This window comes from Lampris incognitus, chromosome 1 (genome assembly GCF_029633865.1).
Source record: "Lampris incognitus isolate fLamInc1 chromosome 1, fLamInc1.hap2, whole genome shotgun sequence".
NCBI classification, from domain to species: Eukaryota; Metazoa; Chordata; class Actinopteri; order Lampriformes; family Lampridae; genus Lampris; species Lampris incognitus.
Genome location: NC_079211.1, coordinates 37,414,612 through 37,486,700, shown reverse-complemented (window position 1 = coordinate 37,486,700; position 72,089 = coordinate 37,414,612). Strand labels below are relative to the sequence as shown.

The window sequence follows — 72,089 nt, the reverse complement described above, 5'->3', positions numbered from 1 at the left end:
CTGTATGTGAGGTCCCGCTCTCTATGCACTGCTTTGTTAATATGTGCTGTGATGATCGTATGTGGTCACCAAACTGTCTATGACAAAGTTTCGTGTATTGGCGGTGCATTCCAATTTCAGTGACAGCGATTCTGATTTCAGCAATGATTGGCAACCCCTCCGACATAGGCAATCTCTATCTGTATTTATTGTGTCTTGGCACAGCAAAAGGGTTTTCTTGACCTGTCCTCACAAATCACCGCTGAAGTTGATTTAATAAACTCGAGAAAAGATCATGGCTTCGCCTGGTCATGCTGTCTCATAGAAACAGCAGTTTTTCTTGATATCGGCGTATAACTCTTCTTAGCTGGCTTAAGTGTTTCTGGGCAGCACTGTCGTCTTACCTAAGGGTTCCACATTAAGGGGCAATAAATCCCTGAATAAAGAGGCACTCCGGAGGCACAGGAAGTTCACCCTGGCTGTGTGACAAACTGAAAGCCAATAAGGTGTGCAGTGTGTGTGTGTGCACGCACCTGTGCATGCATGTACTTCCATCTGCTTAAATATGTGTCTACACATGAATACTGTGAGTATATCTGCATGTAGGTTTTTTTTTCTGTTGTTTGCAGGGTTGTGTCTATGGTAGGAGTTGTGCAGCTTGTATACACTGATGAGCCAAAACATTATGACCACTCACAGGTGAACCGAATAACGTTGATCATCTCCAAACAACGGTACATGTTAAGGTCTGGGTAGATTAGATAGTAAGCAAACAATGAGTCTTGTAGTCAGTGTGTTGGATGCAGGAGAAATGGGCAGGAGTAAAGACCTGAATGACTTTGACAAGGGCCAAATTGTTATGGGTAGATGACTGGGTCTGAGCATCTCTGAAACGTCAAGGCTTGAGGGGTGCTCCCGGTCAGCAGTGGTGAGTACCTACTGACAGTGGTCCGAGGAGGGACAAACTACAAACCGGTGACAGGGTGTTGGGCACCCAAGGCTCATCAATGTGCAAGAGCAATGAAGGCTATCCCGTCTGGTTCGAACTGACAGAGGGTCCACTGTGGCACAAGTCACAGAAAATTTTAATGATGTTACAGAAGGAATGTGTCAACACAGTGCATTGCACGCACCCTGCTGCGTATGGGCTGCATAGCTGCGGTGTGCCCATGATGACTCCTGTCCAATGTCAAAAGCGCCTACAATGGGCATGTGAGCACTGGAACTGGACCTTGGAGCAGTGAAAGAATGTCACCTGCTGTGATGAGACCTGTTTTTTTTCCTGTTTTTTTTATCATGTGGATGGCCGTGTACATGTGCGCTGTTTGCCTGGCAAAGTGATGTCGCCAGGATGCACTGTGGGAAGACGACAAGCTGGTGGAAGGAGTGTGATGCTCTGGGCAATGTTCTAGTGGGAAACCCTGGATCTGGCCATTCATGTGGTCATCAATTTAACACGGGACACAAACCTAATCATTGCAGACTAGGTACATCCCCTTCATGGCAATGGTATTCCCTGATGGCAGTGGCTTCTTTCAGCAGGATAATGCGCCCTGCCACACTGCACACATTGTTTGGGAATGGTTTGAGGAACATGATGAAGTGTTCAAGGTGTTGCTCTGGCCTCCAAATTCTCCAGACCCCAATCCGATTGAGCATCTGTGGGATGTGCTACCACAGGACACCTTAAGGGGTCTTGTAGAGTCCATTCCTCGGTGGGCCGGCATTGTTGTGACGGCACACAGAGGATCAACAGCATATTAGGCAGGTGGTCATAATGTTTTGGGTCATCCGTGAATGCGCATGCTTTAATGTGTGTTTGAGAGATAATGCATCAGTTTTGTCCATCATAGCATTTACTGAGACCAATCTTTTTCAGTGATGATGAGTTAGAGTTGACAATTATGCATTACTTCTAAAATCTCGTAACAGTATTTCTAAATAAAAATTATATGTACATGGGTAAAAATTACTTTCACAGTTATTTATCTAGTGAAGTCCTCTCCTTTCCTAATCCTGCAAACACAGACATCTTTGTACAGTTGAGTAGTTGGGCGAATGTTGTGTCTGTACATCTGTGTGTGACACACAATAACACACAGCGTTTTTCTAGAATTATCCTCCCTAATTTAATGTCAAAAACAGAAACAAACTGTTTGTGCCGATGTCCTGCCGCATTTTAAATCTCAGAAAGTTGATTCAGTTCATCTGGAGACAAAGTTTAGTGGGAGAAACGTTTCATCACTCATCTAAGTGACTTCGTCAGTCTCGGCTGACTGCAGGTATCCCCGCCCTTATAAACAGCACAGTTGCATAATGACCAAGACCAGTGATCGGTTTCATAAGCAAATGCCATGACTATAAATTAAGTTACAATGGCCACATGTAGTATTCACGGAGAATTGGGGAATAGCTGCAATCACAGTGTTGTAAGATGGCGACAGATGTACTCTTAGCCCTCCTCCTCGGTTCAGGGATGGTCGTTCCCTCTTAACATAGCTGTCCTCTTTGACTCCCCGTTCAAACTAGCATTCCTCCCTATCAAGGATGTACACATCCTTGAAAGAGTGGCCACTGGCCTGTAGATGGGTGTAGACTGCGGAGTCCTGGCCTGGCACGTTAGCTCTTCTGTGTTGTGCCATCCTCTTGGCCAGAGTCTGTTTGGTTTCCCCGATGTACAAGTCACGGCAATCCTCCCGGCACTAAACAGTATACACTATATTGCTCTGTTTGTGCTGGGGGACCTGATCCTTGGGGTGGACCAATTTTCGGTGAAGCATATTTTGGGGTTTGAAAGCAGCTGAGACACAGTGTCACGGTAAGCATCTCAACTATTCCGACACTCCCGCCACATACGGAATCACCACTGGTTTACGCTTAGGCAGCTGTTGTCCTTCTCCTCTTCGATGGGCTGGTGCACTGTTTGGGCATCTTCCTGGCTTTGACAAACACCCAGTTTAGGATGACCACACTTAACCAGGGCCTGTTTAATGTGAGATTTCTCCCCTTCCCTGGCCGCTGTGTCGGTGGGGACGTTGTCAGCTCGGTGGTACAGTGTCCTGATGACTAGTTTGTGCTCCAGTGGACGATGAGAGTCAAACCTTAAGTACTGATCAGTATGCGTTGGTTTACGGTGCACCTTAACTTTCAAATGACCCCCATCGACGAAAGCAATTTCAGTCTAAGAAGGCTAACCTGTCATTTTTCACATCCTCCCTGGTGAACTTCATGTGGTTGTCCACTGAGTTAATGTGGTCAGTGAAATGTGGTACATCCTGAGAGTTAATTTTAACCCAGGTGTCCTCCATATACCTGAACCAATGGCTAGGTAGTGTCCCTGGATAGGACATCAAAGCCCTCTTTTCCACCCATGCCTCTGCCTATAGTACTGCCCCCTGTATGTGTACTGTAAACCATACCTGGATTATTGAGCATGCATCAAAATGCATTTTAAATGTTTCTGTCTTTTAGGTATTTGCCTGTGTGTGCATGTGTATCTTCAAAACTGTGATTAATGCGTTTGTGTGTGTGTGTGTGTGTGTGTGTGTGTGTGTGTGTGTGTGTGTGTGTGTGTGTGTGTGTGTGTACCATGTTTAACTATCCTAATAGGAACATTTGGTCCCCATTAGGATAGAAAAACCAGAAACCACCTACCTTGTGGGGCCATTTTATGGGGCCCCACAAGTAAAAGGGTCTATTTTAGGGTTAGGATTTGGTTTTAGGGTTACGGTTAGAATTAGGGTTAGGTTAAGGGTTAGGGTTAGGCATGTAGTTTGCGTGGTTAAGGTTAGGATTAAGGGCTAGGAAATTAATGTAGTCAATGAGGGGCCCCACAAGTATAGATTTGCGAGTGTGTGTGTGTGTGTGTGTGTGTAGTATTCATGTGCTACACAAACTGCAAATGACATTTTTTTCTTGACTATACAGTCTTAAAATGTACCAGTGGGTTGAGATATTTCTTCTTAGTTCCATTGTATTTTCAATTGTTTAAGGACTTTTCTAGAAATTAAAAAGAAAGACCATTACACTGATCAACAGTAATAGACTTTGTCAAAAAACAGTCTTGAACCAAGTCAACAGAGAAACAATGGATTTTTTCTTCCCCACAGACTCGTTTTTTTAAAGCAAGTCTTTAGGAATCATCACTACACTAAATTACTTTTTGATATTTGTAGCAGTGGGTGTAGCATACATTACTATTTGACTAGTGTCATCTGAGAGAATATTCTTGTGCCTAAGTGCACATCTGTCCCATCTCACTCAATTGAAAAATCCATTAATCATGAGGTGATTTACAGTATAACTTATGTATGCCTCATTTATATGCCGCTGAGGGATCCAATACAAAGCATTGCAGCCAACAGAAGCCATCACTGTCCAAGTATTGTTACATAACCCTTCTTTCACGTGGAAACCTGTGGCCTCCGGTTTGAGCTAACCCTGACCCTTTGCCTCGGTTGCTACTTCAAACTAAAGTTGACATACATCTAGACTGGGTGAGGTTCTCTACTTTTAGATTTATTGATTGAATTAATCAACCATTGCTAAATTGCAAAAAAACCCAACAACAACAAAAACAAAAACAAAAACATGTCATTCGGGAAGAATGACATGAAAGAAAGTCCCCCTCTTCTTCTTTGTGTTCACTGTGCCATTCAAATTCTTTCAAGGATTTTGCTGAAATGAGTGAGAAAACTTCATACATTTTTGCAGTGCGTGTAAAGTAGTATATTTTCTAAGATTCAACATTTTCTTCCACCAGAGATGGTAATTCACCACCCGCCCCTTTCTCCCTCTCCAAACTGTTAGAAACTCAACTGTGTGGCTGTCTGACAGCTGGACAGAGTTCTGTCAAACTAACTTCCCCTCCCTTCCATCATAGATAGTTGTTCCAACAATCACAAGACACAGGACAGATGCTCTCATACCCCCAAGTCCCTCAGCTATGCATTACTCCACACTGGTCGGTGACAATTTTGCACAATTTTTTTCTGAATTTAACTATGGTTTCTCGGAATAAACTCTCTCTCTCTCTCTCTCTCTCTCTCTCTCTCTCTCTCTCTCTCTCTATATATATATATATATATATATATATATATATTTATATATATAAATGTAATATATGACAGGTATGTATATGTGTACATTACAGTCATTTAGCCGACGCTTTTATCCAAAGCTACTTACAGTAAGTGCATTTAACGTAGGAAATCAGGAGAACTACTAGTCATCAGAGGTCATAAGTGCATCTAAACAAGCATAATAGTGTAAATAGTGTAAAAGTGTAATAGACATATGTATATTTACTGTATGTATATACTATATATATAGTTTATTAATATTTATTATTTGATTGGTTTGAAAAAAGTGTCCATCGCAGAATAGGGGAGATTTACCTTTTTCATTTGTTTCATGTTATCTACTTTTTAAATTGATAATATCATGGCAGGGTTATCGTTTGGGCATTGGATTAGAGGTAGGTAGAATTAGGAGTGGCTAATCATTGAAATAACAAACAACAGTTAGCAATTTCCAAACCTTCCTTAACTATATTCAAAGTGAGTGTGTGTGGGTGTGTGTCTGACTGTTTGTTGGTCTCAGTATGCAAGCGAGAGAAAACTAGATGTACCAAAACGTTATGGATGACTGATGTGTTTAACTGATGTACCGCTTTAAGTACTGGCCTATCTGTCTTGCAAAGAGCGATGTAAAGAGTAGACTGGAATCTGTGGTGACAGTCCTGGTTTTCTTCAAGTAATTTGTTTGATATTGCAAATTTGAGTACTCTTTACAGCATGTCGTGCCTGAACCTTGTCACAATTATTTTTAACTTTCATGCACTAAGACTAAGAGGACAATCACTAAGAGGACATTGCTTTAACAGCAGTGATTTGGGGCAGTGTTTGCAGGGGAGGGGAGGGATGGTTGTGTTAATATATGCATTGAGCAACCCGGTCCGATCAATGTCCTGCTGTTGGCTACTGAGCAGGTCCGCTGGGGCAGTTAGAGGTTATTAATGTCCTTGACTAAGGTTACCTTGACGTTATGTGCTGGGGGAGGTGATAGTGTGTCTCAATCACCTCCTCTGTCTTGATCTAAATAAAACCTGCTGTTGCTCTGCTTTTCTTGCTATATCAGTATGGAAATTTTCATTACATAACTGACTTATCCTCAAACTGTGACCCTGACCAGGAGTTGTTTTGGTCAAATGGATATTTGTCTGATCTGGATGGTCTTGATGTTGATCCATAGGCCTCAACTCTTTTGCTAGTACTACATCATCAGACGCAAGCTAAAACCCAGAAAAGTCCAAACCTTTGTCCCTTATGGTTGTACAATAAAAGTACATGAAAACATGACAGTGGAATTCAAAGAATTCAAAGGAAAAAGGAAAAGGAACAAGGAAAAATAAAGTGATCCATCATCAATGTGTCCTGCAGAAGGCAGTGAGTTCTGACATTGATGGCATTACGTTGGGAAATAATCTACCTCCTATATTATGCAATATACTTAGTTATTAGTATTACAAATCAACATGCACTTTTCCAATGTGTGTGTCCCTACAGCTCGCGGTCCGGATCAGTTGACTTGCGGTAATTGGTATTTTTGTGTGGTTTGTACAATGCATCTAACTGGGACACTGACCTCCTGAAGTAAATTCGAAGTGGTTGGGGTAGTTGTGCAGCTTCAGATTTTCAGAGCGAAGGTGGCGCTGTTGAATATCATGGAAGTAGGTGAACTAATAATGAAACATTGTAACATCACATTTCTTGAATGACCTTGGTTAATTTTTATTTTTTTTGTTTTTGTTTGTTTGTGAAATTTCCAATGCCTGGAAGACCCAAAATTATCACTTTAAGCGGACTGTTTGATTAAATTATTTAAAGAGTGTTAGTCTAGGAATGCGGCATGATGGCGCAGTGGCACAGTCGCCTCACAGCAAGAAGGTCCTGGGTTCGAGCCCTGGGGTAGTCCAACCTTGGGGGTTTTCCCGGGTTGTCCTCTGTGTGGAGTTTGCATGTTCTCCCCATGTTTGCATAGGTTTCCTCCGGGTGCTCCGGTTTCCTCGCACAGTCCAAAGACATGTAGGTCAGGCTGTATTAAATTGTCTTTAGGTGTGAATGTGTGTGTGTGTCAGCCCTGTGATGGCCTGGCGGCCTGTCCAGGGTGTCTCCCTGTCTGCCACTTAATGATGGCTGGGATAGGCTCCAGCATCCCCACAACCCTGAGAGCAGGATAAGCGGTTTGGATAATGGATGGATGGATGGATAGTTTAGGAATTATTCCGTCCAGTGGCTTTTGATCAGTAAAAGCCGCTGAGTGGTTTCCACCATTAAAGAATGCTGGATCTCTACATGTCCACAAATTAGTGCAAGTACTAGATATAAATAAAGTCTATGCATTCAAGAGGTAGAGGAGAAGGTTTGCAGTAGACTAATAACTATTTCCACAACACTTTTATCAACAGCACACAGGCAGGCCAAGATTCCTTGATGCATGACCCATCCAGGAGCTTGCTGGGTGCAGCTAATTTTAGTGATGTTGCAAATATGTTTATTGGGACTTAAAAACATAGTAGTTGCTATTGTTCAACTATTTGTTGAGTGAAAAGAGTCTTTTGAGAAATGCAATACAACACAAGGAGCAATACATTGGCATTACATTCATTGTTGTCAAATTTACCATGCCAAGGTATCAAAATGCATTAGATAAATTGATTTCATTCAAAGGTTTGGATTGGATTTCAAAATGGCATGAAAGCCGCATCTCATTTAGGAAAAGCATTAGGCCATGTTTATACTTGAGTGTGTAAAAATTCAAATCAAAATAAGCATGTCTGTTTTTTGCTTTTCTCATGGCATCATAGCTGCACTAGTGTGTTGGAAAACAATTATGTGTATTGCATTTCTATTTGTTCAATTGGTTCAGTTTTATTTCCTATACACACAAATTATGTTCCATTGGAGAAAGATACAATTGGAAACATTGGCTCGGTTAACACCATATGACAGACAGAAAAAATAAACAAATATTTATGGATAGTGTTAAATTCCATAGATTGGCTGGGGGGTCCGAGTACACGCCAATTGAATAAACAACCAGCGGGTTTTTCTTCCGCCATGTGGTTTTCCGCTGAAAGGAAGTATGGATGTTTGGGTTGTGATGTTAATATATAGACCTCAATCCTCTTACCAGCATTCCATCATTATATACAGGTAAACCCCAGCCAAGACTTTTGTGCACCAACACACCCTAATTGTTTTACCATAGTGTTGTATATCACAGAATATTGTGGGAAATTATATCTCCAGTGAAACACGACGAAGAGAAGAAGTTATCAAACTACAACGGCTACTTTATTATAAGGCAGGTCAAACATACATGTGCACTTGAGCAGCTCCTTTGATAAAACACTCCGCCACCCAAAGCACCTTAGCGCCCCTTCAGGAGGTAACAATTATCTTGCTTTTCTTTTATACACCACACACAGCACAATGCCTAGAAACTATAGTACCACCAGGGTCATGTGTTAGCTACTACTGTCATTTTTGGATTACATAATCCAATTATAATAGCCAAATCACAGCAACCATTTCTGGATACCTTTGTAATTGTTTACAGTTGCTTTAGGACATTCATATTATCATTATGAATAAATTTTACATTGCAATCAAAGTTGTGATAACAGTAAATTCACAAACTTAATTATTGATGGTATGTAAACATGCAACAGCATATCCACTGCATAATAGATTAATTATGGTATGATTTAATAACCAGTTTTTAAAAGTTGTATTTTTTTTCAAGCGTATCTTGTATGTATAATGAGATTAGAGTAATGCATTTCCTTTTTTTTTTTACTTACTTTCAAATGTTTCCAAGGATAATTTTTTGGGCCTAGATTCCTTCTTTCATATAGTTATGCAACAATGTCAATAACTGTGATTTAAGTTTATTTTGGCTGTAAATACAGATGTGCTGACTGCTGGGATAGGCTCCAGTGTCCCCGCGATCCTGAGAGCAGGATAAGCAGTTTGGATAATGGATGGATGGTTGAAATCCAAATATGAAATGTTGCCTGTTGCCGTCCTACATCATCTGGGGTTAGGAGTAAGGTACTGAAAATACTGTCTTGGCACAGTGTTTTGATATCTGCACTCCTTGAACTGCAAGGATTTGACCAGAGTTTATGTGTTTTATCGTAGTTATGAACAACAATCAGAAACAATAAGAATCTGTTTTATTTGTTGTTTTATTTGTTTTATCAACTAAGAATATTGCCAAGGGGTTGCTTAGATTGAAACAAATGAGTCAGTACCCCTATAAACCTCAAATTCCTGCATTCAAAACCTGAGCAGCGCATTTTGGTTTTTTATTTTTTGCACTGGACTGCTAACATTTTTGTCTGACATGGAAAAGAGCTAACTTGATCAAGATACAGCTTAATTAACCCCTGAAATAAAATCTACAAGACTGTTGGCTTTCAATGTAAGAAATAAGAAAAATATGATAGTATGATAGTAAATGTCAAGAAGCAATTAAGGCTGCAAGAGCAAAATACTTTTCTGACCTAATTTCCAACAACTCACAAAATCCCAAGGTCTTATTCAGTACCATAAACTCAGTCATCTACCCCACCCCTTGTACCAGTTTAGATGTGTCCCCTGCTAAGTGCAAAGAAGTTTAAACATTTTTCATTAGCAAAGTTAAGGATATAAGAATGAACAGACGCCCCACCCACCCATTAATTAGCTGTCTCACCGGTCAGTTCTTTTAAATTGGACTGCTTGTAACATATCATGCCACCCACCCTTACAAAGATACCCTACAACTTGCCCCCAACACACTGTTACAATATTACAATTTAATTTAGCAGGTGCTTTTAAACAAAGCGACGCACATCTGAGAGTTAATACAACACAGGTAAGGATCTAGTCAGGAGACAACAATGCAAGTAGCCTTATTTTGTTGTTGTTATTTTTATGAATACCATCAGGTGTGGAGGTGCTTGTGAAAGAGCTGAGTCTTTACTTTCTTATTAAAGATGAAGAGGGACTCAGCAGATTGAATTGAGTTTGGTAACTCGTTCCACCACCAGGGAACTACAGAAGTCGGGCTAGTGACTTAAGGCCCCATTGTGGCGGAAGTGCCAGGTGCCTTTCAGTGGCAGAGCATAGTGAGCGGGACTGAGTGTAGAACTGAATGAGGGAGTTCAGGTAGGCGGGAGCCATTTTAGTTGCTGTTTTGTAAACGAGCATCAAGGTTCTGAATTTGACGCGGGCAGCAACTGGGAGCCAGTTGAGGGATCTGTACTGCGGCGTGACATGTGCTGTTTTGAGTTGGTTGAAGACCAGACACGCCGCCACGTTCTGCATCATTTGCAGAGGTTTGCAAGTGCATGCAGGGAGACCTGTCAGTAAGGAGCTGCAGTTGGTAATGTGGGATATTACAAGAGCCTGTACCAGGAGTTGTGCTGCATGCTCAGACCGGTAGGGTCTAATTTTCCTGATGTTGTACAGGACAAATTGGCACGATCGAGCAATTGAGGCCACGTGAACATTAAAGGTTATTTGGTCGTCAATCATGACACCCATGTTTCGGGTAGACTTTATGAGTTGGGTTGATCCGAGCTGGATAAAAGTGCTATATAAAATGCAACTCGATTGATTGATTGGTTGATTGATATTGATCTGTTGTTGTATGGCTGGACTGGCTGGGATGACAAGGAGCTCAGTCTTAGATAGGTTAAGCTGAAGGTGGTGTTCTTTCATCCATACAGAGATATTAGCAAGGCATGACGATATGTGTGCTGAGACTGTGAAGTCATCTGGTGGGAATGATAGGAAGAGCTGGGTATCATCAGCATAGCAATGGTATGAGAAACCATGGGAGTGGATGATTGCACCAAGTGAGGTGGTGTATATTGAGAACAGAAGGGGACCGAGCACTGACCCTTGACACTGACCGGCACTGACATTGTCCCTACTTGACATAGCCAGGCCCAGCATCCTCTCCATTATCAACAGCTCCCTGGCCACTGGTACTGTTCAAACCTGTTTCAAGCACGCAGTGGTCCAGCCCCTCCTGAAAAAACCCAACTTAGACCCTACCTTACCTACTAACTACAGACCTATTTCTAAACTTCCATTCCTGTCAAAGTTTCTTGAAAAGTTTAATAATCTCAGTCAATTGCTGCCTTACCTACACCAAAACAAAGTCTTGGAGAGATTTCAGTCAGGTTTTAAGGCTTATCATAGCACTGAGTCTGCCTTGCTTAAAGTGGACAATGACCTGCTCCTTTCTAAAGAATCTGGTGACTGTGCTATTCTAATTTTTCTTGACCTGAGTGTGGTGTTTGATACTGTGGATCATGACATTTTAATAGACCACCTCCAGTATGAGGTTGGTGTTGATGGCTCTGACTTGAAATGGTACACATACTACCTCAAAAATAAAAGCCTCTGCATTAACATTGGCAATTTTTCCTCTCCCCTAGCTAGTCTCTCCTACGGGGTTCCTCAAGGTTCTATCCTAGGTCCCATTCTTTTCTCTATATACATGCTTCCTCTCAGTCATATCATTCAAAAATATGAAATTTCCTTCCACTGTTGTGCTGAGGACACTCAGCTTTATCGCTCCCTGACACCAACCAATTAGTCCAATCTAGTCAGCCTCTTGAACTGCCTTGAGGACATAAAGTGCTGGATGGCACAAAACTTCCTAAACCTGAATGAAGACAAATCGGGAGTTGTCCTATTTGGCCCCCCTGACTCTGTTAAAGTCTTTACCAACGGTCTTGGCAACCTATCCACCCTTCTCAAACATTATGTCAAAATCCTTGCTTCAAGTTTGACAAGCAAGTTAATGCAGTAGTGAAAGCCAGTTTTTCCTAGCGTCATACTATTGCCAAAATCAAGATGTTTCTCTCTTTTACAGATCTCGAGAAAGTCATTCACACTGTGATATCCCCCGACTTGGACTACTGCAACTCCATGTATATTGGGATTAGTCAGTCATCCCTGCCCCCCTGCAACTGGTCCAGAATGCCGCAGCCAGGCTCCTAACAGGTACCTGGAAGAGACCATACTACCCCAATACTGGCCTCTCTCCACAGGCTGCCTGTGTGGTTCAGAATTGATTTTAAGGTTCTCATGATTGTTTATAAAGCCCCAAATGGGCTGGCACCCTCCTATATCACAGACCTTTTAACTCTACCTCCGGGTGCCTCAAATCGGCTGACTTGGGACCCCTGGCTGTCCTGTGCCCTAAACTTAAGCTCAGGGATGACTGTGCCTTTGCAGTTGCAGCCCCTAGACAGTAGAACAGCATTCCCTTACCTATAAGATCTGCCCCCTCCACCGACTCTTTTAAGTCCCGACTCAAAACTTACTTTTATTCATTAGCATTTGAATCCATCTGATGTGGCTGATTCTGGCTTGTGCCTATGTCTATGTGTTGTTTATTCATGCCTACAAGCTATGTGCCTTATTGTCTATGTCAGTGTTTCTTGTATTTGTGTTTTAGCTACCTTCTCTGGTCTGGACAGCACTTTGGTCAACGTGGGTTGTTTTTAGATGTGCTCTACAAATACATTTGACTTGACTTTATAGTGTTATGCAGTGAAACACTGTTATTTGACCAAAGAATAAACATTTCACTTTTAGGTTCTCCCACTTCTTTTTTACCCAGCCAAGTTTACAACTTCCCCTCCAGCTGCCTGTCTTTGATGTAAGCTATATGTATAGTACAAAATCAATATTAGGGTAAATAGAAAGGTACAAATATGTTGATATTATCATCACATAACACCTTTTTAAAGTTATTCAGAGCAGAGAAACTTTCTCAAACCCTGTGGCTGCAGTATTTCTCCTCCCTGTAAAGAGAAATTGGCAATTTGCAACAGAATAAAGTTGCCGTAGTTGTCATTGGTCCCTGCAATACATCTAATTTATTGTGGAGACAATGAATACGAACTTGTATTATAATGTGGAGTTAAGTTGGTAACAGGTATGTGTTGATGGGTGGCTAGCAAACTAGCTTACTACTTAAAGCTGGGGTAGGTAATTGTTATAGACCGTCATTGGGCAAAAATTCCATAAACTTTTAGCATATTGTAATTCAAGGGGTCTGAGAGAAAACTAGACTTCTGCACCTCCTCTTGGCTCTGTATTCAGGCTTTAAAAAAAATCTAGCCCAAGACAGAAGATTTTAGCCAATCACGGGTCATTTCAGAGAGAGGGTCTTCGTATTGGCTGTTCTACAAATGCAGATGCACGTGTACGTGTCTGCCCTGCCCTGCTGGTTGCTTAATGCGAAAAATAAACAAGACCAGCTTGAAATGGCAGCTTGACATTAACAATATTAGTAAAAGTAAGCAATTCGCTGAAAAAAATTACTTTTTTTACATGGATAGATTATCAACTACGATACCAGTTTTATGAGTCTCGCTTTGACATTTCCCGGTTGTACACGAGTGTAAGGGGCTGAAGAGTGATGCGGAGGTCATTTGGTGGAAGGGGCTTAGCGGAGTGATATGAGTCAGCAGAGAAAGAGGTGTTAGGATTTGCATTGGAATGTTCAATGTCACCTACTGTAGCTTTAAGTTAACGTCAGTAGTGGTATAGTGACTCGCTCAATTTTAAATACCACAAACATATTCTACAACTGCAAGTACTTTGTGCTGTTTATATGTACTAGTATTCGGTATTACATATTGCATTTCCTATACAGCCAAAACTTTTTTTTGTTTATAAACTTATATTTGCAAGGCCACTGAAGCTGTCACTTAAACATCCACCATTTAGGTAGAGAAATGGCTGGCTAGAAAATGCTCTCTAACCACATAAAATCATCATTATCTTCCAGAATACTGTCCACTCAACCTATATTAGATTTATTGAAGAAAAAAATATATAGCCTGGCATTTTTAAGTATACTGTATTTTCTCATATTACCAACATTTTGATGCAGTATAATAAATAAAAAGCCCTGTGATGGCCTGGGGGCCTGTCCAGGGTGTCTCCCCGCCTGCCGCCCAATGACTGCTGGGATAGGCTCCAGCATCTCCATGACCCCGAGAGCAGGATAAGCGGTTTGGATAATAAATAGACGGATAATAAAAAGATGGTGCGTACTATGGCCGTAGTAAGGGTATTTGGACATAGCCTAAATTTCAGTTAGTGAGTGAGTGAGTTAGAAGCCAGGTTCATGAGGTGCTTCACATCTAAAAGCATCTAAAAATGTCCAGTAAGTGACAGCTCTGTGGGTGAAAACACCTTGCTGAGAGAGGAGAATGGCCAGACTTGGAGTGGTTATTTGATGACATAAGATAATCTCTGAACACAGAGCATATCAAACCTTGAAGCAGATGGGCAACAGCAGCAGACAACCAATCCAGGTTCCACTACTTTCAGCTAAGAACAGGATAATGATACTACAGTGGACATGGGATTACCAAAGCTTGACAACTGAGAATTGGAAAAACATTGCCTAGTCTGACAAATATTGATTTCTACTGTGACATGCAGTGGTAGGGTCAGAATTTGATGGAAGCAGCGTCCATCTGAGTCTATCCCACCTTCTGTCAATGGTACAGGCTGCCGGCATAGTAACGGTGCACAGAATATTCTCTTGGCACAGATTAAATGTCTTTGTAACAAATGAACATCATGTGAATGCCACAGCATGCCATCTTTTTGGCCATAGCCAACCTGTTTTGTGATGACTACTTTTTGCAGAATATTGCACCATGTCACAAAGCACGCATCGTCTCAAGCTGGTTCCACCAACATGACAGTGACTTCAATGTACTCCAATGGCCTGCACAGACCACAGATCTCAAACCAATAGAGCACCTTTGGGATAAGGTGGAATTGGAGGTTCGCGGACTGAATGTGGGTATGACAAATCCGCAGGCACTGCATGGATCATTCGAGTCCGCATGGATGGAAATCCCTAAGGGATGTTTCCAGCACCTTGTTGACCCAATGCCAAAAAGAGTTTAGGCTGTTCAGGAGGCAAAAAGGTTCCTAACCAGTATTAGATAGCCATATCACTGCTGTTAAGATCCCCTAGACTAAGGCGTGCATCTTCTGTTATGGATATTAAAACAGCTGTAGTTTCATGGCCAACAGTAGGAGATCAGTGTTGATTACCAGTAAGACCCGAGGTGTGAATTTGTTTAACTGTTTGAGTATGAAGCTGGCCACGATTGGAAAAACAGCACGCCTGCTAGGTAAGCCATCCCTCACCGAATAATGATTAAAACAAAAGAGAAAATCCCTCAAGAACCATTTACTTTTCAAAACCAAAGAATAATGTGTGGACTCCCTTGGCTGGGGCCTTTCCTCCTTGATCTCTGTTATCCACTTTCTCCCCATTTGGTGCTGATTTCCAAGTTTTTTCTCTTGGGTCACTCTATCCAGACCTGTCAACAGAACACACATGGAGACAGCCGACACTGGCTTTATCACTGTTTTCAGCTCCTGTTGAAGTGGATTTTGGTGCCTTAGCAACTTGACAAAACTGGACCACACCGAGTCATTGCCAAAATGCAATATATCAAGCCCACAGTAAAGGACAATACTAGCACACTGGAAAACTGATCTCTCATTTCATTTTGTTCTCTTTTTCTTGTTGCGGAGAGAGCCTGTAAATCATGTCCTTTATACCTCCGGCCGGGGGTTCGCCGGCTTACCGCAGGGTGGGAGGAGAACATGATGGGAAAAACATGATAGGATCTCGTTTTAGAGGGTCAGAGAGAGAGACACACACACAGAGAAAGAGAGCAGAGGAGAATATAGGGAATATGGACAAAGGAGCAGAGGGATCTGTCTTTTGTTGGTAAAAGGAAGACAGAAACAAAGTGAGGTGCAAAGATTTAAAGACTGATGTCAGTGAGCACGAGACAACGATCGAGGTACACAGATTTATAAACCTGCAGCAGAAACGCTAAAACTCTTATCTTAATCACATTCCCTCCAAACTTTCCAAACATTTCAAGGCGAAATGGGAGTTAGAACAATGTTGTCTTACTAAAGACATAAATCCTTCAGAGAAAAATAAAACCCAATAAAAAGAAGATACGACAATCAAGACCCTGCAGGGCAATCAATCCTGAAGATGGTTCTCAAAATAAAAACCCTTTGTTCTCCGTTTCATTTTCTATTTTCTTTTAATGTAACAATTTTTACGAAAAAAAAAGTGAGGACTGATGTTATTGCAAGTATTCCTACATACGTTCTTTTACAAGCAATTAGGAAAAAAAATCAATAGAGAAATTACTTATTCTGGTCCCAGAGCCTTGTGAAGAATAGCACACTCGAACAGGAATTTCTTTGTGTGTTTTTATTGGCTGCCATTTTACATTTATGTATTTCGTTGATGCTTTCATCCGGAGTGACAAAGAGTGAGGGTGGGCTTTGGTGTCTTGACCGGGGACAGCTCCATCACGACACAATGGCTTTTGTTTGAATCAAACTTTTCTTTGATTCTCACCACTAGGCCGCCATCACAAAGTTTAGGTAGAATAATATTCGTTGCAGCCCATGACACAATATCAGTTTTACATCTCACGAGTAGCAAATTAGTACTCTGAGTATTAGATTTAAGTTTAATTGTCCAGAAACTTCATTCATACCCATCTTCCAATTTTGTTTTCTTTTGTTTGCCTGGTCTCTATGGAGTAGCCAAGACCTAAAAAAAATGAAAAAAAATGACAGTGGCGTTTCCTTTTTTTGGGTGGAAGTTTTTCTAGTGCTTTGACTTCATCAAGCAAACAGATGAGAAAAGTGTTGGACCTCAGCACTGTTTGATCACCCTCATCATTCAGACAGACTCTCACAGGAATGGCAAGTGAGTTATTTTTAGGAAATTGATGATCTGAAGGTATGTGAGGATACGATCTTGCACCTAAGTAACATAACGAGCGCACAGGACTGCAGCCTGAGTACGGAAAATACGATTACAGAGGGAAAACCATGTTTTTATGTTCTCCAGTTCCAAGAGTTGTTTTTGGATTGGGACTCTAATTATTCTCACACCGGGAACGTGTCTTCTCATTAAAAAGATACGAGTGCTTTTGTCAAACCCACCCTGTGTTAATACAGCCTCCTAACCCTAAAACCAAGAACTCGTTAAAACAATATGAGAGCTCTTATGTCGAGGGGCTCATCAGAAAAATGGGCTGCAGGTCATTTAGAGTTCCAGCTGATAGCTCTTAAGAAAGAAAAAAAAACCTATCCCCAATACTAAAACTCGCAGATTACAACCAAATCCTGTTTACGGTAGTTGAAGTCAAGCGTAGTCTGGTGCTTTCCCACAATGAATATAAACTTCTTTTTTTGTGTGTTTTTTTTCCCCCTTTTTTCTCCCCAATTGTACTCGGCCAATTACCTCATTCTTCTGAGATGTCCCGGTTGCTACTCCATCCCCTCTGCCGGTCCGGGGAGGGCTGCAGACTACCACATGCCTCCTCCAATACATGTGGAGTCGCCAGCTGCTGCTTTTCACCTGACAGTGAGGAGTTTCACCAGGGAGACGTAGCGCGTGGAAGGATCACGCTGTTCCCTCACAGTTCCCCCTCCCCCCGAACAGGTGCCCCGACCGACCAGAGGAGGCACTAGTGCAGCGACCAGGACACATACCCACATCCAGCTTCCCACCCGCAGACACGGCCATTTGTGTCTGTAGAGACGCCCGACCAAGCCGGAGGTAACACGGGGATTCGAACCGGTGATCCCTGTGTTGGTAGGCAATAGAATAGACTGCTACGCAACCTGGATGTCCCTTTACTTGAATATAAACTGTTAAGCCATTTAGAGGAAAATAAAGTCAGTTTGTGTGAGAGGAGACAGTAGATCTAGCAAACGGGATATATGGAAAATATAAAAAAATGTTTGATAGTTAACATCATGACCCAAAACTGTCCATCCAAAGTTCTTGACTTGTCCAACTGTGGTTGGTTTCAGTGACTGATGGTGCAAGCATTCAAAAGAGCCACTCGCTGTGTGGTACAGCCAGTTTCTGCAGACTCCAACAGGGCAGCACCATATACAATATCATCACACTGGTCTGACACCCCACCAGCCAGACATTTAATAAACACGCAAATAACCCCGTTATAATCACATACTGTATATTTTGTCTGAGGGCATTTTAACACACTCCGCAGCAATTTAGAAATGGAAAAGCAGGAATGAAACAAATGCTCCATCAGAAGGCTAGTTAAGTTGCAGACAGTTATAATGATTGATTGTATTTACATTAAGTATAACCAGTTAAACAATTGCTTATATGGCAAGCCACAATGAAAGCAGACACAGGTGTGCAGTATAGAATATCACCATCAGCTGCCAGACATCCATGATAGTGGTGCGTTTCAGTGATTAACTGTGCCCACAATATATGCAACCGCGTTCAGTATATCCACTTTAAATTACAGAGCTGTAAATAGATTAAGAGTATATTTTATATACAGTTTGTGCCACAGCATGCTGTGGAAGGAGCTGTCTGCAGAGAACAGGTTCCCATTTACATTTTAGGACTTTGGCTCTCGTTCTTGTTAGGAAAAACAACAACTGGAAGTGTAGAATGAGCTTGAATTACCAAATCAACATTGCAAGATGTCAATCATAGGGAATGTGAGGATTAAAAAAAAAAGCAACCAAAAGGCAGGACACAAAAATATTATGGCATCATTATATTTGAGTATTTGCCATCCTATAGAAATGAGAGGCAAGGAGAATTCTCTTGAAATGTTTTACACACACACACACACACACACACACACACACACACACACACACACACACACACACACAAATCTACAGTGGCTCAGTGGTTAGCACTATTGCCTCACAGCAAGAAGGTCCTGGGTTCGAACCCCAAACCATCCCAGGTCCTTTCTGTGTGGAGTTTGCATGTTCTCCCCGTGTCTGCTCCGGTTTCCTCCCACCATCAAAAAAGACATGCATGTTAGGGTTAATACTCCTGCCTGTGCCCCTGAGCAAGGCAATCGAGAGAAGAACTGGAGTTGGTCCCTGGGCGCTGCAGCTGCCCACTGCTCCTATACAATAGGATGGGTTAAATGCAGAGAACACATTCACTGTAAGAATACAATTTGTTGTAAGAATACAATGACAAAATAAAGAGGCTTTAAAACAAAACAGCTTTACAGTGTGGTCAGTTACACTGTGGTCAGTTACACTGAAGAGGTGGTAATGCGTAGTACTGTGTAGCTATAGAATATCACCATAATGGAATATGGCCCACCTGCCCCCTGTCTCAAGTTTTTATTCTGACCTGCAGCTTCCATTAGCTCTCTGACAGCCTGGTGGAAAGACACACACACACACACACACACACACACACACACACAGAAATCATGCAAAATCACAGACACGCACCGGCAGTTATAAGCACAAAAACACACTCCATCTCCCACAAAAGTCCATACTCGGGGGAAGAGTGAGCGAAACACATGCACACACATGCGCGTGCACACACGCACAAACACAAATCAAACACATATTGAAAGTCCACATTTGGAGATTTGTGGGCCAAATGTGCACGCGCGCGCGCGCGCACACACACACACACACACACACACACACACACACGCGCATATTGAACCCATCCACATACACACACAAACCCCACGCACAGTCTAGAGTTCTCCCACATACTAGAGGAAATTGCCCTTGGAAATAAGGGGTGATTATTGCTCTAACAAGGCCTGAGGGATGTGCTGGATGGAGGTTAGGAAGAGGAATAGTGTGAAAAGTGAATGTTTTGAACAGGTGTCAGTGAGAACTCTGTGTGTGTGTGTGTGTGTGTGTGTGTGTGTGTGTGTGTGTGTGTGTGTGTGTGTGCCAGCCTGCAAATTAACGTGTGAGAGTCTCTTTATACATACACACGTGACAGTAAAACTTTGTGTACTTATTTGTACGTCAGCTTAATTTTGAATGATTTGCATGTTTACATATTAACTCGTGTCTAACTTTGTTCATCTACATGCTCGTGTATGGTCTTTTGCATGCATATGAGCGCATGCATGTCACTTTACATACAACTGCAGGTGTACATACAGGTGTATGTACAATTATGTACATCTGTATGTGTCTATCTACTGTTTTGGTGTGACACTACACAGGTGTTTGTGTTTGTCGTGTGTGTGTGCCTGTCTGTGCCTATATCTGCCCGTCTGGAAATGCAGACAAATAGATGTGTGTGCAGATCTTGTTGTCTGCATTTCCAGATTTGACCTGCCTTAGAAAAATGTCAGGGAGTGCAGAATGATGACCTCACATCCCTTCATCATAGCAACACTGGTCTTCAACAAACACTGGGATTTTGCTTACATGCTCTCTGGTGTGTTAGGGTTGACATTGCTACCCCATTGATAAGGCCTCAACTATCCCGTTATCTGTCCATAAAAACATTTACCCACAAAAAGTTTGGTCACGGTAACTGAAAAGGAGTCATCGTTTCACCTCTATTTCCTACTTCCTAAAATGTTTAATAGTGTCCTTTGGAAACAAGCGCAATTCCACAGTAATAACATGTAGCACCAGCCTGTAAAAATAGAAATCCTGAAGGATGAGCTCATTTCCAGAGTTTCTCCATGTTGTAACTTGTATTGATAAAAAGCTTTGGGCAATACTGAAGAATAATACAATCCGGGTCAGATATATCGAGGTCAACCTCCGGCTTGTGGAGGTAAACAACACGATGGGCCAACACGGTGTAATTCCAGTCTTTTATTCAGATGGATCCTGTTGTCGCTCAGTACTCTGCATGATGTGAATGTTGGAGTGACAAATCTTCCTTCATTAGCTTTACACTGCAATGGCTCAAATTAATTACTAGTAAAATATTTCATTGGGATTTATGAGGCCAACTCATCTTAGATGAACATACGTATCACAAAATACCTGATATCAATGAATACAGTCCCTGGGCTTTTAGACATCACCACGTTTTTTTCTTCCTCTGTGCACCTATGGTCCTTCTTACGTTTGGTATTGTACCCACACATCATGCGAACTGCCACTGACATATATAGAAAAGTGGTAGGACAGTGTTACAGCCTCCCTACAGCAGTGTACAAACACCCTCCCTTTAACTATCACCACATTGGTTGTGGCAGGAACGTGTCAGCCTCGCCCCTTGGGCCCGGGTTTTCTTGATGTTACTGACCTATATTCCTTAACCCCCCCTCCCCCCGGCTGGTGATTACTGTTTCCTTTTAAACACAACGGAAGTGCTTCCCTTCCTATACAAGCAAAATGTCAGCAAAGGCAAACGCTAGTCTTCTTTTAAACCAAAGCCCTTCATCAGTAATCTAATGCTGCAAGCATAAGGGTAATGTAGGCCAGTGTTCAGTTACAAGGCTGCAGCAACCTGAAAGGTATGGAAGCCCTGAGAGGCAAGTGAGGGGGAAAAAACATCTAGTGATCCATTTTCCAAGTCTGATCTAATATGTGCTTTCTCTCCTGTGCTGCCAACAAGAAGTTTCCAGGACATTGTAATGGGAGCAGTTTATTACTATTATACATTAATATAAAATAACTAATAAAGATATAAGCATTTAATCGGAGGGTGCACCTTCATAGAAAATGCACTAACTAGGCTATAACCCCAACATGGAGAACCACTTGCACCAGTGCAAGTCCAAGCTGCTTCCTGCGGGCGACCTGGATTCGATTCCCAAAAGAACACACTTTGAGTAATGTAAGACACGAGTAAGAAAATAAAAATTTCCCTATTGCAAAAAATTTCCACTATTTAAAAGTCTTTTCAATGGAAAAATGCTTACTGTGAGAACTAAAAGTATTCATTTTTTCTTCCAGGTGAGTTTCCATTTCTTTCTTTCTTATTTTACATTAATGTATAGAATTGCTCCCATTACGACATCCTGGAAGCTTCTTGTTGGCAGCACAAAGCCTACATAGTTATGATGTTTTATATGAAACTTTAAATGCGTTGAAATTACGTCTTTGTGTAAACCACATTCCGCGTACCAGCGTAATATGACTTTGGGGGGTCATATGACATGGGGTAGTGATGCCCTTCAGCCTCTTGTGGCCGAAATGAGTATTACAACAGCAAACACACAAAAAAGAGCCTGACAACCCCCCCGGGAAAAACTTTTTTTTCATGTGTTTTCACAGATAGAAAAAAAATCTTGGGGCAGAAATGGGTATGACAAAACCAAACACTTCGAAAAATGATCCTGATAAAAAGAAAAAGAAATTCACTTGCCAAAACTTGTTGTTTTGCTTGTCTTTATGCATGCTCAATACTCCAGGTAAGAAAATCAAAGTAAATTGAATGAATGAATCAGTTCATCTGAACACAACGTTTATTGCTCGTGCGATAAATAAACTTTGTGTCTGGATGAACTGATTCAACTTACTTTGATTTTTTTCAACCTGTTTCCACAGGTTAAAAAAAAAAGTAACTTAGAAAGATGCAAGCATCATAGAAAGTGTTACCAAACTTTTTTTCACCACGCAAAAATGTTTTCCACCTGTTTCACAGATGAAGAAAAAAAATTAAGGTAGTTAGAAAGATAATCCTGACAAAACCTGTTTTTTTTTACGTGTTCTTAAATCATAAGCACAGGAGAGAAAACAAATTAGATTATTTAGAATATGGATCACCAGATTTTTCCCCCTCACTTGCCTCTCAGGGCTTCCGTAGAAAGAGAACAATGCAGACATTTTAGTGGCATTTTGAGGCCATGCAAAGAAACTTGCAAAAAAAAAAAAATGTTGATCAGAAAATTTTCAAGTCATTAGATTTAATTCTGTATATGTCTTATTTTGCTTTAAATAACTGACGTTTTCTGCTACTGGGGTATAAGGAAATCTACCCCTTTCCCTCCATACAGCTTGTGTGTATTTTCCAGAAAGAAAAAAAGCGTCATTATCTTGAAACAAGGCAGTGAAGGAAGATCATTCTGCTAGTATTAAGAAGAAAAGAATCTTGAAAGAAGTGGCTTTGCAATGGAAATGGTTCAGATTATCCCACTCAGTGGTGTGTTTTCACTTGCTTCAAGAACAAAGGCAACTTTAAAACTCGGCACTAGTTGGAAGGGTTTTCTAAGAGGGATGCTTTTTAACTCATGTAAAAAGGTGGCTTTGAGAGTCAAACAGTTCACAGCAAACCATGCACATCAGTACTTGCATAAATTTAATCCAAGTTCAAGTTAACGGACAACCAAATGAGTCAAAACATTCTAGGGGTTTGTCTTGGTAGGATGCTCAATATTTTTTTATCTCACAGTGTCTTGGAGTTTTTAGCATTCATTTGCTATGTGCATTTGTGCAGTTTGTGATATAGTATAACTTTAAGGGAGGGTGATCGTCCAGTAGTGCGGGATAACATGAACTAGGGGCGTCTGGGTGGCGTGGCGGTCTAGCATGTGGGTGGGATAGCCTTTGTGTTAGAAACGTGACCACATGGAAATCATTAGATGTAGGTTGGATTAAGCTGATTCAGCAGGACTGCGAGAGAGAGAGAGAGAGAGAGAGAGAGAGAGAGAGAGAGAGAGAGAGAGAGAGAGAGAGAGAGAGAAAGAGAGAGAGTGTGTGTGTGTGTGTGTGTGTGTGTTATACTTGCGGCTACTCTTACTCTCCCCAAGGTAAAACAGTGAATTGATGGCGGATGGGTGGGTATGCGGGTGTTAGCATCTGTGTGTTCGCACGTGAGAGTGTGGGCGGATGGGGGGTGGAGTGTCTGGCACCTCCACCTTCTCACTGTTGCAAAGCTGCCCGTAAACCGAGCATCCGGACACTCTCGCTACCACTAGGTGTGGAGAATAAAGACACCCCCATAGAGGATCCAGGAGAAACCAGCAGTGAGTATCCGGGCTTCCAACATAGGTGTGGCACTCACACTTCACACACTGTAAAACACTGCAGAGGAGACACAGCACGCTCTGTCCGGCTCCAACCTAAACAGCCCCTCCAGGAGTGCTGCTGCTGGCAAATGTGAGAAAAACATTCAAGGTGTTTGTTGTGTTATTTTTTTATGGTTATGAAAAAAATTTTTTTTTTCGTGATAATTAATCTCTCCTTGTAGAAATGTCTTTTCACTTCTAGAAAAGGCACTGTAGAATCAGCTACCAAATCCCTAAACGAACCTGTTGTCCTGCTTTCTAACAAAACATTTCCCCATAAAAGAAAAACGAGCTGAGGAATCTAATTGCTCTAAGCAATCCTGACTACTTAAAATCACCTGAAGTAACCTAAACGGCAACATGACTCCACATTTTGCCACATTGTGCAGTGACAAGCCTCGACAGAGAGCTGAGCAACATGTCTAATCAGTAATGAAAGTCACAGTTACACCCAAGTTACACCAACAAACTTTACTGAGCAATGCTTTTCATCAGCCTGCAACAGCCTATATTCTTTTTCTTTTCTTTTATGCACTGTTCAGAAGGGCCTGGGCTGTGCATCTAGCAGACTAGCTGCGATACAAAAGCATGACGAAGACACCTCAAGAGAGCTGCTGAAAAAGTGCCACTCCATTTGTCATTACTGTGGGCAGCAGATGGAGATCTGACATAGTGTGATATGATGCCTTGCCCTACTGAGTTACACAGGACATTTGGCTGTGCATCTAGGACTGCTGAACACATCAGTCAGTCAATGAACTACTTGTGGAGGGAGAGAGAGAACGAGAGTAGAGAAGAGTGGGGGAAGGAGAAATTCATCAAGGGGTGAAGGGGTGGGTGGTTGGGTGGGAGTGGGGGCTGGGAAGTCAGTCAGGGCCAAAGATTTTGAGAAAGAGGGATATGGACAGACAGACAGGTAGACAGACAGGCAGGTATGCAGTATGCAGGTAGATAGATAGATAGATAGATAGATAGATAGATAGATAGATAGATAGATAGATAGATAGATAGATAGATAGATAGATAGATAGATAGATAGATAGATAGATAGATAGATAGATAGATAGATAGATAGATAAGGGGGAGAGAGGGAGAAGAGAGAGAGAAAGGCATAACACAGTAAAGGGGAAGTTGAAGGGAGAGGACGAATTAGGAAGGATACAGTGAAAGCCAGAGAAGGAGAGAAGAGGGAGGAAAGGGGGTGAGAAGGGGGGTAGACAAGAAAGAAGGAGGGGGGGGACCTCTTGGAAAGCATAAATACCCGAAAGAGGAGTTCTCATTTTGCAGTCCCTCTTCAAGACAGCCACCTCCACTGCTCTCCTCCTCTCTCCTCCTCTGCCACACCTTTGCTGCGCCTCTGCCCTTCGTTCATCTGGACCCCTGACTCCTGACTCAAGTGAGTAGACTCTCCCCATACCTCCATTCTCCCATCTCTCCTCAATGTGAGAGAGCTTCTTGAGTTTGAACTGACCCTGCATCTATGACTGAATGAGCGAAAGAATACAAATGACATACGCATTGCAAAAGTGCCGTATGTCATTGTGGGAAAATGCATGCAAAAAACTAGGCATGTAAACAAACAGACTTTTATTAAGGCGATACTTGTGTGTATATGCAGTCCTTGTGGGGCAGAGAATGTTGCCTGCGTTTAGAGATTAAGCAGCTGCATGAGATGAAATTAACAGATGTGCATGAGATGAAGTATTTGTGCATTCAATTTATGACATCCCATCATGTTCAGCTATGTAATGTGTGCACCTGCCAACTAACAGTTCACACATTCTGTTTTTCTGTGAATATCACAAGATGGATAGGAGTGATATGCAAGCTGTGGTACAATAATATAAATTATAAATGAACGTTTTAAAGAGCAAAATTTCATTTAGAATGACTAAGCTGAATAAGCTGTGTAGACGGACTCATCATGAGTTAGTGTATCAATAGAAACTTTACTCAAGACAACAAAGATTACACAAAACAGTGAAATAAATAGCAGAGTTAACCAAGTCTGTGATAAACACAGTTAGGCCAGGTTGCTATGTTCACATTATATCAGTTACCTCTACAAAATGTCCAGTGTTGCCTAAACCCTATAAGTCAACATGCATGTACAATGACTCACCAAAAGAACAAGAACAGGGCTGTGGTACTAACCAGGGAGCCACTGAAAACTGCACTAGCTTAACTCCTTTTCATATGCTTATACAGTAAATTGAATCAACCTAAAGGCCTTTTGGCTAACTTCCTGCTGTTGAACTGGGTTTATAGGTCACAGCTGAGTTGGAAAAACTGCAGAAAATGTTTCCAAGTAAAATTCTTTGCCTCTGAGTCACACGCCACACTTGTTAAACTCAACACTGACGCTGCAGCCAGTCAATCTGTCTACCCCATCACTCTTTGAACCTCACTGCTCTTGTGTCGTGGGTCTGAAAGCAAGCAAGAGGAGTCAAAACTATATCAAGTCAATTCCAGGTTTTAATATCACACTAGTGGAACGCCTATAATTTCATGTGACCTCAAGAGTGAATGTGCTCCAGAGAGAGCAAAGTAAAAAACAAACTTTGGAGACTGAAATAATTCCCCTCGAATGAAGTCATCTCGTCACACAAGTTAGCCGCTTAATACGTCCCCACTGCAAAAATCCTGAAACCCTTCATTTATCTTGCATTAGTTCCACTAAATTTATCAAATAAAATTTTCTCTCACCAGCCTTTTTTAGTGGTCAAGCAAAAGTGCATCGTTTCTGCAACAGGCATTTAAACAGAAATGTCTACAATGATTTAATCTATGCGCATTTATTAATTAAATGTTCTATGTGCTTGTAGCATGGGAACAGCGAGGCTATTAATTTGAATCAAGGACTTCATTCATTCCTGGTTCCGCTGATTTTTTAATGACATTAGGGTTGACATTCCTGTATCTCAACTGATATCACTTCTCTCTTTCCTTTTCATTTTGTCAATGCCCCCTCCACCCCTCTTCCAGCTCTCACGGCCATGGATATCACAAGAAACACCTTCTCCAACTTTGGGGTGTTCCAACATTTTGCTCTTGTGACTTTGAGCTTCCTGGTCCACTGTGTTAAACCAATGCCTGTTCCTACTGCTGCCCCCTTCTGCACGGCCTCTGAAACTGCCCACTACAGCCTAAAGTTTACCGGCAAGTGGACGCAGTCTGCTTTCCCCAAGCAATACCCAGTCTACCGGCCCCCTGCACAGTGGTCTGATCTGATGGGTGAGTATACAGGAAGCTGGTGTGTAACAGTATTTTGACTGGTCAGGATACTGGCAGCAGGTGTGCAATGGTACACTGACCATTTTTGAGTACCCTATTTACCACATCAATTAAGTGGTCAAAACTGAATGGTGAGCATGGGGAAGGCTGATGGAGAATAAGAACCTGATTGGTCAATAGTATGAATGGGGGTACTAAATTCTGTGTGTGATTGATGAGTACAAAGCTGGTACCTGTTGCCAAACCAAAACTTTATCCTCGCTCTTCCCCCGTCTCCCTCCTCATAGGGGTGACCCACAGCTCTGACTTCCACATGTGGCAACGTAATGAGTTTGCCAGCAATGGAGTAAGGGAATTCACAGAGAGAGGGGAGGCCTGGACGCTTATGAAGGAAGTGGAGGCGGCCGGCGAACGCATCCAGAGCGTCTATGGAGTCTTCTCCGCTCCTGCTGTTGTGGGAGGCACGGGCCAGATGCACACCGAAATCGATGTCTTCGCCAGGCACTCCTATGTAAGTCACTCTTCACACCTGTTTAAATCTTTTATTCATTCATTTATTAATTTATTTTTGACTCCGAGTCTTGACCCAACAGATCCCCAACTGATGGATAATAAAAGTGTTGCTATGTTTGTATATGTCTAGGTCAAAAGACACTTTTTTTTTCAATTTTAGCTAATTTCTTAAATTTGCTTATTTCTGATTTTCATACTGAAAATGTTCATAAGATTGTCTTAGCAAGCAATCTTAACTGCTGTTTACGAAAAGAAAAAAAACAGCACCTCAGTTACATAATTATACTAATTTATGTTTCTTAAAGTCATGCAAACTCTGCATGAGTTGGTTATTAAACTTGCTACTGATAGGGCGTCCGGGTAGGGTAGTGGTCTATTCTATTGCCTACCAACACAGAGACCGCCAGTTCGAATCCCCATGTTTCCTCCGGCTTGGTTGGGTGTCCCTACAGACAATTGGCTGTGTCTGCGGGTGGGAAGCCGGATGTGGGTGTGTGTCCTGGTTGCTGCACTAGCACCTCCTCTGGTTGGTCGGGGCACCTGTTCGGGGGGAGGGGGAACTGGGGGGAATAGCGGAATCCTCCCATGCGCTATGTCCCCCTGGTGAAACTCCTGACTGTCAGGTGAAAAGAAGTGGCTGGCGACTCCACATGTATCGGAGGAGGCATGAGGTAGTCTGCAGTCCTCCCCGGATCGGCAGAGGGGGTGGAGCAGCGACCAGGACAGCTCAGAAGAGTGGGGTAATTGGCCGGATACAATTGGGGAGAAAAGGGGAGAAAAATACCCCGCCCCCCAAAAAAAACCCCCAAAAAAACTTGTTACCGATGAGCCTCCTGGAGGGCCATATATAGTGGTATATGGCCTGACCACTGTGCTGGTGTTGGACCAGTGAAGAAGCGGGGAGGTGGAGGCAAGAGAGAAGGGGGGGGGGGGGGCGGATGGAGGAGGAGACTCGCATTAGAAAGGGAGAATCAGCTGGAGGTAATGGTATTCACAATTAAAGGGCAAAACTATGCTCTGGCATGGAAATACTAATTAGAGGACACGGAGAAGCATTAGATATGTTAGATGTCACTTTCAGAGGCAAGTGAGTGACACCGGAACCACCAATTGTACCTCGTCCACCCGACACTGGTGGACGGATGGCTGTTTCTGAAGTCATCTGGAGCTACACATGCTAAAAGCTGAATATGTCCCACCACTGAGAAATATATTAAAAAATAACAATTACTTGCCACTTTGGCGGGAATGTTTTTTTGCTCATCTAAAAACCTAATGGTTTGTAAAACAAATTCTATTACTGAAATCCCACAGTTACTATGTTCTGTTGTAAAAAAAAAAAAAAAAGGAATTTCCAACTCTGGCTGTTAACTTTCAGTTTAAGATCACTTGTGGGTAGAAGGGACACTCATTACAGATGACGTTAACCAGGCAGGTGCCACTTCCTCTGAAATCTCTACTTGGCTTTGTGGTAAAATGTGTACATTTTACAGTACTAACAAAGTGCTCTGCTGAATTTCAAGTCAGTCAATTCATCCAAACAGATTTTCTTCAAAGTTCTTGAATGTTTTTGAATATGAACGTGCTATCATAAGCGACTGAGCTGTAGTTTAAATTTCTCTCCATCTCTCTCTCTCCACCTCCTTTCTTGCCCTCATCTCTCTAGCTGTCGTTCATGGTGCGTATCGTTCCAAGCCCGGACTGGTTTGTGGGCGTAGACACTTTTAACTTGTGTGAAGGTGACCAATGGAAAGAGAGCGTGACCCTGGAGCTGTACCCCTATGATGCGGGAACAGACAGTGGGTTCACCTTCTCATCTCCTAACTTCGAGACCATTCCTCAGGAGAAAGTCACACAGGTGGGTTGCCCAGATTGATTTAAAATAGTGACATAATGGCTACATTGCTGATTCGACATGCCTAAGATGAACTGTTTATAGACCTCAGCAGAAGTAAAATAGTACAGTATGTGGAGACCGCTACCGGTGCTGCACACTGCATGAACCTCTTTGTGAAATGTCTGTGATGCTGAACACACGTTATCAGTTGTGACTTGGAAAATCCCTTTAAACAACACTAGGTACTCTATGCAGGTCAACAACAACATGCAACATGCAACAACATGCAAAACAAATGTCGTTACAACAATGAAACACTCATCAAGTTCACATGCACAGTTAAGTCGAGCTACAGTTATAGCTCGATTAGGCCATGTAATTGGACTACTGTTGTTGTCCCAGTATACAAGAACCGGGGGAGAATCAATTTATTGATGGAAGTATGTCTGACCCCGGTATGGTAGGTGGCAATATGCCCCCTTTCAGCTGGTTGTTATTGGACCTCCTTCCGGCTGACCTAGGACATTCAACTCCTTTAACTGACACAACACAAAGTTTGTCTCCTCATCTGTCCAGAAATGCATGGTTCTCGCTCTAGCATTCGCCATGTTGATATAGTTGATACTACCCTGTTCGACTTCAGGGGGAAAGACCACCGCGGGAACTATAGATCAGGCACAGAACACCTTGAAGCGTATACACGCCAGAGTAAATCGATCCCCAACCGCATTATCTAAGTGTGTTAGTACAACTTTGAGAAATTCGATTTAGTACAATTTCCGTCGGACTAACATGTTTACATGTATTTTTAAAATCCAGTTTTAGTCGGACTAACACAATGAATCAACTTTTTCTAACATCATGTAAATGTACTGAATGTAGGCCTATGTCTTTATGCACGCTCAATAATCCAAGAAAATCAAAGAAAGTTGAATCGGTTCATTTGGATACAACATTTATTGATAGAAATGTCCCATCACTCATCTAAGTGACCTCTTCAGTCTCAACTGACTGTAGAGGTCCCCACCCTTATAAACAGTACAGTTGCATAATGACCGAAAACGACTGGTTTCATAAGCAAATAGGCGTGACCATTAACTAGATTTCAATGGCCATGTGTACTATTCACAGAGGATTTGGGAACGTTTGCAATCACAGCATGGTAAGACGGTGACAGAAGTACTCTTAACCCCCCCCCCCCCTTGGTTCAGGGATGGTTGTTCCCTCTTCACATAGATGACCTCTTTGACTCCCCATTCAAACCAGCGTTCCTCCCTATCAAGTATGTGCACATCCTCATCCTTGAAAGAGTGGCCACTGGCCTGTAGATGGGTGTAGACTGTGGAGTCCTGTCCTGATGCATTAGCTCTTCTGTGTTGTGCCATCCTCTTGGCCAGCGTCTGTTTAGGAAACTGGGTAAACTAAACAGGCTCTGACCAAACGGATGGCACACAGCTGGGGGGGGGGGGTCTAAGGGTACTTCTGTCACCATTTTACAATGCTGTGACTGCAAACATTCCCAAATCCTCCGTCAATAGTAAGTACACGTGGCCATTAAAACTCTAGTTAATGGTAATGCCCAATTGCTTATGAAACCAATCGTTTTCGGTCATTATGCAACTGTACAGTTTATAAGGGTGGGGAGACCTGCAGTCAGTTGAGACTGAAGAGGTCACTTAGATGAGTGATGAATCATTTCTGTCAATAAACGTTGTATCCAAATGAACTTATTCAACCGTCTTTGACTGTAGGCCTATATGGCAACACACACACACACACACACACACACACACACACACACACACACGCACGCACACACCTCTACTAATCCTCTTGCTGCACACAAGGATAAAGCAGCTTATTTGTGAAAATAAATAAATAGTGCATTTCTTTAACAAAGGAGGCTCGGAGTATATTATTTTATCAAAAGAGATGCCACCAACTCGCCTACTCTTGTTCCTAAAACTCTCCTCCAATGACCGTCTCCAACAACACGTCTTCTTTTTGTGAAACCTCATTAGATAACCTCCTCCTTACCAAACCATCCTGCCAACTCCTTCTACTACCCCCGCTTGAAGCACCTCCCACCCATGGCCAAGGTGACACTGACAAAGACAACCAAGAAGACCAATCAAATCATCAGCCTTCCACTGGAGCCCACCCAGTCCAATCAACTGCCAACAGGCAACGAGATTGAAGATAAGCTCACAGGTACATACAACTGTATATGCTGTGCTTAAATCAAATAGCCTTGATTTCATTAATTATTGTTGAAATTCTTACATTTAATCAAAGCGAGTGTTGTTTCAAAAGAGGTGTATTAATATTGGTATCTGGTAGGGTTGTTGTGGTGGATGGTATTCCCAGTGATATTTTGTATTAGCCTGATATCAGAATTCTCATTCATAGAAAGCCTGACAGCTAGTTGAGGGGGAAACAAAAAAAAACAAAAAAAACACTTGATGACAGGTAATTACAACTATTCAAAATGCTTTACAAAATTAGATTTGGGAATGCCATTTGAGTAGATTATAATACATATAGTAAAGACTTTATAATGTGACTTTCTATTTAAAGATAATGTTCTCTTTCAGATTTACAGACAGAAAGAGGACAACCAAATAGTTAATTCAATTAAAAATCCTTTTTATTGTTAGCTAAAATATAAATATGTACCTTTACATCACAAGATAACACAAATGTATTCACTAGAGCGTCCGAGTAGCGTAGCAGTCTATTCCGTTGCCTACCAACATGGGGATCTGAATCCCCGTGTTACCTCCGGCTTGGTCGGGCATCCCTACAGACACAATTGGCCGTGTCTGCAGGTGGGAAGCCAGATGTGGGTATGTGTCCTGGTCGCTGCACTAGCACCTCTTCTGGTCGGTTGGGTCACCTGTTCAGGGGGGAGGGGGAACTGGGGGGGGGGTAACGTGATCCTCCCACGCGCTATGTTCCCCTGGTGAAACTCCTCACTATCAGGTGAAAAGAAGCAGCTGGTGACTCCACATGATACCACATGAGGAGGCATGTGACAGTCTGCAGCCCTCCCCGGATTGGCAGAGGGGGTTGAGCAGTGACCGGGACGGCTTGGAAGAGTGGGATAATTGGCCAGATACAATTGACAATTGGGAAGAAAAGGGGGTTAACCCCCCCCCCCCATAAAAATGTATGCACTAATATATCTAAATGCACAGGAAAACATTTCAATCAGTGCAGTTAGAAGCTAGATTGGTTCACATCTTAACAGCTCTCTTCTATCGAGGCATCCTGGTGGAAACCTCAGTGGCATTGAACTTACATGTTCAACCTTTTCCATGTCATTCTATCTCTTTCTCTCTCCTGTCCACCACTATCCTCTACCTCAAAAAAAAAAAACCATACAAAGTATTCCCACTCCATTTGGGAGCAATTTGAGACCACACATGCAATTATTCCAACCAAAAGCCAAACAAGCAGACTGACTGTGCAGTATCGGAAAATGCTCTGGGCAAATCTGGCATTCAGTGAAACAATGGTGAGAGATGGAGCAAGCAAGAAAAACCAAAGCGTCATGAATGTACAGTGACATTTCTTGAACAGTGACTCACTAAATGGGATGCAGGCTTTTACATGTTTTTTACAAGACCTGGATCCCAGGGTGAGGCTGGATATATGGTTGACTACCTGGTTAAAAATGTCTACAAGTCCCTTGCTTCTCCAGTGTTTACTGCTAACCTTAAGTAAGCCCAACTGTAAACTAAAATAGAAGGATAAGAAACGAACAGTAAAATGCAACAACAAGTTTGTCAAGCTATTAAAAACACAGCGCAGTGATCCAATTTTTTTACTTTATAAAACCAGAATTCACCATTTCAGTCATTTCTTTAAGTCATTCAGTCTTTTTTCCCCGTCTGGTTGTGGTTAGATGTGGTGCCGCATAAAAAAGTCGGGGTGAGAGCGTCTTTCACAAAGATCCTTTGACAAATGGGACAACATGGCGTAACAATTACAGGTACTTTTATTGGGGGATGATGAAGCGTGAAAAAACAACATGCTATCTTCCCAACCAAATGTAATGTTAAGAAGGTGCGATGAAGGGGTGGGGTTGTGAAATAAAGCAAAACCAGACATCAAGTGTACTTGTGACAGCACAGAGTCTAAATTGGTGAAGTGTTGAGGAAAAGAGGCTTGGAAAAACTGAGCAGAATGCATGTCAGCCTGGCAGGAAAGCTCAGGGTGCAGTAACCAGATCTGTTGTGCGGATAACTGTGAAGGTTTGACTCAGCATCATGCTAACAAGTCTGTTCCCCTGACTACCTGTCAACAAACAAGAGAAAAAGGCCAACTATCTGCTGGGATTTCCTGCCCTACTCCCCGTCAACCTCCACCCCCTCTATCTGTTTATCCTTTTCTCTCTCTATCGATATCTCCATCTCCTTATGCCATCTTCCAAGGGTTGGCAATGTAATTTGCACAAAATACATGCCAGCACTGCCTTAAAATCGGAGTGATAAATCAGAGAAATACTTGAATCTAGTAATCTCATTACGTTTGCAGGATTACACTTACAATTTTTATGGTTAGATCAGTATAGTCACATTACAAGGAATCCCATTCATCTTTCTTTTTCTATTATTTTTTTTATCTCTTCTAGTTGAAGTTGCCATTAGCTAGCCCGCTCTCTTGTAAATACCTGTCAACAACATAGCTTGTTTTATAATGGAAGTAAGAAATGTGAGTGAAGCTTTTCCAAATCAAGTCTTTGCCCTGGTTTACATCTGTTTGTGTCAAAACCTCCCATCTGTCCTGCCATCCTTCCACTACACCAACATCCTTTTGTTTTTCTACTCTATTCAAAACAGTCTGTGATACATATCAGCAGTTTACACATCTGAAACCAGGTGATGAGCGAGCGAGAGAGAGGGAGAGAGAGAGAGAGAGAGAGAGAGAGAGAGAGAGAGAGAGAGAGAGAGAGAGAGAGAGAGAGAGAGAGAGATATTGCCAACCAGATGCAAAAAAAAGCACTCATGCTCAGCAAAATTTCACTCAATAAATGAAGGTTGTAAAAGAATTAAGTCTCAACTAAACAAGTATATGGAAATCCAGCGGTTGCCAAGAACCTATAACAAGGAGTTCAGGATTAGTAAAACTCTTGACATGCAGAATGCAACAATTCATTAAAAATGTCCCCTAATTAAATATTTAACTTGGGCTTAAAAAAACACAAGCTGTGTTAGATTCGTGTAAAAAAGGTTATTTTTTCTATTATGGCTAAATATATACCCATGTGTAATTCTTCTTACGAGTCAATTAAGTGACAGTACAGAAGACTGTTTTCTGAGGTATGGAGTTTTTTTCCCCATATCGTGCTAAGCAGGCCTGCTTCTCAGCGAGAGTTAAAGTGGTCTAAGCAGATGATCAGGTGGCCTACCTTACAAAGTTGCCATTAATATCAGTGGCAGGCTGACAGAAGCCCTATTCGCACAGGACTAGTATTAACTGGAGACCTCGTGATTTAGAAATTACCTCACACCCCCCACGTCTGTGTTTCATGTGGCACATCCGCACGGGATAAACCATGCTGTATTTTACTCAAATTTATTGACATTATCCCCAGTTATGACTGAAAATGTCAAGGCTTCGCGTAACATCTGCTTCCTGTAGACTGTTTTCCTCTCTAACCACATCATGACCATCTTATATCCTTTGATGGTCTTGAATATCCTCCTGAATTTGCACCCAAAATGCAGTCAAAACTGTCATTTATAATTTCCTCCGCAGTCTCCATAATTCTCAACTAGGAAAAAGGCAGAACAAGGGTGTGAAAGAAACAAAAAAAACTTTGCTTAAAAAAACAAAAACAAAAAACAAAAAACCACAACCCCAAATTAGTGAGATGCTGAGTCACATGGAACTAATATTATCAGATGATCTCTGTGTTTGTCGAAATATGGTAGGTAATTTGCACTGCAATTTTTACTTTACAAGTTACGGACATGGCTGATTCGCATGGGATTAAGATCACAAACGACTTCCGCAATTATTACAAAATACTAGAGATCCCCAGGTAATACTAGTCCCATGCGAATAGGGCTATATACACAAATCACGGTGAGACATGTTTTGGACCACCTCCAAACATAATTTCCTATTACCTAGCTAACTATGTCCATTCATGTACCCAGAATTTCCCAGGCATTACCTGGCTAATGCTCTGGCAAGTCTGGAGAAATGATAAAAAATGCCACTTTTAATAGGCTGCTGGATGGTTCAATCCCCCAGACTCCATTCCCTTTCTGTTCCTTTGTTAACATGTAACAGGCCTGACTGTAAAGAGCTCATATTGGTTTCATTGACATTAGTTTGATTGATGGTACACCAATCACCAAAGAGGGACCATCAATCACAGCTGCCTTTTCTTCTTTTTTTTTGCAGCTGTTTGTTCCCAACCAAGTTTTCAGCCATTCCTTTCAGGCTACAGCACAGTTCATCTTCATGTTTATTGTGGATATTTCATTCATATATAAGAAATAATATTTTAGAGAGAAATTCAAAAGAAGTTGCCTCCTTACAATTCTAAGCTGCTTTAAATACCTTGACAGTGACCCACACTCAACTCATTACTTGTCCTAAATAGCCTCTCTCTAAATCCCAATTCTTAACTCAGTCCAAAAAATGAAATAGGCAAATAAATAAGAGCACTTTAGAAGTGAATACTTGGGGTGGGACAAAATATCGATATTAGGATATATCATAATACTTCCTCTTGTGATATGTTATCGAGGCACTGGTGCCAAATATCGATATTTTTATTCAGCATTTTTTCCCGTGGTCATTATTTTACCGCATTATTGATAACAGTCAAACTCAAACAACAGTAACAATACAGAAGTTTAAATAACAAAAAGAGGAAACAAACTGCCAGGGAATTATATTTTATATTGGAATGATGGCACACATGGACAAGTTGCAGTCTTTGTGTGTGCGTGTGCATGGGTTGAAGAGGCACTAAGACTCTGTGCACTTTGTTAGATATTGTTTCATCTCAGTTGTCCAATTCTGTGAAACTGACACCACAATACAGTGAATAAATACATCATTCCTGCTTTGTGCCTTTTTAGGGGTATAGTTTCCTATTCAGTTACGCAGATATCGTGATGTATCATAGATGAGTTTTTTGCAATGTATCGAGTATTGCAGAATCGCTGTATCGTGATACCATCGTTATCGTGGGCAATGTATCGTGATACCATCGTTATCATGGGCAATGTATCATGATAGTATCGTATCGTGAGTTATTTAGTGATTCCCACCCCTAGACTAGTGCTGCACGATTTGGAGAAAAAGTCATATTGCGATTATTGTGGACAATATTGCGATTTGCGATTGCAATATAATAAACAAATTTATACATATAAAAAATGATACAATTTTGTCGTATTGCTGTGACATGTAGCGACTTTCATTTTGCATGTTTTACACAGTACCTCTTTCTGCTCAATATCGCTGAGCTTGAATCCAAAATACCGCCATATAACAGGGGTCGCGGTTTTTGTTTTTGCTAACAGTTCATCAGCGTTAATCTGCTCGTTGTCATCGGGCTCCATTTTTTCCTTCTTTCTGGTCTGCACACAGCACACCGGATAGTCATGTGACTGTAGACAGCACACGCTTCACTGCCTAAACAGAGACTGAATGGTCATCTCTTATTTATGGGTGTAGATATGCAGATTGCACACAGAGGTTCACACATGCACATTTTATTATTTAATTAAATCGCAGCCTTTTGCGGTTATATAATTGCACAGGCTGACATCACAATTGCAATTAGATTAATCATTCGGCACTAGTTAATACCATGTGTTATTTGCTGTTGTTGGAGAATTATCAATGTCAACAGTAATGTAATACAAGGAAAAACACTTAAAGACTTTAGTACTGAAAATCAATAAGCGTTTCATACATAGTGTGACGTCAATCAGGAGACCTTATTTACGAAAGGAGCAATTATCATTATGTATTTTTTATTTTTCCAAGGTAAGCGATCCCAAGCCCGCCACTCCCACCCACCTCAAATAGCTCATAGCGCCCCCTATCAGTGTCTTCTTGAACTGGCTTGGCATTGAGTCTAAAACAACTTTGTCTTTTCCAGTCAAACCCTCAGTTCATGTCCACCTACTAATCTCACCCACCCAACAATGCCCAACAGTGTGTTGACTATCAGGTGCTTAGAAAACAATACGTCTGCCATATAATCCATTCATGTATCAACATAGCTAACAGAATGTGTTTTGTCCAAAACCTCTGCAGACACCCCTCTGGACTGTGAGGTGTCCGTGTGGTCTCCTTGGGGGCTTTGTAAGGCCAACTGTGGAGACTCAGGCATGCAGCACCGCACACGCTACGTCCTCATGCACCATGCCAACCACGGAACACCCTGCCCCCCACTGGAGGAAGAACGAAAGTGTATCCCCGACAACTGCTTATGACTAGGCCAAGAACGGTGGGAGAAAAAAGAGAGGAGGGAGAGGAGGGAGAGGAAAGAGAAGAAGGAGCGAAAAAGAAGAAAAGGAAGGAGACTGAGAAACAATGCTAAGAGGTCAGCATTGTTTTCATAGGCGAAGCAATTGTAAAAAAACGGACTCTTTTTCTCATCTGGCTTCTTTCCTCAAAGATTGAGATAACTTTGCCAGACATAGCCCCCCCACCTCCTCCCCTCAAAATGAGCTCATTTCTGAAGCTAACATTCATCCTCAAGTCATATTGGTGGGTTTGAAAGTAATGATAAGGTGTAGTTTGGCAAAATATGACCAGTAGACACCTATTAATTTTTTTAAGATCTGCAAAAATGTTAGTGAAAAGTTTACCTTCATGATTTCCAATTTCCTTCACAACAAAAACATAAGCCCCTTTCATTTTATTGGTAAGTTCAAATGCATTTGTCATTTCACTGACCATTGCAACTTCCAGTTTAAATCGTAATAGAGAGGATGTTGGGTTATCAGCCCAAATACTAATGGGTAATCTTTGATATGGATATGATAATCTTTGATATGGATATGATAATCTTTGATATGGATATGGGTAATCTTTAATATCCAGATCCTAGACCCAGATAAACATTTAAAAAGGTTGAAAGAAAATACTGGACCTGCCACAGGGAACTCATGGTGCTTCATTTATTCCACTGGCAGACATTGGACAAGCCGAAATGTGATTTAAGTATATGACACAAAGTGCCCTCCCAGCTATGTAATTCAAAATGTAATGTTTACAGAGGCATTATGGGTTCTTTCCTCATGACAAAGAACATATTTATTGACAGGATTTTAACCTGTAATGTACAGTATAATTGACATTAATATCCCAAGTACTCACATGCAGTTGTGGTATTTGGTACAAACTGAACTCTTTGTGATAAGAAAAAGAAAAAAAAAGAAAGAAAAAAAGTTGTAAAATAGTTTGTATTTCTTTTTATGTGTTTATGTTTTGTGTACATTCAATAAAGTGTAAATACATCTAAGGAAAATATGAGTTCATTGATGGGCATGCTTACATGGGAAGAGATCACAGTATTGAAAGAAAGGGCTTCAAGTGAGACTGGGAAAAAAAAGCTCTTTTCAGTTTAGCATATGGGTTTCATGGTTAAACTACGTACAGCTGCTTAAATTTGGATCTCCGTGGCAGTATGGGTCATGTTGTGAGTTGGTAGACTGCCTTTAAACCTGGAGTTTGAAACAGCCCTATCAGCAAGCATTCACCCTGAGCAAGACTCTGAAGCTGTACCAGCTGTGGGATCGCTGTTTTAAAGCTGATAATGACCTCTGTCCTCTTTGTGGAAGGTGGAAAGAAAAAAGAGAACATCTTTTTTTAAGCATTAATACAGTATTACTTGTTATTACATCATTACCCCAGCTTGGCATATTATCCCTTTCGTATGTTGTATGGTAAAAGAAGAGGAAAAATATTAGTAAGCCTATGCTGCAGGTGAGAAAAACCTGAGTGCAGGGCTGAAAGGCACTCTCCCCTCCTAATGCCATACCATTATCATAATGGCAGTGCCCCTTTATCAAAGCACTTACCCCTCAGTGGGTTAGTGTGAAAGAATGCGGCTTAGCCGATGAGCTTCCAGGTGTGATTGTGTAAGAAAGAGTATTGCTAAAAGATAAAAGCAAGAACGCATAGTCAGCCTTCCCTCTATTAGTTTCTCTACTCTTGTGTGTAAAAAAGAAGAAATGAAAACTTACAGAAAGAGAGAACACTGGCTAGATAAAATAATTCAAAACACACTATGTTACTGAATAAGCATCAAGTGAAACAAGCCTTGCACGGTGATTAATCCAGCATTTTGCAAACAAACATGTTTATTCAAAATGTCTTAAATGCAAAACCAAACAAAAATATAGCTGCAAGCAGCAATGACTGGGATCCAAGCAGAATGCACAGTTTCAGAGAAGAGAGCTTGAAAAGCTTGAAAAGTAGACAAGGTAAAATTGACAGTGTTCACAAGGAGGACTTGAACCGAAGACCTTTGTGACTTGCGCTGTGACATGGTTTGTCGCACACTTTAGTCCCCAATTGTACCCATCCAATATCCCACTCTTCTGAGCAGTCCCGGTCACTGCTCCACCCCCATAGCACGTGGGAGGATCATGCTATTCCCCCCAGTTCCCCCCTCCTCCCCGAACAGGCACCCCGACCAGGCACCCCGACCAACCAGAGGAGGCGCTAGTGCAGCGACCAGGACACATACCCACATCCGGCTTCCCACCCGCAGACACGGCCAGTTGTGTCTGTAGGGACACCTGACCAAGCCGGAGGTAACACAAGGATTCGAACCAGCGATCCCTGTACTGGTAGGCAACGGAATAGACCACTACACTACCCGGACGCCCCACTTTCTCAGATTTTGAGGGAACAAAACGGCATGGGCCAAATAGGAGCATTTTTGTCAGTTTAAACTTAAAAGACTCACAACAATTAAACTTTTGGGGATAAAATTGTGTAAAAATAAAATCACATCAACCCGCTTTTCTTGGGTGTATTGTCAAAGATTTTGGTGAAATTTGTTCAAAAATTGGATGAAATAGAAAATGTGATTTTGATATTGATGAAATATTGATGAAAACATAAAATTGAGCTTATGCTTATAAATCACTCTTCACCAAACTTTATACAACGAACTGAACATCACCTTAGCACATGTGGACAATTTTTCACTCAGCTAATTATGAGATATAAAGTTTTCGCATTTGTGCCACCCCCTAGAGGTGAAGCACAATGCACACTAATATGTAAGCTTGGTGAAAACTCTGAACATGTGTCTCAAATTTCAGGTTGATGTCTCAGTTATTGCAAATTTTTGAAAATTAGCTATTTTGATAAAAATGTATCGGGTTATATAATCGAAATGGACTCACATATTGAAATTTGTTTATCATCTTAAGATCAGTGAAGTCCCTAGATGATTCTGACTAAGCTTTGTAATGATTGGTCCAGCGATCTCTAACAAGATGCTGAAAGAAGGTTTTAAAGAAAATGGAGAAAAAAGTTAAACGGACATTTTTACAACAGAAAACCAACGGAGCAAAGATGCACATGACTTGAGAGATTAAAACGATGAAAGAATTTTGATGCTAGGCCAAGCTGTTATCAAGATAATTGCGAAACTGTCTACTACTACTAATACTTTCGGCTGCTCCCGTTAGGGGTCGCCACAGCGGATCATCCGTTTCCATTTCTTCCTGTCTTCTGCGTCTTCCTCTGTCACACCAGCCACCTGCATGTCTTCCCTCACCACATCCATAAACCTCCTCTTTGGCCTTCCTCTTCTCCTCTTCCCTGGCAGCTCCATATTCAGCATCCTTCTCCCAATATACTCGGCATCTCTCCTCCACACATGTCCAAGCCATCTCAATCTTGCCTCTCTTGCTTTGTCCCCAAACCGTCCAACCTGAGCGGTCCCTCTGATATAATCGTTCCTAATCCTGTCCTTCTTCGTTACTCCCAGTGAAAATCTTAGCATCTTCAACTCTGCCACCTCCAGCTCCGCCTCCTGTCTTTTCGTCAGTGCCACTGTCTCCAAACCATATAACATAGCTGGTCTCACAACCATCTTGTAAACCTTCCCTTTAACTCTTGCTGATACCCTTCTGTCGCAAATCACTCCTGACACACTTCTCCACCCACTCCAACCTGCCTGCACTCTCTTTTTCACCTCTCTACTGCACTCCCCGTTACTTTGGACAGCTGACCCCAAGTATTTAAACTCAAATGCCTTTGTCACCTCCACTCCTTGCATCCTGACCATTCCACTGTCCTCTCTCTCATTCACGCATAGGTATTCCGTCTTGCTCCTACTGACTTTCATTCCTCTTCTCTCCAGTGCATACCTCCACCTCTCCAGGCTCTCCTCAACCTGCACCCTACTCTCGCTACAGATCACAATGTCATCCGCGAACATCATCGTCCATGGAGACTCCTGCCTGATCTTGTCCGTCAACCTGTCCATCACCATTGCAAACAAGAAAGGGCTAAGAGCCGATCCTTGATGTAATCCCACCTCCACCTTGAACCCATGTCATTCCAACCGCACACCTCACCATTGTCACACTTCCCTCATACGTATCCTGCACCACTCCTACATACTTCTCTGCAACTCCTGACTTCCTCATACAATACCACACCTCCTCTCTCGGCACTCTGTCATAAGCTTTCTCTAAATCTACAAAGACACAATGCAACTCTTTCTGGCCTTCTCTATACTTCTCAATCAACATTCTCAAAGCAAACATCGCATCTGTGGTGCTCTTTCGTGGCATGAAACCATACTGCTGCTCGCTGATCGTCACCTCTCCTCTTAACCTAGCTTCTATTACTCTTTCCCAAATCTTCATGCTGTGGCTGATCAACTTTATACCTCTGTAGTTGTTACAGTTCTGCACATCGCCCTTGTTCTTGAAAATCGGTACCAGTATGCTTCTTCTCCACTCCTCAGGCATCCTCTCACTTTCCAGGATTGTGTTAAACAATCTAGTTAAAAACTCCACTGCCATCTCTCCTAAACATCTCCATGCCTCCACAGGTATGTCATCAGGACCAACTGCCTTTCCATTCTTCATCCTCTTCATAGCTGCCCTCATTTCCTCCTTGCTAATCCGCTGAACTTCCTGATTCACTATCCCTACATCATCCAACCTTCTCTCTCTCTCTCATTTTCTTCATTCATCAGCCCCTCAAAGTATTCCTTCCACCTTCTTAGCACACTCTCCTCACTTGTCAGCACATTTCCATCTCTATCCTTGATCGCCCTAACTTGCTGCACATCCTTTGCAGCTTGGTCCCTCTGTCTAGCCAATCGGTACAAGTCCTTTTCTCCTTCCTTAGTGTCTAATCTGTCATACAACTCACCATACGCCTTTTCCTTTGCCTTTGCCACCTCTCTCTTTGCTTTACGCTGCATCTCCTTGTACTCCTGTCTACTTTCTTCATCTCTCTGACTATCCCACTTCTTCTTTGCCAACCTTTTCCTCTGTATAATTTGCTGTACTTCCTCATTCCACCACCAAGTCTCCTTGTCTTCCTTCCTCTGTCCTGATGACACACCAAGTACCTTCCTAGCTGTCTCCCTAACTATTTCTGCAGTGGTTTTCCAGCCATCTGGCAACTCTTCACTACCACCCAGTGCCTGTCTTAACTCCTGCCTGAACTCCACACAACAGTCTTCCTTCTTCAACTTCCACCATTTGATCTTCGGCTGTGTCTTCACTCGCTTCCTCTTCTTGGTCTCCAAAGTCATCCTACAGACCACCATCCGATGCTGCCTAGCTACGCTCTCCCCTGTCACCACCTTGCAGTCTCCAATCCCTTTTAGATGGCGCCTTCTACATAAGATATAGTCCACCTGTGTGCACTTTCCTCCACTCTTGTACGTCACCCTGTGTTCCTCCCTCTTCTTGAAATATGTATTCACCACAGCCATTTCCATCCTTTTCGCAAAATCGACCACCATCTGTCCTTCCACATTTCTCTTCTTGACTCCATACCTTCCCATCACCTCCTCATCACCTCTGTTCCCTTCACCAACATGTCCATTGAAGTCCGCTCCAATCACCACTCTCTCCTCCTTGGGTACCCTCTCCACCATGTCGTCCAACTCATTCCAGAATTCTTCTTTTTCATCCATCTCACACCCAACTTGCGGGGCATATGCGCTGATAACATTCAGCAATAAACCTTCAATTTCCAGCTTCATACTCATCACTCTGTCTGACACTCCCTTCACCTCCAGCACGCTCTTGACATACTCTTCCTTCAGAATTACCCCTACCCCATTTCTCCTCCCATTCACACCATGGTAGAAGAGTTTGAACCCACCTCCGATACTCCTGGCCTTACTCCCCTTCCACCTGGTCTCTTGCACACACAGTATGCCTACCTTTCTTCTTTCCATCATGTCAGCCAGCTCTCTCCCTTTACCAGTCATAGTGCCAACATTCAAAGTTCCAACTCTCACCTCCACATGCCTACCCTTCCTCCTCTCTAGCTGCCTCTGGACATGCTTTCCCCCTCTCCTTCTCCTTCGCCCAACAGTAGCATAGTTTCCACCGACACCCTGCTGGTTAACAGTACCGGTGGCGGTCGTTGGTAACCCGGGCCTCGACCGATCCGGTATGTAAGTCTTATTTATGATCCGCATATTTGATTTGGCAAAGATTTTACGCCGGATGCCCTTCCTGACGCAACCCTCCCCATTTGTCCGGGCTTGGGACCGGCACTAAGGATGCACTGGCTTGTGCATCCTCAGTGGCTGGGTTATAATTGCGAAACTGTAAACTTGATTATTACAGTGCCACCTTGAGGTCAATGGGTGTCATTTTATGTGTCTGAGTAGTGGGTGCAATTTGCAACCCACCTGCCAATTTACATGTTTTTCGGTCTTTCAATTTTTGCTGCCCAAATACTTTTATTAGGGAAAAATAATAGGAAATTAAGAGAGAAGAAAGTATGACAACAAAAACAATAAGGCTCCAGCAGCTTTGCTGGTTGGACCCCTAAAACACAAATGTGATCTTGTGCCAGATTTGTTTAGTCGATATGTGGTGGATCTAACATTTTCCTTTGGCATTTATTTTCCCTATATGTGAATAAATGCTGTGCTAAATGGGTAAATACTAAGTAAAACCTTTTAATGTCTGGTCCTAAGTAGCGAACAATTTATGTACTAGATACCCGTAGTCAGAACCAATGGGGTTAGGGTTGACTTTTTGTTCAACTCAAAGGGCAGAGCAAGGTTATTACACTGTTAAGGATAGAGGTTCAATTCCCAATGAGGTCCCCCATATCAAGAGGGTTTCCAACCACTGTTTCCTGTAGGGTGGATGGGATAGATAAATTGTGACAATCGAAAATTTCTTTGGAGTAAATAAAAGTATTGAAAATCTGTGTTTATATATTTGGTTAAAATCATCTAAAATCTTAAATGCTGAAAGAGTTCACATCATGGCACAATGGTTTACACCCACTGCTGTGCAGGACGGTACATTACACCACAAAGCCAGAGGCTCATTTGATGGATGGAACAGACACTAAATCCCCTCAATGTGTTCTTAGAAGTTTTTTTTTTGGGTCAGGAAGAAACTGCGCAAGTTTCAAACATTTCAGCACATGGCCATCCTCAGTGAACGATGTTTGCGCAAATTTGTAAACCAGATTAACTAACTGATGATCCAGAACTCCCCCACGTGACAGAGAAACCCTACCACAGATGACACAGACTGAATAGTGATAAGAACCAAACATTTAGCTGAAACAAGTGGCTTCCTTCCATTTTGAAGGACTTGCTGAACCTGAATCCAATAAGAATTTTAAAAAAAATAAATAAATAAAAAGCAAAGGGAAAATTACTGGAATGGAGTAGCAGCAGCAGCTTGAACAAATAAGAGATTCCTTTCTTAGTTTTCCCTCAAAGGAATAAATCACTGCATCTGATAAGTCAGAGAGAGAATATAAACGAATAAACCACATTTTATATATAGCATACAACAGAGTATATATTCAGTAGATTCAAAATGTAAAGGATAATTCCAGGCTTTTACAATTTGTGACCTATTTTCATAGTTTTGCCATCATGCATATCAGTTACGGCTATAACATTTTACTCAGAGGCTTTATTTCGGAGATTTTGGACATGGGACAACTGCTGAACACACTTTTACAACAGCATCTTATGGGGCAATTGAATACGAGCCTTACACCTGTCCTTTCAACAACAACAACAAACCCTAGCATCTCAGTTAGGCTGTGTAGATGATTTCCATATGGTTATGACATCTCAATTGCGTTGGCCTTTACCAGTGTTAACTATGACCTACAGTAAGTATAGGGCTCAATTTTTTGTGTTGGTGCAAGGCCGGCGGAGGCACAAGTGCAGGCTGATTGGTAATTTCCCCTGACACAAGGTGATTTTTTCCACCCAGGCTGTAAAATTATATCAAGATCAAGTTGAGGTTTTTACTGTTGGCCTTAAAATTCGACACATAAGGATTTTGACTAAGTTGGATGTTCAGCATAAAGAACATAAGGGACCATAAAACAACGTCCTAACATGGAAATGTTACATATCTAAGCATGTCTCTTGAGAATATATTAGTTCTTGCAAAAAACAACAGTTCCCCAAATGTTGAACTACACAGCAAATATCAATAATCAATAAATATATTTAATAAAAGTCAAATTGCATGAAATGGAGTAAAATAGAGCAGCAGTGTGATGGTTTGCACAGCCTGGACCTACAGATTCAGCACTTATGCTGCTTCAAGTTGCGCCAGATGCTGTGATGAAAATTAGTTCGAAAGAGCGAAGGAGCAAAAATGGAGATTCACTTTACAACTAAACTTATTTAATGTTTAAGAGGGGGCGATATTGTATTTATGTGACATTTTGGAACTTATTTTCAGAGTAGAAAAACCTGACGCAGTGTGGGAGGAAACAGAGATCTGCTTCTTGGTTTAGATTTTTAGAAGACAAGCTTTACAGATGCTGAACGTGAGGGGTTCATCAGTACAGGGTATTGTTTTATTTCATAGGTGACCTGATCTTAAGCTTAAAAGGTGTGTGTATATGCCAAACATCCTTCTGTGTGAAACGTATTATATTGCATTTTCCAATAATGATTTAGTAATGACCTCGGCCCGAGTTCATCTAAACCTAAAACTTTGATGAATGTATGAAAAGCACGGCAAACAAAGTATCCACACCATTCAGTACTCTATCGAGTTCTCTGTCAGCCCTATTCACTCACTGGTCTGATCTGCTTTTCCACTGGCTACCAAGCAAACCAGTCATATCAGCTGCAGAATGTCTCGTCACCCAATGCAGCATCTGCCTGTTTCTCACACCCAGAAATGTCTCAATTTCAGCCTTACGGCCCACATAATGCTAAAATATACAGGATACTTGCTCTTTTGGCTGTAGTCTCGATGAAGTATCACTAAATTTTGGTTTTAGACTCTGTGTAGATCAACAAAATCAATCTTAGTTATATAGAGAGCAATTTAGAGTACATGCAGACACATTTTCGAGACTTAAGTTCGTTTCTTCGACAGAAAGTCAATACTGACAGACCTTGGTCAACTATTTGTCAGGGGGTTTTAAGCCCAAGCTCAGAGGCTTGGTTAAGTTTATTGTGAAGTGCAGAGTAGATGAGAATGGGTTTAAGAGGCATTGGTTTTTTACTCCAGTGTTACCTGGTGCTGACAGCAGCCATGTATTTTGATCTAGGTGAACAAGAGGAGAAATGCATCATCGAAGAGATTCCTGAAGACATGCTGGTGACTGGTGAGTCCTGGAGAGGTAAAAATGATAGAGAAAGAGGAGAAAGGCGGATTAGAGAAAAGTGGAGACAGAAAGATGGATAACAATCTATTGAGTTTAATATCTGCATTTCAGCTTCACCATAGACGGACAGTAAAAGTATATATGAATAGTTTTTGAGTTTTTTTGTTTTGTTTTTGTTTTTTTGCAGTGTGCCATGTAGCGAGTCTCACTTTTACATGAACTGAATTCTAACATGAACTGAATTCTAACTGAATTCCAATAATTACAGTTTGCATACAATGCTATCTATTTCCGACTTTGTTTATACTATATCTATACCATATATTGTCAACGAGGGATAGTTTTCCCACATCACTTTATTGTAAGTGTTTACAAATGTTTGTTCTGGCAATAATCAAGCAGCTGAATATAATATATTCTCCAAGTTAAGCTGTAGAACAACTGTGAGAAATAGAGTGGTGAGAGAGAGAGAGAGAGAGAGGAGAGAGAGAGAGAGAGAGAGAGAGAGAGAGAGAGAGAGAGAGAGAGAGATGAGAGAGAGGAGAGAGAGGGAGGGAGAGAGGGGAGCAGAAACAGAGTGGTAGGTTTCAACTTTTTTTTTTTTTAATTATTACTTTGGTCATTTTAGTCTTTTTTAGATGGGACAGTGAGGAAAGACATGAAATGCAGATTGAAGAGGGAAGAGTAAGCTGAAGCAAAGGTTCCAGGCCAGATTTGAGCCCAGGTCCCTGCATTCAGGCCTGAGCCCATGTGGTACGCACTTATCTGACTGAAGCCTCCATGCCACCCCTTAACTTTTTAAACAATAATAACAAATGTGCAACAATGGGACTAGTCATACGATAATGAGTTTAACAATATATAAGTCATTCGTTTTTGTTACAGTAAGTGTACCTGTATAATAGTACGCCATTGATCTTGACTTTTTTGTCTGATTTCAAGTCAATTTCAATAATAACTATTTCCTAAACAGTTAATAGTTATTGCTGAATGTCAATTTCGACAATAACTATTTGCTAAATAGCTATTTGCTAAACAGGCACGTGACTCTAAAGAATCATTCCTTTTTTCTTTTTCTTTTTTTTTACAAACTAGGTCTTATCCATGTTGTTTTGACATCTTGCATATCAGTTATGATACAATGTTTCTCAGCGGCTATATTTTGGAGATCTTGACACAGAATAAACCGCTGGACACAGCTTAACAACAGTGTCTAATGTTGCCACGGAATATGGTCTTTAAACCGGTCGTTTCAACACCAAGTGCCTTGGTTAGACTGTGTACATCATTTCCCATATCTATGACTTCTCAATTGCACTGGCTACGTAGAATATCGATGGTTACTACTACCGACGGGAAATATAGGCCGGTTATTCATGCATGTTGAACCAGGACGTAGCTCAGCAATGCAATCAACCATTGATAATCAACCATTGATAGTACTGAACATTTCAAGTATCATATATGGTAGTGAAAATTTATGTTTTCACTTTCAAATAAGTGGTTTAGATAAATGGGTTACCCTGGACTTGCTGAGACATTCTGACACTTGTATTCCAAGACATCATTATATGCCATGGTAGAGCCCTTATCCAGCAATATCCCCATGTACAAGTTGTCACAAAAAAGCCAGTCAGTAAAGTGATACCATAACCGATATGTGCGATGGCAAAAGCTACAAAAAGAAGACCCAGGTCGCAAAAAAACCCCAGAATTATCCTTTAAAAGCATTTTAAAACAAAACTGAAATTAATGCTAAATACAATCCAGCAGCTTTAAATGGATTGAGTATCACTTCTAGAGTGTGTTTGTATTTGAGTATGAAAATGGCTTTCAGCGCAAATGCTATTAGGCCCTATCAACTAGACAATGTGGCAAGTTGTTCTGAGAGAGAGAGAGAGAGAGAGAGAGAGAGAGGAGAGAGAGACGAGAGAGAGAGAGAGAGAGAGAGAGAGAGAGAGAGAGAGAGAGTGAGAAAGAGAGAGAGACACACACACACACACACACACACACACACACACACACACACACACACACACACACACACACACACACACACACAGAGGGGGCGGGGGCAGAGCAAGAGAAAGCGATAGAGCCATCTGTCTCTCCCACCTGGTGTGTGTGGCTTTCCCTTCAGGTTATTTCTTGCTGGAGCCCTGGGACTTCAGGTCAGGCGCCAACTCGGCTCACCTTGGCGTCACTGTGACAGTGCGAGACCCAAACCATGAGGTATCAGACTCAAGGGAGAAGTTCATCAACAAAGGGAAAATTAAATCACACAAACATATGCGTCTGCTAATAAAAAAAACACTGCACATTCATCCATCTAAATCAGATCAAATGAAGCTGAACAAAGCCCAACCCATAGTGTATAATAAGATACTATGCCATTGAACAGTATGAATGCCTATCTGGACACAGCATAAGCCTGTAATTATCTTATCATCACTGGTTGTATTGGCAGGATTTTTTTTTAACCATTCTGTGCTGCTGACATTTCCCTCAAAAATCAGAGAACATGTTTCTTGACATCGCCAAGTTAATCAATTAATATTTTAAAATCATATTTATAAATCAAAGAAGTTGAATCAGTTCATCTGGATACAGTGTTTATTGACAGATACATTTTATCACTCAACTAAGTGACCTCTTCAGTCTCAACTGACTGCAGGTATCTACTACTACTTTTGGCTGCTCCTGTTAGGGGTCGCCACAGCAGATATATTATAATATTATAATCTCCCTTTACTGACTGAGTTTGAATGTAGAAATAGGCCTTATTGCCTCATTGACGTCTGGACCATTGGAGGAATCATCTGGGGGTATGGTGGGAACCGAACCCGTTTGGGTTATAGCAGATATCTGCAATCAATAGTTAACAAGCCAGATTACTACTTCTACTACTACTACTACTACTACTACTACTACTACTACTTTTGGCTGCTCCCGTTAGGGGTCGCCACAGCGGATCATCCGTTTCCATTTCTTCCTGTCCTCTGCATCTTCCTCTGTCACACCAGCCACCTGTATGTCTTCCCTCACCACATCCATAAACCTCCTCTTTGGCCTTCCTCTTTTCCTCTTCCCTGGCAGCTCCATATTCAGCATCCTTCTCCCAATATACCCAGCATCTCTCCACCACACATGTCCAAGCCATCTCAATCTTGCCTCTCATGCTTTGTCTCCAAACTGTCCAACTTGAGCAGCCCCTCTAATATAATCAGTCCTAATCCTGTCCATCTTCGTCACTCCTACTGAAAATATTAGCATCTTCAACTCTGCCACCTCCAGCTCCGCCTCCTGTCTTTTCGTCAGTGCCACTGTCTCCAAACCATATAACATAGCTGGTCTCACAACCATCTTGTAAACCTTCCCTTTAACTCTTGCTGGTAACCTTCTGTAGCAAATCACTCCTGACAATCTTCTCCACCCACTCCACCCTGCCTGCACCCTCTTCTTCGCCTCTCTCCTGCACTCTCCGCTACTTTGGACAGTTGACCCCAAATATTTAAACTCATATGCCTTCGTCACCCTCCACTCCTTGCATCCTGACTATTCACTGTCCTCCCTCTCATTCAGTAGTAGTAGTAGACAATAGTAGTAAACAATACAGTGTTGAGGAGCTCAATCAGGAGTCGTGACAACTTTCTCTTTCGGCTACACAACGTGCACCATTTTTTCCTTCACCTAACAACAACAACAAAAACCCCGCGCAGCGGAAGTGTGTCACTGTAAACACGAACCGAGAAAACAGCAGCTGTAAACAAACGTTCCTACTCGCTCAGTAAGGGGAATCATGTATCCTTATAACCACTACACACGTCCCCCCCAGAATTCGCCTTAATACGAAAAGTCCGTGTGGCGAGGGGGGGCGGATCTCTCTGCCCCAACGGCTCCGCTGAACAGGAGCTGGGGGCTGGTTAACCGCAGGCAGAGCAGCAGAGTCCCCACAGCTGGACCGGGGAAAGGGAGGGGCTGGGGAAGCAGGGGGCGGCTCGCCGGGGGAGGGGGGCAGGGCCGGGGGGGCACCCCCGCCGTGGGGGCAGGGCCAGACCAACAGGGCGGTCTAAGTCCAGGTGAGCAGGCTTGAGGCGGGTCCACAGAAACCCGCTCCAGCCTGCTGCCAACCTCCACCACAAAGTGCTTATCTCCAGTGTCCCGTACCTTTCACGGTAACCCCGAGAGGAGGTTCGACCACGTGAATGTGGACCTGGTAGGCCCTCTACCCCCCTCCCGTGGTTTCACATACCTGCTCACCATGGTCGACAGGACCACGCGATGGCCAGAGGCCGTCCCGCTTTCGTCCACAACAGCGCCTGAGGTTGCCCAAGCGTTCATCGGAACCTGGGTCGCCCGCTTTGGCACCCCATCTGACCTCTCCTCGGACAGAGGGCCGCAATTCACATCAGCACTCTGGAGGAGATTGCCGTGGGTTTAGGGGTGAGGCTCCATCGCACCACAGTGTATCATCCCAAGCTAATGGATTGGTCGAGAGGTTCCATTGCTCGATGAAGGCCACATTGCGGGCTACCCTCAAGGACGACTGCTGGGTCGACAAACTGCCTTGGGTCAATGCTTGGGCTCAGGACGGCCCCCCTAACAACAACAACAAAAACCCGCCGCGCAGCGGAAGTGTGTCACTGTAAACATGAACCGAGAAAACAGCAGTTGTAAACAAACGTTCCTACTCGCTCCATCAATAAGGGTAATTATGTATCCCTATAACCACTACCGCAGTTGCATAACGATCGAAACCAACGACCTGTTTCATATGCAAATATGAAAGGGCTCTAACCAGAGTAGAAAAAGAAGTGGGAGGGCCGCGTTGCACAACTGAGCAAGAAGATAAGTACATTAGAGTCTCTAGTTTGAGAAACAGACGCCTCACAGGTCCCCAACTGGCATCTTCATTAAATAGTACCTGTTAGAGCCTGTTTGTGCTGTCCTCTGAAGGGAGTAGTACACACCGGTGTAGGAAATCTTCAATTTCTTAGCAATTTCTCGCATGGAATAGCCTTCATTTCTAAGAACAAGAATAGACTGTCGAGTTTCAGATGAAAGTTCTCTTTTTCTGGCCATTTTGAGCGTTTAATTGACCCCACAAATGTGATGCTCCAGAAACTCAATCTGCTCAAAGAAGTGCCCATCCAACCAATCCAACTTGTGGGAGCTGCTTCTGGAAGCGTGGGGTGCAACTTCTCCAGATTACCTCAACAAATTTAACAGCTAGAATGCCAAAGGTCTGCAATGCTGTAATTGCTGCAAATGGAGGATTCTTTAACGAAAGCAAAGTTTGATGTAAAAAAAATCTTATTTCAAATAAAAATCATTATTTCTAACCTTGTCAATGTCTTGACTCTATTTTCTATTCATTTCACAACATATGGTGGTGAATAAGTGTGACTTTTCATGGAAAACACGAAATTGTTTGGGTGATCCCAAACTTTTGAACGGTAGTGTATGTTAAGAGGGAACGGCCATCGCTGAACCGGGGGAATGATTGCTGTGATTGCAATCATTCCCAAATCCTCTGTGAATAGTACACATGGCCACTGAATCTCTAGTTAATGGTCACGCCCATATTTGCATATGAAACTGGTCGTTGGTTTTGGTCGTTATGCAACAGTATTGTTTATACGGGTGGGGATACCTGCAGTCAGTTTACACTGAAGAGGTCACTTAGTTGAGTGATGACACGTATCTGTCAATAAACGTTGTATCCAGATGAACTGATGCAACCTTCTTTGAGACACTGAAGAGGTATTTGTTGCTTCCAATATCATATGATGATCAAACATTAGTTTAGTTTTTAAAATGTCAATATCATGGTTATCATATTAATTGGATGTTGTTGTGACACCCTTACTTCTCACCTACCTAGAGATTAAGAAAGGCTGGTCTTTGCAACTCTACAGGTGTTGATGACCAAGCGTTATGGCAAAAATGGAAAATTCACATTCACCTCTCACGCCTCCAGTCAACACCTCCTCTGCTTCCAGACCAACTCCACCAGGTTCTCAGTCTTTGCCGGAGAGAGGCTGGTTAGATCTGCACACACACACACACACACACCACACACACACACACACACACACACACACACACACACACACACACACACATAAAGAAAATTAATCTTAATATTCTGCTTAATATTCTCGTTTGTTGAGCACTTTTATCAACACCATTGATGGTTTCTGGAAAAAAACGCTAGATATATATATATATATATATATATATATATATACACTATACCTCACTGTGAACAAGACACAACACCACAGACAGTCTGTATTAACTACACACGCTGTATGTGCACAGGCTGATGTGCAAATGAACCAACACAAATAGACCTCACTTGGACTTTATGCCACAGGGAAAAGAAAAGATATAGATAAGAAAAGACATTTGGCAGATTGGCCAGAGTAAACATTTTTACACCCTTCACCATCTTCTGAGCTCTCTCTCTCTCTCTCTCTCTCTCTCTCTCTCTCTCTCTCTCTCTCTCTCTCTCTCTCTCTCTCTCTCTCTCTCTCTCTCTCTCTCTCCTCTCTCTCTCTCTCTCTCTCTCTCTCTCTCTCTCTCTCTCTCTCTCTCTCTCTCTCTCTCTCTCTCACACACACACACACGTAGAAGCTGCACTTGGACGTTCAGATGGGTGAACACTCGATTGACCGCAGCGCTGAGAGGACCAAGGACAATCTACAGATGATGGAGAGCAGCCTCAGTCACCTCATAGACCAGATGACGTACATAACCAGGCAGCAGGAGTACCAGAGGGTAAACAGTGATTCTCCATTCATCCATGTTAGAATGAATTTGTATTACAGACTTTCACATTGAGGTCTGGAATAGAGCAGCGCCCCCTGGAGCTGACAGGGTTTCATGACAGCTGAGTAAAACGACCTTTTGCACCTTAACCCAACCATAGTCTGTATGCCGAACTCCAACCCTACATCATAAGGGTTGCTTCTCTTCTCCAGATTCCCTCTTTTCTTTTGTAGCCTTGTTTCTGTGTCACTGACTGTAAATAACTTTTTAAATGTTTACGCTTGGGTAAAATGGTCTGACAGTTTCTGAGCGTTGTTTGCTCATCTGAGGAAAGTAAGAATGATTAATTACATGCCTTCCGCTGTTATTAATGGTAAATATTACAAATTGTTTGATAGGAGAGATGGTATTATTTGCCACAATAAAACTACCAAAAAGAATGCATGGAGCTAGAGAATATGGCTAAATGTCTTCGTATTAATACTGAAAAGAGCAAGGACAACATGCAGACAATGGCCTTGAATTGTATCATGAATTATCCGACAGCAAGAGAAGCTAGAGTTTTGCAAGGCCGCCTTTGTAAATAAGAATTTATTGCTAATGACTTGCCTGGTTAAAGGTTAAAAAAATCATTCACTCAATTAAGGTATATAGAAAAAATCTGCAAGGCATCACTTAAGTGTTTTTAACTACTTAGTATCTGTCACCTCCAAATAATTGTTCTAATGACCTTTAAACTGTTAACACCCTCTCTGTGCCAGCTGTGAAATCTTTCCTAATGTCGCTGTTGTTTACTTCTCCTCTTTAGCCTGTTCACAACCAAGGAAAAGAGAAAGCTTGTATCTGTAAAAACATTCTCATGACCATCACAGCAACTCTTTTCATGCAACAAGATTAATTTCTCACTCTGTCTTTGCTCTTCTTTTATCACCTCTGCTTCCAGGAGAAAGAGGAGATGTTCCGTCAGATCAGTGAGGACACCAACAGCAACGTGTTGTGGTGGGCCGTGGTTCAGACCTCCATTCTGTTGAGTGTTGGTTTCTGGCAGATGAAACGACTCAAAGACTTCTTTATCGCCAAAAAACTGGTCTGATTAAGACTTTAAACTGCTTGATACTTGATATTTTTGTACTTAATGGGCCGTCACTAACATCAAAAACCACTAGCATCAAAAATTCCAGTTTACATTACTGTAGAACATAGAACACACACTTTACAACATGCAGAAAGGTTTGTTTTTAACTTTGATGGTGTGATGGGCTCTCAGTGGAAAAACCCTCTGGCCTTGACACTAAATTGATTTTTCAAACCACTGGCAATGGACAATATCCCCCTCTATGGACACGATACAATATTCAATTTTTAGATAATGTTAAGACGATGTTATGACCCAAGGCAACGTTGCCAATATTGATGCCAGTATTTAGGTTGCCCTTATTCTTCGTCCATTCACCCTTAAAAAGTTGAGTTTGTATTATGGTAAACTATGAATGGTGGAATTTGTGGAGTTAACTGCAATTTGGATTTGGGCTCTTGATATAAAGACACAGTAATCCATGTATTTTTCAAAACACACCATATAAATTCACTTGATCAACAGCATTGTCCGATCCCAAATTGTTCAAATGTGTAAGCTACCGCCAACAGCACAGAGGCAAGGGAAAAGAATAAAAGTTTGGAAGAGGGGAGCATTTTTCTGAGTCATGTGTTACTGTTCCTGTCTCCGTCTTCTGACTACCTTCGCCGGAAGATACAGGGGAACCGAATTTATTTCGGATACAGGGCCGAAGTTCGCTGGCGCTGTCCGTCACTGCCTGGTGCTAGCTAGCTAAACTCCGGAGTACAACCCAACACAGTTCAATGGTTCACTTCGTCTGAAAATGGCGAGGACACCGTCTTCTCTCTTTGGAAACACATTTAATCCTTCTTCACAGCGGCACAAAACGTTGACATAGGTCCAATATACCACAGTTCCTTAGTAATAATATTTCCTTTCACTTGCGCGGAGCTCCCAATACCGTTCACGCCACACAACAACATCATCCTCATTCGTTCCTCCCTACCAACCAATCAGAGTCCGACCCCAGATCTTGCTCTTAAAGCGGTAAACCCTTATTTACCAACACATGTGACATTTCTGATTCAAGCTAACATTAAAGGACAGCTGCTTGACAGCTACCATAATTTCAAATGACTGATTGCAGTACATTTCAGCAATCACCACAGCACCAGATATAAAATAAAACAAACTTTCAACGATCATTTGATCCTTATCAGAGTTGATGTTTAGCGACTTTAACTAGACCGTAGTACAGACATAGATAGAAGTGCGCGCTGCGCAGGCTGTTTACAGGTATGGAACTAGCATATAGCGCACGTGTCTCCCTCAACCGCTATATTGCTAACTTTAATTCCCGATGAATTGACAATGGGTTGAATTTATGCTAAATCAACTACGCCGTTTTAAAATAGGCTAGCTACATTAAAACATGTCGAACTTGCCCGGAAATGAAAGGAGCAGCTAGCAAGACAGGTGTACTTTTTCTTTTTTTTAATGTCTGGAGCAGGCCATATTGTGAAATCTTTTTTTTTTAATTGAACGTTATTACTATACAATCAGAATTTTTCAGACATTCAGCTGGTAAGTGAAATATACATTCTTATATAATTTACATTTGTATAAGTTAAAAAAGGAAAAAATGAAATATGCAAAGTAAACAAATTAAATATAAAGATAAAGTATCTAAACATAATAAACAATAACCTAAATAAAGTCAACGAAACTTAATCAGGGGCTACAGAAAATAGTTCTTTATAATATGACAGTGTGTTCACTTTTTTTGTTCATCACAAGGGCCAATGTGTCTATGTACATAGTGAACTCAACCAGAAAAGCACCAAGGTTCGGGAGGGACCTAGAGAATCTTGCTTTATGTATGTGACATTTACCAAATGCAAGTATAAAATCTGTCTTGTAACAAAGATTTATTTTCACATTCAAATTTAACAATAATGTCTTTAGGCATAATTATCATGGAATGTCCAGTCGTTATATATAAAATTCTCTATGTCACTCCAAAACACAGATGAGGAGGGCCAGTGACAAAAATGTATAACCATTTCTGGCTCAGAACTACAAAAGGTGCAATTAAGATCTATGTCAGTAAATTTTGAGATTAATGTGTTTCATGGAGGGAATTTTAAAATGGATTTCTCAAATTTTATTTGAGATACAGAATTGAAAGGGGTTAACTTAATTTATAGGGGATAGCTATGTTATATGGTTTGGAGACAGTGGCACTGACGAAAAGACAGGAGGCGGAGCTGGGGGTGGCAGAGTTGAAGATGCTAAGATTTTCACTGGGAGTGACGAAGGAGGACAGGATTAGGAATGAGTATATTAAAAGGACCGCTCAGGTTGGATGGTTTGGAGACAAAGCAAGAGAGGCAAGATTGAGATGGTTTGGACGTGGGTGGAGGAGAGATGCTGGGTTTACTGGGAGAACGGTGCTGAATATGGAGTTGCCAGGGAAGAGGAAAAGAGGAAGGCCAAAGAGGAGGTTTATGGATGTGGCGAGGGAGGACATGTAGGTAGGTGGCTGGTGTGACAGAGGAAGAGGCACAGGACAGGAAGAAATCGAAACTGATGATCCGCTGTGGTGACCCCTAATGGGAGCAGCCAAAAATAGTAGTAGTAGTAGATTCCTGCAATTGATGGTAAAACGAAAATGAATCCATTTCAAGGTGGAGAAGACACTTTTCAACAAAGTTGTAAAACGACAGAGGTGACAGGAAGTAGCTGCATTTTCACGCATGCTGTTTCAGCTCGTAGTTTTTTGTTTGTTTTTTTGCTTTTTTGTTTTTTTAATTAAAATGCCCGGAAGTCCCCACATACCGAATATTGACATGGTAACCTGGTTAACATACTTCACCAGTGGTGTCACTAAAGAATCAGCATTAACAAATGGTTGTAACTGTGCTGCTAACTCTCAAACAAGCCCCGCAGCTGAGGCGAGGATGACGTCACTCAATGGTCGAAAATTTCTTTATTTTTAACCAACAGGTTACGAACCTTGAAAAAGAAAACACACAAAATACAAACATACATCATTCAAGTACCCTCAACTCAAAGCTAACACACAATATAACTCACTCACTCTTGCAATCACTCACCAGTCCGTCCTCGTCCCGTCATACTAAAGAGTCCCCGCTCTGAAGCTGTATTAACTTTCTTGACGTCACCCCCAGAACGTAAATCAGCCAATCACAGCAGCTCCCTAACTGAGACCCCGGATGCACGCATTTCTCGCCAATAGAATTTCGCAATAAAAGTCCTTATCAAGCACACAGAAATCACATACAATCGGAACTGGAATAAATCTCATTATTATCATCAATACTCAGATTCACTTATGTAACTAACAATTCAAACAATGTTACAATTTAACTACATGTAAACGAAATAACTTTCACAAGTTTGTACTTAAACTAAACAAAAATCTCTGACTAAACACAACTCAAATCCAACCACCCCATAGAAAGTAACACACCTCCCACTTGGTCTACTGGACTCTAGACCTAAGGAGACCACACTAATAATCACCGCTTTCTCTTTGGTGGTGTTTCTTCGGTCAACTCTTTAATTTCTTCTTTAAGTCTTTAACGACCCCGGAGCCAGGTCCCCCCGAAGAGGCACGGCCAGCATCACAGGGTCGCTCGCTGCCAGCAGGGTGCTTATCCATGCTCCATACGGAACCAGTGGCACTCATGTCTCTCCTGTGGTCTGGAGCCTTCCATAGCACAACAGTAGTCCTGACATCTCTTCTCTGACGACTACAAGCCTGTTCAATGTAGACTCAGGGAAAGCTACCCCCTCTTGGGCTGCCAAGCATAGGTCCCAAAAGGCAGCTCTGACCTCCCCCACATCGATAACTGGCTTGCCCACCTTCTCTCTCGAGTGCTTAGCCTCCCACTCTGCTCTCTCCATGGCTCTCCCGCGAATCATCCGTCTCTTAACAGCTCGGCGAACCCAACCGATCACCCCACAGAGCTTGGCCAAGCTACTGAACTTTTCAGGCTCAACCAGATCAACGATAGCCGCGCCCCAGAGGCTCTCCTTGTTTTCAATCTCAGCGGAGGTCGACTCTTCCTCCTTCACCGTGTGCACAGGAGCCTCGTCAGTCCCATCCAGACGCCCCTGGACAGGATTTGCCGTCTTCTTCCACTGGGCTCTAGTGAAAGCCACTGTGAATGCCCTCCGCTGGAGCTTACTCACAGCCTCTCTGGTGCTGGCCGCCACCTCCGCCGCGGACTTCATGGGACACTCTTCTACCGGCCTCACTTGGAACTCAGGACCCTTTTGCCAAATGGAGCCCTCACCCAGGTCTTCTAGAGGACCTCCTCGGGTGATAAGGTCGGCGACGTTCAGATCTCCTGAGATCCACCACCAGTCAGCTACTGGCCCAGCCTTCTGAAACTCCCCGACCCTGTTCGCGAATAACGTCTGATACCCGTAATTCTCCCTCTGGATAGCTCCCAGGATAGTCTGGCTGTCTACGAAGTGGAACCATCTCTCCACCTCAAGTCGACCCTGCCTCTCCCAGAACCCTCTCAGCCTGGCAGCGAAGACGGCGCCGCAGAACTCTGCTTTGACCACGTCGCCCTTCTGGTCAAGGGGCGCCAGCTTGGCCTTTGACTCAACAAGGCGGATGTCCGCCTCTGTAGACGTATCCCACCTCAGGTACAGAACAGCTCCGAAGGCGTCATCACTCCCATTTGAAAACGTGATGTCCCACGGCCTCCCCCTCCATCCAGGAAGAGTAAGGCTCCTTTCGAAACTGATTTGACGAAGCCGCACATACTCTTCAAAAAGCTTGATGGCATCTGCCCAGAGGTCTGTCAGAAAGGGACTGTCCCACGTGTCTTTCTTGGAGTCTCCTCCCCCAGTCTCCTGGAAGGCTCTCCTTACCAAGATGGCCCCTCTCGCTTTGGCCGGGGTAGCTACACCAACAGGGTCGTAGAGCCCTGCTACCTGGCTTAGGAGCTCCCATCTGGTCTGAGGGTTTAGCATTTTCTCCTTGATCTCCTTCTCTGAGAGGTCGACCCCCGTCCTCATCTTCTGCTTTCTTTTGGAGAAGTTGATTGAACCATCAGGAAGAGTCTGTCGCTGTCCACGTAGTATCCGACACCAAGAGCCTTGTTGTCTTCCTGCCCTAGCTGGTTGGGCAACACCAGGGTTCCGGACTCTGGACTTGTGCTTTTAACAGGTTGCCCAACCTGACTACCCTCGCACCTCCCACTTTGACCGGACCGAACCCACGGTTTGAGCGAGAAGCCTCCGGCCCAGAGTATCTCCTCCACTCCTCTTGTGATCTTGTCCAGCTTCCCTGGGTCATTGTGGGACGTGAAGATGTCGTCCACATAGCTTTCCTCTTCAAGCACTCTTCTCTCGTCGCTCATGTGAGAGACCCTGGGCAGTCTCGCGGTTTCCCTCATGGCCAACTGCGCTATGCATCCCGCTGGCCTGTCTCCAATATTGACCCGAGTGATAGCGAAGTCTCTGATCTCTTCCTCGAGTGAGTCCCTCCAGAGGAACTGATGAAGGTGAACCTCTCTTTCGTTCAGCCACACAGAATTGTACATCTTCTTGATGTCTCCTATGGCCGCATGCTCTCCTGCTCTGAACCTGAGCAGAACCACCCGGATTGGGTTTAGCACATCCGGACCCTTCAGCAGGATGTTGTTCATGCTCGTCCCTTTGAACTCTTGGCTACTGTTCCAGACGAGCCGCACTGGCGTGGTGACAGAGTGAGGGTTCGGTGCGATTAGGTGACTTACGTACCAAACTGGCCCTCACCAACTGTTGATTGTGTCCTTCTTTAACTCGATGGCTGCTCCTCTTTCCACCATCTTGTGTACTTGGGCTGCGTAAGCAGCTCTCCACAATGGGTCCTTCATGAGGCGCTTTTCGGTTCTCAAGAATGTCGCTTCCACCACTTTCCTGCCATTTGGAAGTGAAGCCGGGTCTTCAGTCCAGGGGTATCCTGCGTTCCAGTGCGGCGAGTCACTGTGGTCGTCAGTAGCCACATAGGTCAGGCCTTCCTTGATCTTTTCTAGTTCCTTCCCTTCAGCTAGAGTCATTTCCTTCCCCCCTGGCTGGCATTTCCCGCACCGGCATCCTCCACACTTCGGCTCACAGGCAGCTCCGATGCTGTCCCATTTCCACCACTCAAGAACTTCCTTGCTGGTTGTGGCCATGTTCCTGATTTCCTCACCACTCTCTTGCTCCAGGCCCAGCGTTTCCTCTCTGGAGCTATTTGGCTCTCTGGAAATCTCTTCGACCTTGATCACTTTTGCTCTCATTGAGCGTGCAAAATGTGTCTTTGAGTTGTGAATGGATACCTTCACCTCTTCAAACAGATCAGGGTGCGCTCCCCCCACAGTCTTGCTCAGTGGGCCGTCCCACAACACCAGGTCTCCCACTGTCTTCATCCGCTGCGGAGCAAGCCTACCCTCTTGGTGGCTGATTAAGAGTTCGATTTTCTTTGGCCTGACCAGTTCCCCTGTCTTGACCTCCGGGAAGAACTTCTTGAGCTGCCGCAGGCTAACGACATGGTCTGGTTGTGCGATCTCGTCCAGTCCATAACAGACGATCTGGTGGGGTCTCCACTCATTCTCTGAAGTCCACATTCTGACTTTGAGCAAGTACCTTTTTGTCTGGACTCTTACTTTCATTCCACCAACTCCATGCACGACCAGCATTACCTTCTCTCCTTTCAGTCGGAGTCTGTTGGCGGCTTGGTGGGTAATGTAATTAGTGTCAGATGCAAGGTCCATCAGGGTCCCAATAGTTTGTCCTCCATTGGTTGTGACCTCCATGATCATCATAAGCACTGGATGCTCTGTCAAACCCCTTTCTTCAAGGAGACCATCACCGTTTGTGCTCGCTCTCATTGACGCTGTTGTCTTGTTGGTAAATGCCCTTATTACCCTTTCCGCTACTTCAGGGGAGACATCAGCTAGGGCCTTCTCTTGTTCTTTTGAGAGCCTTCCTGCCTTTGTGTCTCTCTTTCCCCCTTCTTGCTCTTCCCTCTTTTTCTCATCACTTTTGTGCCCTCCTTCCACGGAGCACAAGAGGTAGTGGTGGTCTGAGCCGTCTCTTTTCTGGCAGCACTTCTTCTTGCAGAAGAACCTGTTACTGCATTCTTCATCTGCACCATGGGATGCCAAGCATCTCCTGCAGGCTCCATTCCTTTCGATGACGTCTTTTTTTTCGGCTAGGCTGAGCCCTTTGAACTTCTCGCAGAAGAAGATCCTGCCTCCGTGTTTCTTATCTCCACACACGCTGCACTCCTCTTTTGCCAAATTCCTTCCTGTGGCCCTTGTGAATGCCCTCCTTTCCGGTTTGCTCGATTTCTCAGGCTCTTCTGACACTCTTAACTGCTCCAGCCTTTCGAAAACCGCTTCTTGCTCTTTTAGGAACTTTAAGAGAGCATTAAAGCGACCATCAGCGGTGACACCGTTCTCGGGTTTGGTTTCGAATTTGAGCCAGTCCATCTTCACATTGTCAGGTAGTTTGCTCTCTATAGTTTCCATTGCCAGCGGATTCTTTATGGCATCAGTATTTCCGAGATCTGTCAGATCGGTCAGGGCCTTCTCCACAGCTTGAATCAGATCAATTGTCTTTCTTGGTTGGTTTCCTTTCACCGCTGGAAACTTCTCCAACTCCCTGATTATCTAAATCGCGATGGTAGTCTTGTTCCCAAACCGGTTCTCTAGGACCCTGAACATTTCTCCTGCAGTATCATAGCTCGAAAGTCTGAGGTCTTTGGCGATTTTTTCTTCCACGCTGTCTAGGAGCTGGAATTTTTTCACTTCCGGTGACTCTGACGGATCCCCCTGCCTCTGCAGACTTTCCCAGTCTCTTCGCCATCAGTGGAAGTCTCTCATGCAACCGCTGAATGTCGGTAGTCTTGTTGGTTGGAGGCGCACTCTCGGTTTGGCTGCTGCTTGCGCGCCTCCCGCTCCCAGGCTTGCCATACTGGCGCTATGTGCTTCCTCCCATGCTTTCCGCTGAGCCTTAGCTAGCTCAGCACGCTCTTCTTCGGCAGCTTCTGCCATCCTTTGCTGAGCTTCAGCAGCCTTTTTCCTGGCCTCCGCAGCCCTCTCCTCAGACTCGGCGCTAACTTCGGCAGCCTTTAGCCTGGCCTCAGCGGCTCTCTTGTCAGTCTCGGCGATCTCATCGGCCTCCTTTTTCCTGGCCCTGCCGAATTCTGCCAACCACCTGATCCAGAGCTCGTTTCTCTTGTCCTCCAGCACCCGAAGCCGCTTACTCATGTCACACGTAACACCTTCAGGGATCCACTCTTCCCAGACAGCCAGCAGATTTTCTGCCTTGGCGATGAGACCTTCCAAGAGTGCGTTTTGCTCCTTACCGTTGCTGTAGGTTACTCCTTTCAGGCTGACTCCTTCAGCGCTTTCATAGCTTCTTTCTGCCCGTCCAATGGCAGATATTAGCTCGGTCTCCGCATATCTCGACCAAAGGCTGGACTTAAATGCCCGTCTCACCTCTTCAACTTTGAGCTCACGCTCTCTGGTTACTCTCTCTATGTCTGCTTTGAGCTGCCCATCCAGTGCCTCCGCGTCATCGTTCGCTTCAGCTAGCAAGCCAGCCTCATAGTCATCATTTGCAGAAAGAACCCTTTTTGCATCATCAGAAAATGATTTCCACTCAACTGTCAGCTCATCTCGAACCATGGTTGTTGCCATTCTAAGGATGTAGTTGGCTCTTTTCGTGAACGCCGTCTTCACTTTGGTCCTCTCTTTCTTTAGTGATTCCATTTTTATTGATTTACCTTGGATGCTAAGCCCTGAGCGTACCTGTATCTCCTTTTCTAACTCAAAGTCTTTCGCCCTCTCTAGCTGCCTACACTAGCTCAGAATCTTCTGCCCTGACTAGCTCAGCCTGACTAGTCTTCAGCGGCGTTACCGGGCTCACCAGGGGTCCCCCCGGGGATACCGCCCAAAAGAGAAAACAACACAAATAAATAAAGTGGGGAAGGTCTCACCTTCCCCCGCCGGCTTGCTACCCAGGTACGCTCAAAACTAAGCTAAAGCTTAGGCCATTAATTTAGACGGCTGCTAAATGTGATCACTGGCATCAGCAGGTAGCTGTTTAGTTAACCAGCTCCTATTCTACTGGCTGGGCTAGCTTTCCTTGCTAGCTCACGTCAGCTTTTGTTATGGTAATTACGTTAGCTTCCGATGCTAACTCACGTTAGCTTTCCCTTGCTAACTCTCATAATTGCTAGCTAGCACACTAGCTTCATAGCCTACTAGCTGTGCTTACTTTAGCTAGCAGCGTTAGCTTCCTAAACTGCTAGCTGAGCCCTTACTTTAGTTAGCTACACGGACCTGAGCTAGCATGCTAGCTACAAACAGGTACGTTGTTGAAAGGGAAATTTCACCACCTGCTCACTGACCCTAGTGGCCTTATGTGCGGGTTTATTACGTTTACAGCAACAACATGGATACCACAACCTTTCTCTTCCAGGCGACGGTTCAGCAACTCTTCTGCCGTCGTGGTGGTTCGTAACTGTGCTGCTAACTCTCAAACAAGCCCTGCAGCTGAGGCGAGGATGAACAGGACGTCACTCAATGGTCGAACATTTCTTTATTTTTAACCAACAGGTTACGAACCTTGAAAAAGAAAACACACAAAATACAAACATATATCATTCAAGTACCCTCAACTCAAAGCTAACACACAATATAACTCACTCACTCTTGCAATCACTCACCAGTCCGTCCTCGTCCTGTCATACTAAAGAGTCCCCGCTCTGAAGCTGTATTAACTTTCTTGACGTCACCCCCAGAACGTAAATCAGCCAATCACAGCAGCTCCCTAACTGAGACCCCGGATGCACGCATTTCTCGCCAATAGAATTTCGCAATAAAAGTCCTTATCAAGCGCACAGAAATCACATACAGTCGGAACTGGAATAAATCTCATTATTATTATCAATACTCAGATTCACTTATGTAACTAACAATTCAAACAATGTTAAAATTTAACTACATGTAAACTAAATAACTTTCACAAGTTTGTACTTAAACTAAACAAAAATCTCTGACTAAACACAACTCAAATCCAACCACCCCATAGAAAGTAACACAGTAACATCTCCTTTCCTTTAGCTTTGGAACATAAATGTAATCAAATGCTTAATTTAAACAATTTCTTTTAACTTCTCTAAGGTGCATGTAAACATTCCACCATTTAGAAACTGCATAGCCTTACCAATTGCACTGTATTTCACACTGTAAGAATAGGCAAGGCAAGGCAATGCAATTCAGTGAATAAACTTTGAACTTGAAGTTACACATTTAGAAATCGCATAGCATTACATAATGCATTGTCTCCATCCTATCACAATGGGTTTTTTTTAAACAATGAATATAGAGCAGTCCAACAGTCTTTTGTGAACAGTTTCTTTGTGTATGTGCTGTAAATCTGTATGTGTGTGAGTGGGCTTTTGTAAGGGCAGCAATCTGCCTACACCCTAGTGCCTATGTTCTCTCAATGCCACCTCAAAATCACAAGTTCAGTCTTTGCGGTGGCCATGACAGGTGGCCACTACGTGAGTAGATGGCATGGCCTGTTGTGCCACTGGGTTTTCCCGGTGTTGAGCATCGTCCTTGCGCTGGTGCACTTGCCGTGTGAGGAGGTTCCACCTCACTTGGTTCACCCCGAGACATTCCTTGTCTCGGCTGAGGCAGTCTTTCCGGTGACATTTCCTTGTTCAGGACTTCTCTGCTCAGACATCCCCAACTGCTGTGTTTGGACTGAGCGCTCAGCTACACGCAGATCTACAGGGTTGTGTCTGTAGATTGTGCCATCAACATCCATCACAATGAACAAGGAGTGACTTTCTGGAGGCACTGTCCCAGAGGCCATTGTCCCATGCAATCACCAGGTAGAGGCTTCATTCTTATATGATCTCCCACATTCAGCGCTGCGAGGTCCCTGGAAGAGCTGTCATAGGTTGATTTTGCCATCTGCCATTTCCACCACAATTTCTCTGTCACTCCGACCACTACGTGTGGTAGAAGCAAGCTGTCCATGACAGGCAGAGAAGTTTTAAGCCTACGTTACATTAAGCGTTGTCTAACCCCTCTCTGTGTGTATTGCGCCAGCGGAGGATGGCCATCCATGTATCTGTACCATCCAGTTTTGCTTGCTTGCAGAGAGACATTACTATTTTCACACATGACTCGGCTTTGCCATTTGAGTTTGGATGTTGGGGTGAGGATGTGACATGGGTAAAACCCCAGTTCGCTGCAAACCTCCTGAATTGCTCACAAACAGATTGTGGGCTGTTATCAGTGATCACTCTCACTCTGGCTGTCCATAACGCACAAACTGGGCTTCGCAGTGCATGATGAGTGTGTCGGCTGATAGATCAGGGAGCTGGTCGATTTCCCAGTGATCCGAGTATTGGTACAAGAGTGAGAAAGTCTTTGCTAGCATGAGTAGATATCCATGCTCACCATTTGCCATGGACGTGCTGGTATCTCATGTGACATCTTAGATTCCTTCTGCTGGGTCTGTGCATATTCATTGCATGTGGAGCAGTTCGCCACAAAGTCCTTTATTCAGCTTTCATGTTTGGCCAGAAGAGCGTATCCCTGGCCCATCTGTAACAGGCCTCACCACCAACGCGGCTAGTGTGTATTTGTTTGAGCAGTTTGGCTCTCAAGGCCTTTGGAATGACGATGCACTGCCCTCTGTACAGCACCCGGTTTTGCACATTCAACTCATCCCTGATGGGCCAGTATTCCCGCACTGCCAACAGGTGTCCTCCTTGAAGTCAGGTCACCCACCAAGGATCGCTGATTTCAGCTCTTGAGGTACGTCATCCGTTTCTGTGTGCTTTGCTATTTGGCAGAATCTGAAGGCAGTAACATCTAAGTGCTGTGCTTGGTCTAGCTGTGAGTACTCTGTCTGAGTGCTGTCCATGGTACACACTGAATGTCGCATGTATGGAGTGACTGCAGCATGACCCGCAGCATGGCAGTGCAGCTCTGCTTTAAGTGTAGCTGATGTACATTTCGGATCCAGGCTTGTACACAACGTCGAGGTTGTAACATTGCAGCTGCATCAACATGCCCTGGAAACGTTTCGGTGTGCTCAGGAGGGGCTTTTTGAAGACGGTGATCAATGGTTTGTGATCTTGTGGTCTGTTTCTGCAGTGACTGTTTCCCTGCCATATAAGTATTGGTGGAATCTCTGGCAGGCGAAAACTATGCTCAAGCACTCTTTCTCTATTTGAGCATAGTTTTGCTCCATCTGAGTCAGCGTTCTCGAGGTAAAGGCCACAGGCTGCCCCCCTTGCAACAAGAAGCACCCCGGTCCAGTCATGCTAGCATCACTCTGGATCGTAGCAGGCTTTCTGACATCATAATACTTGAGAACAGGAGTGCTAGAGACCATCCGCTTTATTTCACACACTGCATCCTCATGCTTGGGTAATCAATGCCATTCAGTGGAGGAGCCTGCGGAGTGGCTCACAGGAGCCTGCGGGGGCCTATCCAGGAGCCTATCCAGGAGCCTGCGAAGTGGCTCACTGACCTCTGAGAGTTTTGGCTTGAATTTGGCAAGGTATATCACAAATCCAATGAAGCGTTGCACAGCCTTCATATCAGTGAGTGTCTGCATCTCCAACACAGCCCATGTTTTCTCTGGGTCGATTTTCAGTCCTTCCGAGGACAGACAGTATGTGGCCGTGATAGTGGACAGCTTGGAGTTTGAACTGCAGCTTGTGCTCCTTCAGTCTGAGCTTCATGGCCCTGCATCGCTCCATGAGAGCATGCAAGTTGTTGTCATGGTCCAGTTCCGCTTCTATGTCCGTGTCACCACACCCAACCACCGGGATGTCATCAGCTATTGGTTCAGTGCTAGCCAGGCCTGATAGCAGTTGGTGTTGCTTGTGTTTGATAGATCTCTGGTGCTACTGAGACTCCGACCAGGAGTTTGAGCCATCTCATTTGGCCCCATGGTGTCCAGAAGGTCATCAGACAGCTACTTTCATCGTCGAGCTTGCACTGTAGAAAGGCATCGCGAGCATCCACCAGTGTGAATAAGCGAGCCTTGGGCAGCTTGTACAACACGTCTTCCAGTGTTGGCATGTGGTAGTGAGACCTCAGCAGTGCTCAATTTAGGGGTTTTGGGTCAATGCAGAGTCTTATTTTTTCTGGTTTTGCAACAGTCACCATATTACTTATCCACGCAGTAGGCTCAGTCACCAGTGTGATGTTGCCAACTCTGATGTGTCTGTCTAGTTCTTCCTCGACTCTTGCACTCAAAGCTACAGGAACATTTTGAGGTGTGCATTGTACTGGAGTTACATTAGGGTCCAGCTCAAAGTGTGTTTAGCCAGGGACTGACTCAATTGGGTCATTAAAGACATCTTTGTAGTCTTTTAACAGCTGTTCTTTTGTAAGGGGTGTACCCGCTTCTACTTTATTCAGCTCATCTGGGATTGTGAAGCTCATGAGGCCCAGACATTTGCATGTGGCCCCGGAGGGAAGAGGCTCTTGCTTGGTTTCAACTATCTCAAAGACAAGGTTGTGTTTTTCTCCTCAAACGACACGTTCTGTGTGGAATCTCCCCTATGATGACATAATTTCCCCGGAATACAATTTCAGCATGGTTGTGCTCGGGTGTAACACTGTTACGGGTGACAGCTTCTCTTTGATCTTGCTGCTCATAACATTGCAAGTGGTGCCTGTATCTATCTGGCATGCCTGCCTTTTCTTATTCAGATGCAGGTGCACAAACTTTTTGAGCCCCTGGGATTTCACGCTGCTAATGCTTTCAGTGGCTAGGAACAGCCTATCAGCACCTGTGCCATCTCGTTGGTGAGGAATGGGTGAATCCTCCTGATGTTATAGAGGAGAAATCTGCAGGAATGAGCAACCGATGCAACGTTTTCAGCAGTCTGTTTGAATGGACTGATGAGTGCCAGTTAGCTTTCGAGAGCTCTAAGGCCCTCCTGTGCAGTGCCCTGGTTCTCAGTGCGCCTGATTTCTCTACCCCTTTCTCTCTCGAGGTAGATGTCAGTTCCCTTGGAGCTTGTGCAGTTTTAACACAGATGGATGCAGATGGTTTGGTTCATCCTGTTGGTTACTTCTCCAAGAAGTTTAGCAGTTGCCAAAGGCGCTACTCGACCATTGAACAGGAGACGTTGGCGCTGCTGCTGGCACTCCAGTTTTTTGAAGTGTACCTTGGCTCCAGTGCGGAGCCTGTGGTGGTCTTTATGGACCACAACCCTCTTGTCTTTTTGGATAAAATGTACAACCACAACCAGCGCTTAATGCGCTGGGTTGTTATGCTGCAAACTTATAACCTCGTTATCCAGCACAAGAAGGGCACTGACAATGTGTTTGCGGATGCCCTTTCTAGAGTTTAAATTTTGGTTGTTGGATGGACTGGTAGTGGAGGTAGGGGTGTTGGTGTCGTCAGCCGTGGGCTGACTCTTTATGGGGGGGAGTGTTACGTCCCGTACTGTTTTTGTGTTTAATGTATGCAGGCCTGCATGTTGTATGAATGTGTTGCTCTGTCCTGGTGTGTTGTGGTTTTGTCTCCCCCTTGTGTCCCATAATTCCCTTTCTTACAGAAGCTGCAGCTTGGATCCCCTGTCTATCGACACACCTGTTCCGTATCACCAATTAGTCACGCCCCGCACCTCCTCCTATATATAGTCCTAGCTTTTCAATTGTTCCTTCTCGTTCTCCTGGGTAGTGGCGGTATCAGGAGGCGAGCGGTTGGTTTGGTTGGGTTTTGTGTTTGTCTTGTTTTTGTTTGTTTAAGACTATGAGTTAGTTTACCTCTGATTAGCCTATGTTTGGTTGTTGGTTAGTTATTCTTTGTGTCTTGTCTTGTTTAAGCTCATAGGGGACATTTGGGTAAGTTGGTAAGTTTAGACACCCTGGGGTCTATATTTACTTTACACGTAGTTTGTTTATGTTATTCTTCATTAGTTTAGCGGTGGGCACCGACCCATGTATTTAGGTGTGCTTGACGCCTGTTAAGGGGGGAGGGGTTTTCTTTTCAGTTCATAGTTTATTTGGTGCCACTGATTAGCGCCCTATGTCCCTGTGTTGCTGTGTTTTTGTATTAAATAATTATTTAAGTTGTGGTTCTTCCTGCTTAAGTTGCGGTTTTGTGAGGCTGCACCCACATTTGGTTTGTTCTGTTGTGGTAAATGTTGCGCCTTCCTCCTCTGGCCACTAGGAGGCGTAACATTGCAAGTGGTGCCTGTATCTATCTGGCATGCCTGCCTTTTCTTATTCAGATGCAGGTGCACAAACTTTTTGAGCCCCTGGGATTTCACGCTGCTAATGCTTTCAGTGGCTAGGAACAGCCTATCAGCACCTGTGCCATCTCGTCGGTGAGGAATGGGTGAATCCTCCTGATGTTATAGAGGAGAAATCTGCAGGAACGAGCAACAGATGCAACGTTTTCAGCAAACGACAGTTGGTCATCCAGGATCACACCCAGATTCCTCACAGTCCGAGTTGGCGTCACCACGGTGTTGTCAATGGTGATGGCCAGGTCTCGGTGCGGGCAACCTTTCCCCGGGAGGAACATCAGCTCTGTCTTGTCCAAATTGAGCTTAAGGTGGTGTGTCAACCATCCACTCCGAGATATCAGTCAAGCATGCAGCGATGCGTGTCTCTACTTGTGTGTCAGAGGGAGGAAAGGACAAGATCAGCTGGGTGTCATTGGCATAACAATGGTAAGAGAAGTCATGCGAGAGAATAACAGAACCCAGGGATGTCGTGTACAGGGAGAAAAGGAGAGGACCCAGAACCGAACCCTGTGGAACGCCTGTAGTCAGTCTGCGAGGCTACAACACAGATTCCCTCCATGTCACCTGGTAGGAGCGACCCGTCAGGTAGGTTGCAAACATTGAGAGTGCAGAGCCTGACACCCAGCCCCTCGAGGGTAGAGGGGAGGATCTGGTGGTTCACTGTGTCGAACACAGCTGACAGGTCCAGGAGTATCAGAACAGAGGAGAGAGAGTTTGCTCTCGCAGAGTGCAGCGATTCTGTCACTGCAAGGAGGGCCTTCTCTGTCGAGTGACCCACCCTGAACCCAGACTGGTTGGGGTCCAGGAGGTTGTTCTGGTGGAGGTACAAAGAAAGTTGGTTAAAGACGGCACGTTCGAAAGTTTTGGATAGAAAGGGTAGAAAGGAAACTGGTCTCTAGTTTTTGATGTCAGAGGGGTTAAGTGATGGTTTCTTAAGCAGGGGGGTGACTCTACCAGTCTTGAAGGCAGACGGAAAACATCCGTAATGCAAGCAGCACTACCCGGTTGGTGAGAAAAGGAGGATCTGATGTCGTTTACCTTCTTGTCAAAGAAGTTAGCGAAGTCATCAGGGAGAAGGGAGGAAGTAGGAGGAGGAGGTGGGGGTTGAAGTGTAGAGAAGGTTTCAAAGACTTTCTTAGGATTAGAGGCAGAGGATAGGATTTTAGAGTGATAGAAGGCAGCCTTAGCAGCAGAAAGGGAGGATAAAGTTGAAAGAAGAGATTGGAAGTTGAAAAGGTCATTTGGGAGTTTGCCTTTTCTCCATTTGCCCTCTGCCACTCTCAGGCTCCGTCTGTCAGTACGTAATGAGTCGGTCAGCCAAGGGGAAGGTGGAGTTGGACGTGCAGGCCTGGAGGTGAGGGGACAGAGATTGTCCAGAGAAGAGGGGAGGGTAGAGAGAAGTAGATCAATAGCAGTGTCAGGGGGTAGGAGAGAGAAAGATTCGGGTGTAGGGAGGATAGAGGTAACAGAGGAAGAAAGATCAGTGGCGGAGAGAGAGCGGAGGTGTCTACGGGTGGAAACCATGTGGGTAGGGGAAGGGGCTGAGGGGGGTGAAGAGAGGGAGAGAGTAGGATATGAAATAGTGGAAAGAGAGCTGGAGGGGAGTAACAGAGAGATTGGAAATAGGACAGTGTCTAGTAAAGATAAGGTCCAG

The 72,089-nt window shown here is 43.3% G+C and overlaps 2 protein-coding genes across 3 annotated transcripts; both read left to right on the top strand.

The window, feature by feature from the left end:
- The first annotated feature begins 26,880 nt into the window (after positions 1-26,880).
- On the top strand, positions 26,881-37,939 carry spon2b (spondin 2b, extracellular matrix protein). Its single transcript, XM_056277573.1, has 5 exons — positions 26,881-27,118; positions 27,406-27,629; positions 29,298-29,489; positions 31,490-31,679; positions 37,761-37,939. Exons 1-5 carry the CDS (start codon positions 26,881-26,883, stop codon positions 37,937-37,939), a joined length of 1,023 nt encoding a protein of 340 aa, XP_056133548.1.
- Positions 37,940-46,932: 8,993 nt separating this feature from the next.
- Positions 46,933-55,740, top strand: si:ch211-255i20.3 (transmembrane emp24 domain-containing protein 11). 2 transcript variants are annotated; one of them, XM_056291576.1, is made up of 5 exons: positions 46,933-47,288; positions 49,429-49,520; positions 53,207-53,332; positions 53,928-54,071; positions 55,006-55,740. In XM_056291576.1, the coding sequence occupies exons 1-5, from the start codon at positions 47,153-47,155 to the stop codon at positions 55,153-55,155; spliced, it is 648 nt and encodes a 215-aa protein (XP_056147551.1). In that variant the 5' UTR covers positions 46,933-47,152; the 3' UTR covers positions 55,156-55,740. The 2 variants fall into 2 exon arrangements, with proteins under 2 accessions (XP_056147551.1, XP_056147543.1); XM_056291568.1 differs by having other exon boundaries at positions 53,925-54,071.
- The last annotated feature ends 16,349 nt before the right edge of the window (positions 55,741-72,089 follow it).

Coding starts and splice junctions, on each gene's coding strand:
- spon2b (XM_056277573.1), top strand. CDS start 26,881: ATGGATATCACAAGAAACACCTTCTCCAACTTTGGGGTGTTCCAACAT. Junction 27,630..29,297: donor TCTTCGCCAGGCACTCCTAT/GTAAGTCACTCT, acceptor TCATCTCTCTAG/CTGTCGTTCATGGTGCGTAT. Junction 31,680..37,760: donor GATTGAAGATAAGCTCACAG/GTACATACAACT, acceptor AAACCTCTGCAG/ACACCCCTCTGGACTGTGAG.
- si:ch211-255i20.3 (XM_056291568.1), top strand. CDS start 47,153: ATGAGAATGGGTTTAAGAGGCATTGGTTTTTTACTCCAGTGTTACCTG. Junction 49,521..53,206: donor TGCGAGACCCAAACCATGAG/GTATCAGACTCA, acceptor GCAACTCTACAG/GTGTTGATGACCAAGCGTTA. Junction 54,072..55,005: donor GGCAGCAGGAGTACCAGAGG/GTAAACAGTGAT, acceptor CTCTGCTTCCAG/GAGAAAGAGGAGATGTTCCG.